The 72089-nt window shown below is 23.1% G+C and overlaps 1 non-coding gene across 1 annotated transcript; it reads left to right on the forward strand.

The window, feature by feature from the left end:
* The first annotated feature begins 26317 nt into the window (after positions 1-26317).
* LOC122714414 lies at positions 26318-26436 on the forward strand. The gene has a single exon (XR_006346638.1). It is a non-coding gene; the product is annotated as a 5S ribosomal RNA (ribosomal RNA).
* The last annotated feature ends 45653 nt before the right edge of the window (positions 26437-72089 follow it).

The raw sequence follows: 72089 nt of genomic DNA on the forward strand, positions 1-72089 counted from the left end.
AAGCAATTTTTCTAAAATCAGAAATATGTCCTCAAAGTCCACACCGAAAACTATAGTGGTTAAAATTGGAATCTATTCTCCCCTCTCCCTCCATTAACGGGCCTCACAATCACTTCAAAGTCTCGGAAGACTTATCTAAGTCAGTTGCCAATGCAATCCATTTTCGCACTATCCATAGAGACATTATTTCAAATGTGATTTTATTCATGATCTATTAGTCATCATCTTTTTTGGGCAAATTTCATTTATTCTCCGATTTCGGACAGATCGATTTTTGATCTTGAGTCACTCCATCACTCTCTCCATCGCAGTGATTTATTTTTAGCGTACATGTCGTCGATGCGGACGAAACATCAACATTAGCTTGCTCAATACGCTAGCTTCGTACCGGATGTTGAAATGAGTACGAACATTGCCTTTTCAGAAGTGATTGGAAGGCCCCGGTATGCTTATTAGTTTACGAGGTGTCTCCGCGCAAAATGGAACCAGGTGCTCCCTGCTTTCTTCTATTCCTCTTTAACGCCTCTTTTTTTTTTACGGAGGAAATCCTTTTAGGATACTCTGCCCCCTTCCCCCTCCTCCGAGCCGATGAAAATCGGGATAATGCCGGACTTTTATCGGCTAAAATCCCCACGGTGGTCTTCTCTGGCGCTTCCGGGGAGTATCGGAAATACTTAGTAAACATTTCTGGTGTTCCCTGAACCGGATTTTGTCTTTAATTAGAGAGGCAAATGGTGTTTTTTCCCGAATTATTATAGTTCGAATTATTATGGTAATGACAACGAGGCTGACACCATCTCTGTGTTAATTATCTCTCTCTCTCCGCCAGTATGGACGAAACAACAGCTGATGGAGAGAGATCTGTTACTATTTGCCCGACCAGGACACGACATTCCTTTGTGAACGATTCACATTCCAGAGTGTATTGAGTTATGTTCCGAGAAGCCGCGTAGTAATGGCATTTTTTGTGAACTCTTTTCTTGATGTAACACAAGTAAGAGACGAAGCAACTGACTAGTCAGTATCTGTGTCATTTGGAAAGAGAGTCTTCCATGGCCGCAGTTGAATCATCCAGAACTGGCAGACCATCCTAATGATGCGTTGAGAGAAATAGTTGCCTATGTGTTGGGCTTAACATTGCTAATTTGACTGTCTTTTTTGACTGTTGGCGAGTTGCCGCTCCGTTGGAGCACTAAATTGTACATCTGAGCGGTATAAATCTCCGCTCAAGAGATGGAAAAACAGCAGCCCCGATAATCCATCGTTGCTACGTAGGAAATCGTGAGATATTCTCTCGCGATTTTAATGGCGAGCCGGCGCTGTGATAGCTTCTCCACGCTGCGGTGGTTTGCCACTAATCGGTCGTTCGATACTGGGACCTCTTTCGGCCATGTTTTGCATGACTTTCACATAGAAACGACATACTCTTCTCTTCTTGGGTCCTTCTAAGTTCAGTAAAAAACGGCATAGTGATGCCGCTATCTTTTCTAATTTACAGAAGTAAATAGTCGAAACGCCAGAAATTGTGATAAAGATCCAGGTACTTCATGATTTCTTCCACCTGGATGTCGCAGATCCGAAATCACGATCGGGGCGAATGGGCAGCCCGGATTCTTCTCAGATAGAATTATATTCCGTTTTATGAGAGATCATGAGTCCCAGTTGGCGCATGACGAAAGCTATAGAGTCAATGCTTAATTCTGCAAGATTAATGGTCCTCTCAAACGCCTCTGCCAATGGCAAGAACGAGCATAGTATGTAATGGCTATGCCATCCGGCAGGAGATTCTGCAGAGCCACGTCGTAGGCGACTTTCCACAGCAAAGTCTGAGCACTAATTCCTGCGGAACATCGTGGTTCATTCTTTTAACAATATCGGCATATTCAATGTACCTGTCTTGGAGATAATTGTCCAGGACGTAACCTAAGTAGAGGTCACATGGTACTCCAAGGCTTTTTATATAGCTGCCCAGGACAGAGTTGAAAAATCATTGACGATTTCGAGCGATATCGTCAATGCTACCCTACTCTGAGAAATGGCTGATTCTGAAAGGGAATCGCTCACTCGTCGAATTGCATACTCTTTGAAGTCGAACTAGCATTAATTAGGCATTGAAAAGCCTCGGTCTGAGGACGAGCAAGCTCAGAACCGAGGCTTGCTGGGGATGCCATCGGAGCTGTCAAACGTCCCAAAACATGGTATCGTAACCCCTATGTCCGCTGTGAATTCGGTACTCTTCCTCTGAGTCATCGAGAGAGTCGAAGAGAATCGAAATTAGAGCCTCAAGTTGCTTATCATGAGCTTGTATGGCTTCATGGGTCACAGTCCATCGAAAAGGAGCTTTTCCACGCCTGGGTCTTGACTTGTCTGATAGTGTACTTGAGAGCCGCGGCTTTTGCGTGCTAATTTTCATACAGATTCTCGATCCTCACTTAGTTGAAAACTCTTTTTCTCCAGGCTCTGGTGTATTGGCGTCGGATAATCGCGCACTCCCTGCGTATTACGCGATGTCAGCCGATTACCAATACTACTAACCGTCTGGAAGGCATTGGTCCGCGGTATGACTGTGTTGCAGGTCTTGGTCATCGAAATCAAAGAGTTTCTCCAACCTTCTCTTCTCTGGTCTCTGGCCAGGATATGGCGAGGATCGCGGCTATCAGGGCATCCTCATCTATATGCTTGAACACCGGCCACCGGATGGCACAGTGACACACATGGTGATGTATACATGATCGGAAAACATCTCCATCTTTTCTATAATCCGGAGATCCGGCACATGACAACATGTATCTCATGAAAGGTTGAGAGATTGACTCTGGTATCACACACACGTGTTCATGGACTCCTGATTTAGAAAGTCCAGATTCGTCGTTCAATCCAATAGAATCAAGAGCCTCGTGTCCATCGTCGGGGAATCCCACATGGTTGATTTGCTGTTGAAATTCCCTAGCAACAACAATGGACCGGCTTCGTTATAGACTATCACCATCCATAGCTGGTTCAGAAACGTCTCGAAGGAGGCTCCAGTTCGGGAGCGTGTATATCCCAATCATGATGAAACTTCCCCATTTAACCGTCACCCATCTTCGTTCCCACTTAAGTAGCAAGAACGGAATGACGGATTGTCGTATGGATCGGCAACGGAACCGTCTAGGTCTCTGAACTAATCGTGGTTGCCGGAAACAATGTACGATTTCGTTGCCACCATCAATCTGACCTGCCATTGTGTCAGGCTCTGCAGAAAAAGTTTGGCGGGCATGGTTCAGGTTGGCTTGACCAACGAACATGACTCAAACGCGATGTCCATCGCCTCTGTTTGTTCCGAGTCATTCATCCGCACCGGCAATGATGCGAGGGAATCAGCACGCTGTCTTCTTCGCTCTTTCTCATGTCTTTTTTCCTCTCTCCAGTTCTTCTCCCGCTTAAATTTTCAATTGTTGTTATTATCTCATCTACCGCCACTATTCCCGAGTGCCTCCATTCCTCTCTAAGGGGCCGCGCACTCTGGAATCAATCTTGTGCGTGGCCTGTTTTCCCACCGTGATACGGTCTGGATAGTAGATTGAGACTGAGTTTTGACACTGGCTCTGTATTCCGCCCGGCCGCAATTAGCAATCGCTATTGTCAAAGGCATTGATATAGTTAACCTCAACATGCCATCTCTCCAGGCAGTGATAACATTGCAATTGCTTTTTAGATAGAATCTCTCACGAAGGTCTATCTGATTCTCTCTTCGCCGTCTCGATAGTTTTCGAAGCAGCGACATCTTATCCATATCATCCCGAGCCTCGTTTAGGACATTTTTATGACGCCCGGAATCATAAAAATTCGTTTTTGCGTAATCTCCGTTGCCATTCCGGGATAGTGACGGAGTCGTCCAGGCCTATCAGATGGAGTTCGACATTCTTGACACCAATCTGACTCCAAAGTCTTTGTTTGTCTTTCCCTTCCTTCCCCCTCCTCCTCTCCATCCTGATTGAGAATCTTCAAAATCAACTTCTTGGTCACAACAGATTTTTTGGACGGATTTTTTCCATCTCGGCCAGATCAATCTTTGACCTGGACAAAGTCAGAGATTTTTCCATATGAATTTTCTTTTTCTTCTCAGTCCCTGCTTGGGATTGCTCATTCTTTGTTTTTTCACTACTCATTCCTCTCTTCTTGCTTTGAGCAGGAGTGTTCGTTCTCGTGTCACTCGTTGTCTGGATAGACACTTTTTATCTGCTTGTATCTCATGCCTCTCCTTCTTGCCGATGACTCTCTCTTCTTACGCGAGCCTATCGATGCATCTTGGCGCGAAGATGATCACACCAGATTCGTCTCTTCCTTATTGTTCTGATCCCCGGGCGATATGCGAAATTCGTCTATCGTCTATCGTAATCGCGCCGGTTGCGTGGCGACTCCGTGGTTCCTGCTGCGGAAGAACCGAGACCACTTCCATCGCCTGATCTTCCACCCCCCTCGAGCTTTTTGATTTGAGAGACTCGAGCTCGTTTCGGAAATTCCCGATTTCGAATTTCAGCTCGACGTTCGTAGTTTAGAGCTCCGTCGCAGGTTCTATGGGCGAGGTTCTCTTTACAACCTCGATCATAATAACCTTTAAAAATAAACGACCGCTACGCAAAGCCGCGGCACACATGCTTTATAGTTGCTTAGAGACAGAAAACGCTGATATTAAAACATATTTGGTATTCTTTTAGCAAGTCATCCTTATCGAAGTAATCGTAGTCACTGAAAGGCACTGATTCTTTCGCAGAGAAACGCGGACTGCACTTTTGATTATGTCATGGCATTGTCAATGGCATTGTCTTCTCTAAAAACACTACCGATTAACTCCGATGGACTATATCGGTTTGCGATGTTTTCTCGTATAAAGTGGAATCCCATTGTCCCATTTCCTTCTCTTTTTTTTTCAACTCTTTTTCTTATAGAATTAATGTGTTTATTAAATAAATCATATCGAATCTCACGAATGTGATCAGAATGATAGAGTCGCCATGCCCAGACAAGGTTTTTACATCAGGGGAGGGAGATACTAAATATCCCCGATTTGGTCGTTTGCGGCCAATGCACTACCAACCGGTGTCTTCGACTGGAGAGTGTCCTCTTCGCCATACGCCATTTGGAATTAGGGATTTTTTAGAGAGATTGTCATCCTCATGATTTGACCGATCAGGGCAAGACTTCCGTGCCTGCGAAACATGATCACAGGCTTACGGTATGCATCGGGTATCCCGGATGCGTTATATTCGTACTGCAGTTAAATAACTACTGAAACCTCTGGAGATATACTCGGAAATCTAGTGTCATAAGAACCTACCTACGCTGCAGTTTCCAGATAATGTTCTAGTTCTAAACAACTAGGATATTGGTCATGTATTGTCAGAGTGATAGTGCCCGAAGGTGATCTTATATCGGCTTAGTCCGTCTGATGTGAAACATTATACTTTCAGCTGCACGAAGGGAAGCGGATGACATAGGTATTTTGTCATCTTTGGATTCGGAAAAACCTTGCTTCCAATCGTTAAGCCTGGAGCAAGTTGGACCTATTATTTTGAGAAGATAGCTCGTTTTGTTAATGGAGATCACAAGGAACTAAAGGCATCGCCGTTTGCCCAGTCCCGTACAGAGCGATTTTCATTGAACTTCATCGCATCGATACTTTTGTACTGCCTGCTACCGCGAATAGTAGTTTTTAGATTTCGCGTCCATTTACCTGAAATGTCGCGACGGACAGAATGTCCATCTCCATTCTTTTATATGCAGGATCTTATCTGCCGTTTTTTTAATACGTTAAATGCCGCATATTCTGGTGACAGCAAAAGTTCTTATCAGGCCACGTCATCTATATTCGGGTGACAGCAAAAATTCTTATTGGACCACATCATCCGTATGGGTGATGGTTATTTAACTGTTTACGAGGGATTTTCATAGGTATTTGAAAATATATTCCACAGAATGTAAAAGAACTATTGAATTGTTATAAAAGTAATACAAAAATAGTTTATTAAAAAAATTATTTAAAATGTAAAACTTTAAAGCATTCTATGCAAAGCTTCTATACAAAGCTTCTATACAAAGGTTGATTAGGACAATTTGGACAAAAAATTGTTGTCTTTCTTAAATTCTCTCGTGTCTATGATCAATCCATTTGACGTTTTTTATTTGAATAACATAGTTTACATGCGCGTCTAATGCTTATTTCAGAATCATTTTTCTGAACGGCAATATTATATTGACTCTATTGAAGACATGATTTTGTTGTAATTTCAGACAATCCTAATAATTTTGCAGTTAATAATTCTCTAAATCTTTTAATATTTATATTTTTTTTGTTTCAATTTTATAAACCATCAAAGCATTGAATGCCAAGTTTTCGATACCATTTGATTCCTTCTCTAATTATAATGGCATAAGAAACTATTTGGTCTGAATAATCTATATCACAATATTGTATTCAAGAATAACTAGTGGTTTCAGTTTTACGGATGACTATTGGCTTAAAACTTAAAAACCACTTATGCCATGAATGTTTTTTGTACTTAATACTATAATGGACGTGTTTGTTTGGATAAAATCTCATATTTTGCGTATTTCTTCATTTGAGTACGATAATCTCGTTATCATTCTCTTTGAATACTATCTCTCCTTTTCTTAGTTTGCAATGAAGAATAGCTTTTGGGATGAATTTTTTGTTATTTCTCAGTGTTCTAACTACATGAGTCTTACAGTTTAGGCATGGTATAGTTAATTCATAACTTGTATAAAAATTATCAATATATAATATTCGTTCTTGGTAGAAAAGTTTCTCTGCAAGCTGTAAATATATATTGTGTGTCAATTCTGTTTCTCTAATATTGTCAGCTGATTTATCAGATTTTCATTGCCCATATATATCCTTTGCTTGAATATAATTTAAATAATTTTATTTGTGTGCTTTATTTGATATATATTGTTTGAAGAAGTCTTTCGCGCTATAGAATCAACATTTTATCAATGACAATGTGTTCTTCAAGCATGAATATTTTTTGATATTTTCTTTGCAGTTTGTGAAAATATTTTTCTATTTTCATCACAGGTAATGGACACATTATCGGCAAAATGAAAGTCACTAAGTAATAATTAAAATTTGTTTCGTGACATAATGACACACGGTTATTGAAAATTATACAATGGGCTTTTCGATCAATAGTTAGCTAGAGTTTGCTTTTACAAATCGCAGCCATAACATTAATCTCAAAAATTTTTTTATTTTTTCAGGATTAGTTGGTATTCACTTATGCATCTGAATATAGGATTAGCTTAGATTTATTTAACTTTTGTTGCACATATCTATTTATTTCTAATAAAGAAAATTTATTATTTTGTCATCGAACAAAGCAAACACATCAATAGACTGATATCGCCAGGTAATTGCCTAATGAGTCCACCTGTCTCGGGTAAAGAAAATGATTTTTATTGACCATAAATTCATTCCACAATTCACTAAATTGAATTGTATTTTTTTCGATATTATCAACTTTTCTTTCTTCTTTAATGATTAATTCTTGTAAACTTCGTCAATAATATCTTCATTACATTCACTATCATTACAATTGCATTTATCAATATTCGAATCTGATGATGTAATTCTATTTATATTTTTTTTTCTGGAAAATTTCATCTCTTCCATCGCTATTATTGCGAATTTGTATAAATTTTTTTCACTGCTATATGATTCATTAAAACATAATTCTTTCATTTTTCTTTTCTGCATTGGAATTAGGGCAGAAATATTAATAGTTATACCACTCGTTACTCGCAAAGATTCGAACTGTTCATGTAGACTGGCGAGATCAGGAATAGAGAATGAGAACCTCAGGAATAGAAACAAATGATGCAGGAGATTATTCTTGCGACCACTAGCGACCAGTCTCAGTACTAAAATATCGATGGGAATATCTAGTAGAATACGCTTGGTATAGCGACGTGTATGGCCTGAAAGAAATTTCAGTAGAAACATGCACGACAATCAATTTCCCGTGTTAAACTTCCTATAGACGATGTGTCCACAGAGCTCTCGTGTCCACATCCTCAGCAGCCATATTATCCATCTCTCTGCGCATTTTCTCATAATTGCAAGCGCTTCCGCTCATACAGTCTGCAGTCTAGTAAGACATACTCTCCCGTTCTGCATCGTAAGCATATGTCGCAGTTTATGTCGCTCGAATTTGGCTGCGAAATCTCCCATCAGAAATTGTGTAACGTAATGATCCAGTAGTATCCAGTTGCATCATAGTTTTCTTCTACATCGGAGAATATATGTTAACTTTTTTCTTATGAATTCGTTCCATCTTCTTTACTATTCCGCAAATAGAAACATCCGAGCCATTTTTATATTCATAGGTATATTGTCTATTTGCTGTGAGAGGGATATTTCTTGGTTCGGTTGCAGCCTTCTCTTAATCTAGTATCTCGTTTTCATTTTCCTAATTTTCAGATCGATGGAGACTTATTTTCATGTGCACTTAGTATCTGTACACTTTTATCATTGACGACCTTGTCAATTAAAGTACTTTCCTTAACGGAATCATTTCTGTCTTTTATGCCGAAAGAGTGAGTTTCTTTTCTGTGTACCATCCAATGGCAATCTGTCCGGATGCCTCGATCCGGGGGGTAACTATCTCCGGCGACAGTAGGAGATTGTCCGCGTATGCGATCGCATGCACGTCCCTCTGGAGGAACAGGTCGTCAAAGATTAGGTTCCAAAAATTTAGACCCAGTATCGATTCCTGCAGCCTCTCCGTAGTGGGCTTCGAAACATTTCCGTATTTGTCAACGAAGTTCATCATTTGTCTTCGCATATAAATTCTTTGGGTAGTCTCTTTCCCGTAGATGATGGAATATGCTTGATCACTATACATAGTTGAATGCTCCTTCGATGTTGAAAAGAATAGTGAGGATATATTTGTTTGTTGTCTCGCTTATCATTTTTTCATTACGTCTGTCGTCGATCTATTCTATCGGAATTCGAATTAATTCGCAGCTACGAATCGATGATCCAAGAACATTGCTAGAAATCTATCGACCAACAGCTTCTCTAAGCACTTCCCGATCATCGGAAGAAGGCAAATTGGTCGATATGATGTCGAATCCGACTCGTTTTTTAATAGAAAACGGACCGAGTTTATCTTTCAGACCCCGAGGAAGGAACCATAGTACAGGCATGCGTTAAAAAAATCCCAATTCTTTTTGGATTATGACGTAAAAGGCCTTAAGTACCTAAACCTTGATTCTCTTGGGACTCAGCGCCTTCTCATTCCTCATTTCGCGAATCGTATGTCTTACTTTCACTTTATCAAAAAGGGAAACTTCGCCCATCGGGAGTTCGACTCCATCTTGACATTTCGTTATCTATGATATCCGGCATTTATGGAATTAGGGAGTCCAGTAGTCCGCGGGTATATTTCTCCCATGTTGGTCATTTTCCCTTGCCATTCCGTCCGTTCTTCGGCATTGCAGTTAGTCTTTGGCGCGATCCTCCTACCACAAAGTTTGTAAATCGTACTCGATGGTTGCTTTCGACGATGACAAATTGTTGTCAGCTATTTTGCTTGCTCTTTCGATCGTTGCTTTGTACGTTCGCCGGAGGTCCAGATACATGATTCTTTTTCTTTCTTTTAGTTCGAGAGTCCGTTCTGTCTGGAATTTCTCGTGGCGTAATTTTCCTCTTTATGAATTTTCCTCTTGTGCAAAGTTAAGAATTCTGTTCACCATGTCACCGATTTTATATGCGCCTTCTTTATCCTTATTATGTGATTGCAAGCTTCAATGACGCATTTCTGCAAGACGGATGTTGCGAAGGAGATCAAGACGATCTCAATGTTCAAGCGTTTCTTGTTCCAGAAGACCTTGTTCTCCGGAACCTTCTCCCGTTTGCCGTTCTTACGTTTTTACGTTACGTATCTAGAAACTTCCGTAGTGCTATGTATATCTGTATGGCATTGTGGTCGTTGATCGTCAATTCCTTTACAAAAGACCATTCCCTGATGAGTTTCAAGACGTCTTGTGACGTTAAAGTTATACCAATGATCATGATACCCGCCGAATAACTTTTCTTTCGGATTGTATAGCTCTTACATGAAAATATCCTCGTCCATGTTCTCCTTTCCATGTGATCTCGAGAGTGACGCTCTGTGATTTTTGCATATTCTGGGTTGATTGTAATTCTCATCCATTAGATTTTTACGAGCTATAGTGCATTTTTAGTAATATCTGATTCAATACAGCTGCGTATGAAGAACAGGTCTTGTCCGTCATGGTTTCTCTGTTCGCTTCTCTTATAATTGTGACATACTGAATTTTTGGATTTATTAGGGTAGTTTTTAAGGGCATCCCTTCTTCCACGCAATGTTCGTAGATTTCTTTTTCATTTCGGCAGTACTTGGTCGTATTGCCGAAATTATGGCATTTATAGCACCTCATCATCACTAAATAATTTTGTGCTCTGCAAACAATTCCAATCAATGTAGAGCCTCTTCTTCTTAACACGTTGATTGCCATACGTGTTTCTAACGGAATCTTCTTCAGGTCACGCGCGCCGCTGTATCAAGTGTACGCCAGTACGTCTACCGATATTTTAGTAATATGAGTCTGATGATCGCAAGAATGATGTCTTGCATCATTTTTCATCATTACTATTCGTGTCCGCAATAGAAGTATTGATAATAGTAATTGTATTGACAATAGTATTGAGTAGTAGTAGTGATTTACTATATTTTGTATATTTTAATTTGGATAATTTGGATTATAATTTGGATAATATGACTGTCGAATGCCCTTCGACTAGTCGTAACAAATGTACTTCTTAGTTGTGAATTGTATATAAATTATTCGTGTGGCTTGTCTATTATAGACCAGGTTTTCACAATGTCACAACAGGTAATCGTGTCCATGGTCAGAGTACGATATGTTCATAAACTATCTAATTATCGTATCACCACGAGACTCGTGATATCCCAAAATTAGAAGATTTAGAGAATTATTAGCTGCAAAATTGTTAAAATTATTTGAAAATACAACAAAACCTTGTCAAAACCTTCAACCGAGTCAACATAATATCATTCGGAAAAATAATTCTGGTATAAGTATGAGATTGCATACAAATTATGTTATTCAAATAAAAGACGACAAATGGACCAATCAAACGCACGAAGCAATTTAAAAAAGACAACTTTTTATCCGGATCAATCTCAGTTTTGTATAGAATGTTTTAAAATTTTACATTCAAAATAATTTTTTTAATAAATTATTTTTTTACTATTTTTATAACAGTTTAATAGTTTTATTATCCCCTACAGAATATCTTTTCAAATACTTACGAAGATCGTTCGTAATCAAAAAATAAGTAATCAAATAAGCATTACCTGAATATGGATAACGCAGCAGTCAACATGTTATATATGTTATATATAATGTTATATATAATGAAAATATTCCTAGCTTTTCTTGGTATATCCAGCATCTAATTATCCCTATCTTTGTTTTTATCACCAATTTTAAAAACTAATTTTACTTGTTGGAGGAACTTATCCTTATTCTTCTCTATATTTTATTCGATGAAGGCTCATCATTGCCTCATCGCTATCTGTCTTTTGAAGATATATAGATTCATAGATTATGACTCATGGACTCTTTTTCTCACCGATCATGAAAGCCGCTTTCTTCAGCTTTTGATTCGTGAAAAGGATCGCTAAATTCTTTTGTCCTACCGTTTCTACGAAAATTCCATTGCCATTGATCTTTATAAACTTATAGTTTCTTCGTAATCAGTAATACAATCTTCAGTATCGCTACTTTTGTGTCGGATGGAACTATGGTATGATGTTTGGAGGACTGCGTTTCATGTTCATGAGAAACGCAGCTTTCGATCTATGTATTCCGGATATGTAAGATTTTGTCTTGCTATGATCGGTTGCTGTGTAAGTTTTGACTGTACTTTGGAAAGTTTGTTATTAAATTCTCCTGCTGTAATGCCTTGATCTGCTCTTCTAAACTGCTGCTGCAAATGAGACTTCGCTAGGGTAGTATTTGTAATTTTGCGATTTTCGACGTATCTCAATAGTCATTTTGGAACGTTATTCTCTCGTCGCCATAGGACATCTTTCTCTGTAAGTAGTTGATCCTCACCCTTTCGCATTTCATATTCGAAGTGTTCATGGGTGAGTCTAACCGTCCTTGACATTCTGCAAAGAGAAAAGTTGTTAATCGGCTTATGAGACTATGACATACTGCCTGTCGGTTATTGAGCCTGGCACTCAGTAATCATATCTCACAGCGCGTTAACCAATCAGTGATGAAAATATGGAACAGAAATTATCCGTAATAGTAGTTTGGAGGTGCTCCGACTTCAATCATAGGCTTGATCATCAAGTAGTAGTATTCGAAAGTGACGTCGCGATTGAACGATGGACCATCCAATATGATCAACGATATGTTAATATTTTTAATTTTAATTTTAATTATAGATTTAAACGATCAAAGTGGTATAAATCCTCTCTGATGATTCGGAAATTCGTATCCATATGTAAAGATAGTTGGAAAGAGTCTTCATCCCCTCCCAGATATTAACCATGAACAAAGACGAATGACTGTAAGATTTGTCCACAAAAGATGGACAATGGAGTCATTCTAGAATCACATACGTGTTGATTGTCTCAGCAGGCGTCCCAGTTTTGTATTAGAATATTCCTTGCATTGGAAACACTGGGGAATCCTATGCGGTTGATTTCGCAAGTCCCGTAATTATATTGTATCTTTGAAGTGTAATATTTATTTTATAAAAGAAACTTTAAAGAACATTAAAAATCAATTAATAAAATTAATAAAATTAGAAATCAATTAATAAAACATGGTTCACAGCAATATCTGGTATATACATTATAATATCTGACATATCTGATTACCAAATGCCATCTTCAAGTTCTACTAGTTTCCGGATATAATATCTGTGTTAACGGTTTATTATAAGAGGTTTTGTTATAAGAGTGAAATGTCGTAGTAGACTTAATAGAAGAACTTTTGAACTGCCCAAACAATCGCTAACGCTTCTTTGTCTGTCTGAGATAGCGTTGTTTTATTAACTTTGTTCTACATAACTTTGTTCTACTCGTATATGAAATCGGTCGTTCTTGAAAATATATATAATAAGATTGCTCAAAGACCTGTCTTGTATCCATTGCTAGCTGCAAAGGTAGAGTCGAACTATTCAGCATTAGAACTTCAGGAGAAATCAAAATATTCTTGATTGTCGTGTAAGCCTGCAGTTAATGTCCATACAAATTGATTTGTGCGTAATATATTCTATGATGGTAAATCCAATAGAATAAATTGATGAATAGATTGGGAATAAAGGTATATTTTAATAAGTCGCTTTCCCCAGGAATAAGCTGTGTGTTCAGGAGTTTCAATAGGTTTTAGTGTATCGCGAATTGCTTCTATGTTTTTTTGATTATGTAATCCTTCGGCATCGATACAATGGCCTAAAAATTCAATTAATGATGATACAAACGCTTTGAACGGTTAAGAGAAGACTATGCACTTTAAAATGCTCAAGCAATTTTTCTAAAATCAGAAATATGTCCTTAAAGTCCACACCGAAAACTATGACATCGTCGAAGAATACGTGAATCTTTCTCCAACCTATGGACAACTTCTTCAATTCGCTTCCAAATTGCCGGAAATATTTGCTGCTTCATAAACAGTATGCTTTAATCGGATCAGTTCATGCATTGGTGTATTTAATATAAATGCATAACTAATTCCTCATCAATGGGCAAGTAAGAATATGCATCTATTACATCCAAGTGATAGAACAGTCTATTATCTTTCATATCATAATAATATGTTCGGCCTTCGGGATTGGATGCTTGTCGATTATTAGCTGTAAGTTCAATATCAGTTTGTAGTTACCTATGATCTGAATGTTACCATTCTTTTTTGCGACAACATGAGTGAATGTCCATTCAGAGTATTCTACCTTCTTGTATAATTCTGATGTTAGTTTATTATTCTCTCGCATAAGCTTCACGTAAAGTTTATGATATATTAAGTATATGAGTAAAAGTTGGCTTTGCATTTGTTTTAAATAGTGCTCTTGCAGATAGTCAATGAAATTTTTTAGCTTATCCTTAAAAAATTGCTTGTACCTGAACAATAACCGGTTCAACTTATTCATTTACTCTGCAGGTAACTGTGACATCGACAATATTATTGCGTTGATGCTGTTAGTGCTGGAAAACAATTGGTTAAGATCAATTTCTGATGTAAAATGGGTTATCCACTCGCGACTAAATAACTATTCATAGTTTTTCTTACGATATAAGCATTGAGTCTTTAGTTCGATTATATGAACATTGATTATATTATATTATTATATTATATTATATTATATGATACATTGATTGAAATACGATGAATACGATGAATAAATATGATGTCCCGAGTAGCTAAAGAACTGGCGATCAAATTTTTGCAGTGACTAATTGCGTTTAACGGTTATAGAATAGAAAAAACAGTTATAAGACTAGAAAAAAATTTGCATTATGAATTTTTGCTAAATAACTAATCGATAAATTCTATCAATATTACTCGCAATGTTTTATTGTTTATTTATTGTTCTCTTATGTATCTTCTCTTTAAAAAGTTATTTTTCCTTTACTGAATAAATTTAAAATTGATGCTTTTAATAATTTATGGAATGATTCTCTTAGAATTAGATAGTATAGAGTCGACGAATTTATAATTTTTAAGATTTTTTTTATTGACAGTATTTCATTTCAGTGAAAAAATTGGTAAATTATTTGAATAATAGCATTCTTGTCAAAATTATCTTTTTCAGAAATTTTCTGATGTTTTTTCATTTTCTGTAGAAACGATATTTCTTTTGATATATGCGTTTTCCATACAATAGACTCATAAAATTAAATAATATTTTTCTTAAAATATATATTGCATATGTTTTGTTAAAATACATATGTATATAATCCTTACTTCTCAAAAATTACTGCAATACGAGCAGTTATTTTTATTATATCAACAAATTCTTTTTCATTTTTTCCTTATAAATATTTAAAATAATATTCTTTTCATTTGCACTAATATATGTACTTTTAATGCGTTTTTTAATAAATAACATTTTTCGTTCATAATTAGAATTGAAGAACAATAACATAATGAAAAGATAAAACGTATAATGGAATAAAATATACATTTCATATATTCACAAAAATCTGACATTTTTTAGCTTTTTTTTTAAATTATTATTAAGAAATTATTAATAATAAAAAAATCAAAATTTTTTTTTAACTTTTTATCGAAGAAAAGAGAAAGTGAGTTCTTGAAGTTTTTCTAATTGTGAGCATATGATATTTTGCAAATCATTTAAATTTTTATTTGCATATAAGACATTACTACAATTTAAGCCTTACTTTTGATTATTGTTTGATAATTAATGTAGCCGTAACATCGATCATGTGAATATCATGCAACCGTTTTATTTATATTTTCTAACTCTATTAGTTGGATTTAGTATATATATAACGATAATAAATAACTATATCAAATTCATTCCGGTGAAAAAATTGATAAATCATTCATCTAATGATATTCTTGTTAAAACCTATCTTTTTCAAAAAATTTTTGAAAATGATATTTTTCTTAATTTGTAATTTTTCCGATATATCTACAACAATATCATTATTAAAATTATTAAATTTAAAATTAAAAAAAAATACAGAAATATATCAGATAAAACTGATAATTTCACTGATATTTGCTATGCAATGTTAGCAATTATAATAATTGTATGTAACAATAATAAATAATAATGAAAGAAACGATTTTAAATGCAGAAACGATGCATATAATTATCCAATTGATAACAATGAGAAACAAATGATATTTTTAGTGGAACTATGGAATTTTCGCTGACTCATATTCTGTATTTAATTTATATTAATAATAATTTATTAATATATTAATAATAATTATTAATAATTATAATTAATATTAATTAATTAATAAAACATTATTAATTATGAATATTATTTAAAATGTGTAAAAATATAGTAATTTATCTAAAATAGTATATACCTTTAAGCTAATTTTCTTTTTCTTGTCACGAGATAAAAAATAAAGATGCATTTTCTAATAGAAAAATTGTTCTAAAAATAAGTAGATCTTATCATGTAGCAAATAATTTCTTAGATTAAATGATATAATAAAAATCCAAAAGGAAATAAGAAGCTGATTCGAAGACAATTTTATTAATTTTCCATGCTGTCAAATCAAATTATAACAATGGAACAAATAGATTTAAATCTTTCAGTATTTAAAAGATATATTCAACAAATTTTATAGAAAAATTAAACGATTTATATGGAATAAAAAAAGCTTCAAAATTATCTTTAATGTATGAATATAAAATACTAAAATCGATTTTATTAAAAATCATATATTTTGAAACGAAAAATGGAAAAACATTTTTTCGATATTTTTTCAGATAATTTTAAATAAAATATTATTGATATGATTTGAGTAAATCACATGATATTGCTGAGTTAAAATTTTGATGATAGAAGTATTATGATTTGAACTGTATTTAATTTTTTCAAGAAACTGATTATCATATTACATTATATTGGGAACATCGATATATTGGATATTAACGAGAATAAATTCTCAGAGATATATAGAACTTCTAAATGTTTTAATTATGTTTATGGAAGAATTAGGTTCGGATGAGATCATATTTCAAGAATAATGTGGCGATCGACATATCAAAATATTAAGTTAATGTAATGTAATGTTCTCTTAACCTCATAGAAAATCTTTAGGAAATACTAGCCTGAGATATATACAATTTGCAATAAATGCGGAACTTAAACATATAAGGCAAGTGTTTTAAAAAATGATCGATGCAAAAAAAAAAAAATCAAGTAAATATTAGTTTTCAAAAATATTGATGTAAATAGTATAAATAACATAAAAATGCAGAATTATATAAATATAGAAGATTTCTATGAAAAAGACGCGCTATAAGTCACTGAAGAAATATTTCAAAAAATAAGTGAAGAGACATATATATGTAATGCAAAAAATGAGAAGAAAAAAAATTTCCGAACATTTAAATCAATGGGAGCTAATAAAGAAAAGATCAAGCACTTTCTTTTTGAAGAATTTTTAAAGAAAATAGTATAACTTCCAAGTATAAAATATTTATATATATCCAAGGTTTCAATTTAAGATTTTTTTAAGAATTATTTTACCGATTGTTTATGGAAAATGTAAAAAAAATAGAAAAATAAAAAAAATAGATAAGCTAAATGAAATTTAAAAAGTATTATTATTCATTAGAATTATCTGCACTGATGAATCTATGATCGTTCTATAGATGGATTATATTTCAATAATATATAAAGCAAAAAAAGTATAAATATAGAATAAAAGTTAAAACTTATGGACTTGAATAAACATTTTGCATTGATCATATAATTTCTCTATTTAATTTACAATGGTAAAGCTTTCAATAAAGTAAACATGATCAATCAATGTTGTTATAAATTTTTGTAAAGATATATTTCGTAAAGATTATACATTATGCAACGATAATTGATATTAGATTTAACAAAACAATTAATACAATTTATCAAATACATATTTGATAAATATTCTCTGAAACAATCGTAAATATAATAAAAAATATAGTATCAAAAAAAAAAATTGAAAAGAAAAGAATTTATTGCACAGAAAAAAAAAGAAAAAAAAAGTAGAGAAGAAATAACAATTTTGAAATAGAAAAAACAGGATATTTCATTATTTTCTATCAAATATTTAATAGAAATGGAAACTATAAAAATAAATTTATTTCTAAATAAAAAAATAATTAATTATAATAGGAAAATCTATTGATTTTTCGGATCAAATAATGAAATAATAATAAATTATGGAAAAATTTATCAAAGAAATGATATAAAAAATTAGATTTTAAATTTTTTACGGAATATTTCTGTTATGAATTTTTTATGTATCAAGATATAATGGACAATAAAATGTCTATTACAACATGTAATGAAAAACGAAAAGAAAAAAATAAATAGTTCAAGTTCAAAAAGCACTAATAATAAGGAAAAAGTAACTAAATATTTAATTTAGTCAATTTAGTCAACAATTCATGGTTGATTATTTAGTTTAATAACTAATTAATTAATTAGTATAATTAGTTAATTATTTAGTTTAATAAATAGTATTTCAAAATTTCTTTTGCACATATCAATTTTAATTATTTCGTCACAAGATGTTAAAAATGCTATTGCAAATAAAACTAAATTATTTAAAAAAAATCAGAAAAGAATAAAATAATAATTTATTATCAATAAAAATAAATTGTGTGACATGATGACAGCAAATGTATGAATCATATATTTATTAAAATCTATATTCAGTATATATGTAACACAAAAATTTGTTTAAATATCTTAATAGTTAAAAAAATGTATATGCAATATATAGCTGTAAACATTATATAATGAAATTATTAAAAAAACTTTCTTACTTTTTAAATTCGAAATATTTATACAGCAAATTTTAAAAAATTTTTTTTAAAATCCATAATTATCAAATGTAATATAATTAATAGAATTGATTGGAAAACAACTTAGAATGCGATAATAGTAATGATGATAATGATAGTAAGAGTTCTATTCTATTATCACATATAAAATAAATAAAAATGAAAATAATAAAGAAATTAAATTTTTATTAAATAACGTTATGAACAATGAAATGAATGACAGCAATAAAAAGATTAAAAAAATACTTAATAAGATTGCTATAATAATATGCGAAACTCGAGAAGTGTAAAAAATTACCAGTCATAAGAATTTATTAAAAACAATAAAAAAAGAAATCAATAGATTATAAATAAATTATCCTATTCGTTAATATTCAACAACAAACATTTGAACACTTTTTAAAATTTAAGGATTGTTGAGATGAAAAAAAATCAACAATAAAAATCAATAATAAATCCGTAATCTTGGATAAAAATTGATATCATAATATGTTCTTTAATTTCATCCTAATATGATAAAAAATTACAAAAAAGGAAGTTTATTATATATAGACTTTTTACAAAAGTACATATTAGAAATAATTAGAATAAAAACAACATTAACAAATTTGTGAAAATGATAAAAATTCATGTAAAAAATTTATTTGATATTTCTTAATGGACATATTTTCATGTATCTATCGTATCTTTATATTTAATTTAATAAAATTTTAAATCAACAGCAAATTGTATTTGTAAACTATTAATTTATATTTTTGATTTTGGTAGGCTTGTTCTTGAATGCATGATTTAATGTAAGTTCAACGTAATTTTAAGTCAAGAATACATTATGCAAACAAGAAGTTATTTAATACATTTTAAAAGCACAAAGAAAAAAATATTTCAGTATAGAAGATATATATTCGAGTAATACACCAAATAATTTAAATGCAGTAGTAGATTGATGAAGTAGAAAACGATGATTTGAAAAAATGCTTAAAAATAAAAAATGCAATGAAGAGAATGCAGAATATATTAAAATATAGTTAAATATTATTTTAAATATATTTATATATAATATTATTTAAAAAACGTATTTTATATACAATATTTGCACAATATATGCACATAATTTGCATAAAATTTATAAAATATCCGACATTAAATTCCAAAAAAAATTTATTAGAATTTTGGAATTTAATGGAATTAGAAAAACAAAACAGCAGTCAGAATTATACTCTTTGGTTCAAATTGTTTTAGCAGTGCTACCAATACAAGTCAGTATTAAATGATTATTTTCATCTGAAAATATTTCATATTTTAATATTTCTAAGATATAAACTGATATAATAATAACATTTTAATACTTAGATTTTTAGAAAATCTTTTGGATAAAAATATATGTAAAATGCATCCCAAAATATTTGCAAAGTAAAGATCTAAGAATAAGTTATTCATGAGATATAGTCGAAATGAAGAGCTTATAGGATATTATAACTTTAATTACGCAAACGATATTAATACATAAAAAAATATAACATAGTACATAATAATTATAGTGAAAAATTAATAGTTGATATTCCTATAAATAATTAATTAACTAATAACTAACTTTTTATAACTAAAATAAAAATATGTAGAATAAAAGTTATAGAATGTAAAAAGATAATATATTTGAAAAATATATTAGAAAGCATAACGAATAAAAATATGAAAACAAAATTATTAATAGATAATCAAAGTACAATGAATATAATTAAAAATGGTATACTGCATCGTAAACATTGATGTAAGATTTTATAAATGAAAAATATAATGAATGGAATATTATTTTATGATAGAGTAAATATTATATTGATTTAGAGAATATTAATATAAAACCAATATGAGCAGTAAAATTAAAAGAATTGAGAGGCAAATTAATTGGTTCAGCTAAATTTAAGAGATTTAAGAGAAAATATTGAATGAATAACTGTAAATGGTCGATAATACAGATGACATATATGATTAACAGAAATATATAGATGATATGATAAGACTGATATCTAGCGTAATTTCAATTAACTAATCATCACATATATTAATTAGAAAAATTCCTATAATAAATAGCATGTACATTGTATAAAAGAATGTTATATTTTGTAATAAATAAGTACAAAATAAGATATCTATACTTAATTCTAATTAATCCTAACATCAAGGATTATTATTATTATTAGATAGAGTATGATGAAACGATGAAGTATTTAAATATCTGCAAAAAAAGAAAAAAGAAATTTAAAAGACTTAAAAATAAAAACTAGATATAAGTTAGACAATGAATGAAGTAGATTTTGGATGGAAAGAAATGAAAGAAATATAGAGTGAATAAAAATAACAGAGAATAGAAAATAAAACAAATAGCAGATTGTTAAAATTTTTAATTTCAATTTATTTAATGAGAGTAGAATAAGAAACAAAAAGGTAAAGTAATTAGAATTAAATTAAATTTATTAAATGCAATATAAATATAATTTCTATATATCCCAAAAACAAGAAAACATTATTCAATAAAAAAAAAATTTAAAATAAATATTTATTCATAAATTACGATAAGATAAGATATAGTAAAGTGAAATTTATGGAGTCTAATGTGCATGTTAAAAATATATATTTGATAGATTTATATTATAATTTTTATATTTTTATAGATTAATTATTAATATGTTTAGTAATAAATATTTAGATTAAATCACAATCTATTTATGATAAGAAAAAAAAGCTTTAAAAATGTGTAAAATTTTTTAATATTTTTATTTTTTTATTTTGTTTATTATATTTACATTTTTTTTAGTTTTATTGTCGATATAATATTAAATTAGCTATATTAAATATATAATTAAATTATAAATAAAATAATATTATGATTCTTCTACATATAAAATGATATGAAATTATTAAATAAAATTATTATTATTTGTTATTTAAATATTTGATTTTAATGTAACATTTTTTATTTCATTTATTATTTCATTTAATTTAGAAATCTCTACATAAATATTTTTTATTATACAAGGTATTCATAAAAATATTGGAACACCTTTGGAGAATGGATTCTATATGGATTCTATATTAAAATGATAAAAAAAATTCATATATACATATGCCTGATAAGGTTTAATTAACGAATTTTAACTTTATATTAGATAGATAGAAATGAGACGGCGAAAGAATGAGAATGCTCAATTTCGCGACAGTACTATATTGCAATGTCTCTTGTATAGTGGAACCCCTCAATGAAAATAAATACACTAATATTTTTTTATATAAAAACTATTTCAAATGAATTTCAGGGTAAGATAATGTAAATAAATATCATATAATGTAACTATGCCACATTTTTATATCGTTTAAAAAAATTTTAATTATTCAAATTGAAATCTAACTTGTTATTTAACAGAAACTTATCTTTTAACAAATTATGTAATATTTGGATATTATTGAATTATACGATTAAGTTTATTGAATATATTAATTATTTAATTGAATATTCTACAATATTGGAATTATATGATGATTACACAATATTTCATTTAAAATCATATATGAATTGTTGTATTTCATTCAATCTGCTGTACTTACCGAAATGCATAAAAACAAATCAAAACACTATAATCTAATTCTATAAGAATTAGAAAGATTTTTTGAGTTTTTATATGCATAATTATTTTTTTAATTATTTTCACATGTACAAAAAAGTTCGAAGTACTAATGATATTTGAATCAATTTGAATTTCAGATATGAACTAATCAATTACTTATTAAACATGAATTAATTAAATCACTGACAGATCTTTATCTTTATTTCATAAAATATATATATATATATTTCTTAATATATCATTCAATATTTCTTATTTTTATAGATAAATAATAGTCGATCTGGATATCACATATTAATAATGTGAATCAATATTACATATTAATTAATATCATATATCTATAAAAACTGCATACATATTGCAATTGCTTTTTTTTTTTATGTATACTTGAATGATATTATAAATTCACTTTTTTCTTTATTCCTTTTTTTATACTTTTATTTTGTGATTTCTATTACATGAACGTTACGAACGAACCGATCAGAACAAAACAACTCTATCTTAGCAATGGGAAAGATTGTTGATCTAGACTTTCGCATTCTTATATCTACACAAATATAACATTCAATTTAGAATATTATTACCTCATTTTTTCTTTTTAAGTTTCTTTTTCTAATGCCTTCTTTTTCAATGCCGATCAGTATTTAATTATTAGCAATTATTTCAGTAACACATTGTCAAATTTAGAATTTGATGAAACAATACATATTTGAATACTTATTTAAAATAAAGTTTTAATTAAATAATTTTCATAGTAATATATATAATAATAATTTTTCATATAAAATTAACTTGTACAATAATAAATATTAATCGAAATAATTTCATTAAAAAAAATTAATATGAATAATGAATAAAAAAAAATATTTAATATGCAACAGTAACATAAAAAAGAAAAATACTTATATAATTTTTTTACATATAAAACACAATATTGATATGAAAAATTTAAAAATTAACAGTTTCTGCAGAGTATTCTTCGAAATTTAATTTTAGATTCTTTTAATTTTCTTCTTATTGTCATAATAATTGTCATAATTTTTTTTTTCAAAAATTTTTTATGTTTGATGAAGAAAAACTTTCTTCAAAGTTTTTGTTTCTTCAATGATTTTATTATTTTTTTTCTGTTTCTTTTCTTCAATTTTTCATCATCAATATTTTTCATTGTTTTGTATCAATGCATTTAATTTTCTTAAATTCTATCAACTTTTACATAAGCTGCGATTAAAAAACTGATTCTTTCGGATAGTACAAAGAAACTTTTTAGAAAAATTTTAAAGAATCGAGCATATACAGCACTCATCTTAAATCTACATTTATCATGCAAATTGATACTGTTTAATTTAGAATAATCTAGTATCCTATCTAGTTTAGATTTTATGAAACAAACTGTAAATATTTCATTTATATTTATATAATAGTTCAAATAAATAATAATAGTTCAAATATTCAATCAAAACAATGTAACAATCAATTCAAAATCATAGAAGAAAATATTCAGAAAATCAACTTGCACAAGACATTATATATATATCAGACATTATATATCAGAGTTTAAATCTAAAAATTATAATTTCATGCAATAATATACTAAAGGATCATATATAACTTATAAAAGAAATATTAAAGACTCCTATATTCCTATGCGTACCTCGAGTTTTGTTTCATGCATAATAATTAAATTCATTCGATTGAAAAACAATTATTTCCACGAATCCAATATCAAACCATTGTGATAAAAATTCAACTAACAAGTTAATGATTTATAACGATATCGAAATTATTTATTAAATTCAAATATAATGAATTGTCTAATAAATAAATAGTAATCAAAATCAGTTTATCTATAATTAAATGTTTTATCGAGATTCGTGCTATATGTACCAACTCATTAACTAATTAAATTGAAGAAATATAATAACTTTCAGTAATTTTAATAATATATATTTCAATAATGGAATATAGAAAATAAAATATAAATTGGCGATAACTGGTACTCAAATATTCTTATAATATAAAAATACAATAATAATAGAAATAATATAATATAAATATAATATAATATACATATAATATAATAATATAAAAATATTAAATATTTTTTATATTAAAAATATAAAAAGTAATTAAAATTTTGTGTTCTGTTTACACTTTGAATTTAGTTGTACATAAAATTTTATAGTATAATCGAGATATAATATTACAATACCAGAAATATCGCAGTGTAATAACTTCAAATCAGATCATTGCCAAAAAATAAATAATTTAAAATAAAAAATATATTCAAATTATTAAACATAAATTAATATTAAAAATCAATTAAAACATATCAAATATCGATCACTGGAATAAAAACAAATAGAAATAATATTAATATATTTTTATATCTTTTATCAATTTTTCTACATTTGAACTATTTTAATGTTTTAAACGGTAGTAAAATTATTTTTTATTCCACGATTGAAGTTAAATGAATTATAAATCCTATGTATATATTAATTTTTAAAAATATAATTGCTAAATATAAAAAAAATAACATTTGTTTTCAATAAAATAATATTAATATTTTAAACTTAAAAAACTTTAAAAAAACAAAATTCATTTTAATCGAAGATACCAACAAAAGTAAAAAAAATTAGTCATAATATCTAATTTATCAAAAAATCGATTTTCTATATTTGATAAATAAAATCATTTATTTCTTATTATGTAAATAAACATTTCTTCAATTTCTTTAAATTAAAAATTCTGTTTTGATCACTAATCAAATTGTCATTAGTATTTGGATGAGAAATCACTTATGAAATTAATGTTATTAGTATTTTTTTGATTTCTTACATATTTTATTGATTATATTAATTCACATATTAATTTTTTTTATTTTGTTATTGTCTTATTGTTTCTTTATATTTGCGTTCTTGCTAGAATTTTTCAATTTTTCAAATTGATAAAGAATGCTTCTTCATTTTTAATATCATATTTGGTTAATATAGATTTTTCTTATACAAATTTAGCATTTATATTAATTAAAGATAATAGTATCATCTGTGACAAAACAGGCATTATAAATATCGAAGACCAGAATTTATTTGATGTAAATACGATTTATGATTTATATTTATGATAGCGAATGATCAATGCAGAAATAAAAATTAATGAATAGCAAAGTAAACATCACATTGTGATTATAAGAAATATTATAAAAAATAGAAACATCATGAATTGAAAAATTGATAAATACAGAAAGATGCAAATAAACAATAATTCCAGTAATAGGATACAATGAGAAATGCCATTATGCTAATTATTTTTAAGATGATTAAATAATTTATTCACACAAAATTTTCATCATAGTTTGCATAAGCTTTCAAATTCCTTCTCTTTTGTTTATATAATAATTTTAGTATTTTTTCATGTCTTTTGATATATGTAAAAATACTTCATTAAAAATATAAAACACGGTATGACGATATTGAAACAAATGCAATTGATTATTTATTGGTTTTCCTATTTTCAAATAATAATGAGACTATTATTCTTCTATTTGTAATTATTTGAAGCAGTGAATGTCAAACCACATAAGAACTATTGGTTCTGGTTCGATTACCAAAGTCAAGCTATCAGGCACAGTTAATACTTGAATGGGTGAGCGCTTGGAAACACCGTGTGTTGTTGGTTTTTTTTTTTCAGTTGTCTTCTTATATATTTTATGCATACGTATTTTTGATATAAATTATTCTTTGATTTTTAACAACACGTGTTTCGTTAGATAGATTCTTTTCTACATGTTTTACATCAAACATTAACTTATTTAACAATTTTCGCGATATTTATACAGGTATGTCTACATTGATAGAACATTTAAATGATTTGTTTCCGCAAATACAAATTTGTCGATATCAATTTTTGCATCAATTTCGTTTCCTTCCCTCTTGTATGGTAATTGTAGAATTTCTGTACGTTCTTTGAAAATTGCCTTTAAAAATATACATGCATAGTATTGAATCCGATACAATTAATTAGATTTCCTATTGTAGCATTTAAATTATTTTCACTCCATGTCAACAACGATATTGATGTATCTTATGCCAACGACCATACCACGTAGGAACTACTGGTTCTCGTTCGATCACCAAAGTCAAGCTACGTCGGGCACGGTTAGTACTTGGATGGGTGACCGCTTGGGAACACCGTGTGTTGTTGGTTTTTTTTTTCTGTTGACTTCTTATATATTTTATGCATATATATTAATTTTTATCATTTCTGATATTATCTTTGCTCATAATTTCTCATTAACATTGGTATAGAATATTTTATGATTTTATAATAACGTATTTTGTTTAATTTTTTAAGTTGTGAATTAACAGTAATTTATTTCATGATTTACATGCTACTTATACGAATATTTTCATCAATAAAACATCTAACTAATGTGTTTGTAACTATAAATTTCAATTTTTTTCTCCTTTATACAATAATTTTAGAATTTACATATTTTTTAATTTTTTATTTTTTTAAAATTTGTATATTTCTTTAATAAATTACAAGATTATTTTTTCAAGTTATACAAATATGGAAAATATACATAACAAAAGAAAATTGTTTCCTAATATGAATCGATTAATTAACAATTTAATATGTATTAATATATATTTTAGTAGTTTAATATGTTTTATTTAAATTTGAAGCAAAATTAATCTTGAAATTAATATAAATTAATTTCAAATTTGATGTCAACTAAAAATTTATTTAATTTTTGATTTTATAGTTTATATTGGATTTTTAAGTTAATAATTTAATTGAAAATATTTTAATAAATAATGTTAATCTAATTTAATCTAAAAAAAATAATTTATTTTTGTTAATAATTTTTTAATAAATGCAAAATAATATCTTTGTAATATTATATACAATAACTTTGATCACATAAAAAATCATCAAAAAGAAGGATTTTTATAAGTACTTATGAAACATAATATTAATTTGATACTAATTTAATTAGTCTGATAGTTTAGAAAAGCAAAAATAAAGATCACATTCAAAAAATGAATCGAAGAATGTAGATTGAATACAAAGAAAAAAAAGATCCAGAAAATAAATCATTTACGATTGCATAAACCATTAATTCCAAACTTTATTCCAAATTTTTCGATAGATATAATTTATAAATATAATTAGAATTTATAATAATTACAATATTATATATTGTAAATAAAGTATCATAATATTGTATCATAAATATAAATAATTATGTAGGTATAAATAAAATAATATTATATATATATAAGTATGAATAAAAATGATTCTATTAGAGTTACACAATATCTATCACTTATTCGTATGCCAACAAATATTCAAATTTTATTTTATTTTGTTTTATTTTTTTTTCTTAACTTAGAATATTTATTAATTTATAATTATAATATATATTTATTTAAATAATATTTATTTAAATAATATATTTATTTAAATAATATTATTAGATATTTTTATTTAAATAATTTATCCTTTTGAAAACAAAATCTTTTAAATTTTTTTTAAATCTTAATTTGAAATTAACTAGATATCATTATTAAAGTTGTTTTTAAATTTTTTAATAAATTGTATCTATTCCTATTATTGTTTAAATAATTCAATTTTTTTTTTTAATATTCAATGAACGATATTTTTATCATTTGAATTTTCACTTTCTCCAAGTTTTAGTTATTCATAAAGCTGTTTGTAAAATAATTTTTGAATTTTTTTTTTTCAAGAAGGAAATACTTCTTTATCTTTTTATTTTACTTATCATATTTTTGTTTTCTTATGTAATATAATATAAATTTTATAATAATTAAATTACGCAAATAAAATTACATATATATAATATAAATAAATAAAATCAATCGATATAATAATTCAAAAAATTTTTAACAATATAGTATAGTAGCGAATTTAACAATATAGTATCAATAATGACAAAAATAATTGGAATAAATATTATTTTTCTATAATTCATGATTTTTTTTTCTAAATTTGATACTATTATTATATATACTATAAATAATTATAAATAATATGAATTCAACTCAAGCGATCGTTACAGTACTAATATAATATGAGATATTCGAATTCGAGCGATCATCAGCGATTGTGTTAATATAATATCAGTGAAAAGCTCCAACGATTCTAAATTATCACTATCAGTGAAATACTGGTATGAATCACAGATACAAAAGATTTAGATATCAGACTACATATAAGATAATAAATAATAATGAATAAAAGATATACTATATCTATATAATAAATTAATATTAAAAATAATAAAATGAAAAAACGAATTAATAATATATAAATATATAAAAATATATAAATTTATATAAATTTTTTAATAATATAATTTTCTCATGACTTAATGGCAATTAATATATTAAAGATAGTAAATAATGAATAACATATTATTCTAAAAATCCATTTAAATTAACTATTATTAAATTAACTAAAAATATAGTGAAAATACAATCTCATACGAGTTAAAAATTTTTAAGAAACAAATAATATTGTGCAAAGATTATGTAAATTTAGGTATAAATTGTGTAAATTTATTTTTGAAAAGCGTATGATTGATATAAAATTTTGACAGGGAAGAGTGGACTTTAAATTTAAAATTTTTAGATTTAGAATTATAGATTTAGATGTAGAATATAAGTTTTCAAAATATTAATAAAAAACTTTTTATTATGCAATATATTGAATTCTGTCTAAACAGATGTTACAATTAGGTCATATTACGAGTCTTTATTGCATCGTCGAATATAAGGTAATTAACCTTCTATTGCATGAATTTTTATGACAAAAATATAGAAAAAAAATATATTGAAAAAAATATATATGGCTGTTAAAAATGAGTGTAGTCATGAAATAAATAATAAAATTTTATTAGAAAATGTTATTTATTGCATTTTATGATTATTTCCTTGAGAATTTTATACATATGAAGATACAAAATCAATCAAATAAAAAAAAAAATCTTCACTTTTTTTGCTTTGGAAGATGGAAATAACTATTGCAAAGGAATATCATTATCTTCACTATTATAATCAATAGAGTTTGCTTTTATTACTTCCTTTCCATTGCCAGACTTGTCTTCTGAATCATCATTGATGGTATATCTCGTACATTGATTCTAACAGCATTCTTTCCATAACAACATTTTTTCCATTGACGGATGCATCCCTGTATTTTTTTTGCATTGCGGAAATATACTTTTGAAATTTAATTAATCTCCAATTACGGAACGAAATGCAATAGAAGGTTAATAATACGATATAGCGATATTAGTTTTAATAGTAAAATCATTATTTTTGATTATTATAATTTCATAATTATTATTATAATTATTTAATTTTATATATATATATATAATTTTATAATCATTATAATTAAGAAATATTTTTTATAATATAATCATTTCTTTTAAAATTAAGTAATTTTAAAGTTACATTTTCAAAATTTATTTATTGACAGAATTGAATAGGATAGATTTTGTTCCCAACTACCATAGATAAGCTAGCAATACCGATATATTAATGAAAATTATAGTTAACAATAAAAATTTTATTAAATTATATTAGATTATTATTATATTAGATAACAATTATATGCATTTAGTTTTTTATATAAATATTGTCATCATTAATTTTTTGAATGAAATGATATATATTATCCTCTATTATTAAATAATTATATGTGAAAACTTATTTACATATGATCCATTCTCAAATTCAGAAATTTTCAATAACTTCAATTCAATGAATTATTATTATATCCCTAACAATATTATTCATGATTTAGATTTAAATAAAGATATTTAAAATATAAATATATGAAATTTATTTTTACCATCTGCTAATATAAAAATACAAAAGTATGTTGGAACAAATTTTATAAATTTAGAAAAAGCTTTTAACATAATGTGGCTGAAAGAATTCTTTTATAAGTTCATAAAAAAAACTTTCTTAATTATCTATATAAAATACTTTACAATATTATTTTATGTAAGAAAAATTTATTAGAAAAGAAATTAAAAAAAAAATTCAAAAAAATATTTTAATTTTTAAAAATTAATTATAGTAAAGGATGAATTATCTTAACTATTTTTTAATTATTTAATATATAATTAATATATATTTTAGAGATATGTTAAATGTTTTTATTTGGTATAAACAAATAAAAACAAATTATCATGATTTTTAATATAATTTAGATATAAAATGCAATAATTCATTGAAATTTAAAAATTATACACAAAAATTCAAAATTTTTATTAGATATGGAATTGAAAATTAATGAAAACAAATATAAAATAAATTTATTCAAACCATCAAAAAAAAAAGGATCCAAGTTCATATGTACAAGAATATGTAATAGAAATTAATCTAAAGAACCAAAATATTTCATATAAGTTTATAGATAAAAAATCTAAATTAAAAAAAATTTACTTAAATTAATATAAATTAAATTAAATTAAAAATAAATTAAATTAAATACAAACTTTTTTATTAAGAATTTTGACATGAAATTAAAATTGTTCATTTACAAACATTTGATATGATCAATTTTCATTTATGAATATTCTAGTTCAACTATAACAATAAACATAATATAATGAAAAAATAGAAATATTTAGAAAAAAAAATGTTCAAGAATTTATATATTATAGAAAATTTATATTAAACTATATAAAAACTGTTATTTTATTTTAAATTAAAATTAAAATTAAAATAAATTAAAATTAAAATAAATTAAAATTAAATTAAAATATGAAAGATATATACACATTGTGTATTATATAAATGTTATATAATGTAATGTATAATGTAAGTGTTGTGTATTATAAATGTATTATAATAAATATATATTATATAACTATTATAAATATATTTATTAAGATTCTTTGATTATATGTCTATGTACTATTACAATTATATTTATTTAATTTAAACTTGCACTATTATGATTAAATTTAATAAGGTTATGATCTCTTTTTTATTATATGGTCACAGTTTAAATTCGTTCTAAAAATCCAATTGTTTTAATACTTTTATTAATTCGCATATTGACCTCTATTCCATCTCTGATTTATTCAGTCAATCCAATATCTAAATTTATCTTAACAAAAATAAGTAGAATACAAAACTCCATAAAAAAAAATAAAAAAATTATGCTATATGTGAAATATGTATAATATAAATACTATATATTATTTTTTCTTATTCATTGTGTAATAATAATCAAATACAATGTTGAATCAAATACAATTAAATAATTTAGATAGCATTAAAATCTTTTAATTTAATGCAATAATATTTGATTTATCAGGATCGCTTCTCGTAGATATGCAATGCGTATATGTATATAGATATACAAATAGATATATATAGATGTATATAGATATACAAGGAGATATTTGCATATGAAATAGTAATTTTTCAAAATTTTAAAAATTATAACTATTTCCAAAATCAAAAAAATTATATATTATATATATAATTATAATTAAACATTGAATCATGATGTAATATAATTTTTTTTTTAATAATTTTTTAATAATTACTATATATTATATATTATATTATCATAATACTTAATAATTATTAAAATTATACTTAAAATAATTAAAAACTAAAATTATTATTTATAACTTTATTATTTTTTTATTTTATGATTATGACTTAACTGTATGTTATGTGTATTTAACGTATCAGATTTTATTTTTATATTATTGGTATTTAGAATTATACGTTAAAGATACTTACCTTTAATATGTAAAAAAAAATTGGCTGCTATTATTTACTACTGAAATAGATATAATAATAATTTTTATTGTTATTGACATGATAAGCACCGTGCATCATTAGTCTCATAATACTTATTTAAAATTTTTATGTAAAAATATATTTTTAATATTGATTATACTAACTAAGTTTTAAGTTACTAAAAAGAGAAGTCAACATATATTATAAATACAATTTCGAATTTATATCCCAAGTTTGTATCATAATATCAATAATCAATTAATATAATCAATTAATAATAAATCATTTCAGTATCTTATTATCAGTTACATAATTATTCGTTATTCATAAATCACAATCAAGCAATCAATTCTTCTCTTTTTTATGGTCATTAATTTGATTGTAGATCATAAAAATGTAATTTTATCGCATCATAATTTCAAAATAATGAAAATCTAAAGTAATATAAATTTAAGAAAAAAATAATTTCGTATTCAAAAAATTTTTGGAATCATTTACAAAAAGAAAGAAGAATGAATTTAAGCTAATAGCTTAATGCTAATAACAACTTAATCATGCTATAGTAGATTAGAATATTTTACAATAAAAAAAAAAAGAAAAATAAAAAGAATACAATACAAAAATAACTAGATAACATATAAATAAGTTTTCGTGACAATCATAAATCGATTTCGTTTTTGTTCATAATTGCATATACATAAACTAATTCAAATCTAGTACAGATCATCATATATATGAAATTTTCATCAGATTAATCCTTATTTATTGATATAATATATTTTTATATATTGTATATTAAATATTATATTTTTATTATATTATTATTATTATTATTACTATAAGTATAGAATTCATTATATTATTTTTTTATGAATATCTCGGAAATTAAAATCGATAACGAGCAACCAGCAATGATAACATATAGGGAAAAGTTGTTTAGAATGTTGATAACATATTTCAAAGTTATCGAAATTGAAAAAGAGAATTTTTTTGTAAACAATTATCAAAGTTTCTTTCGAAACTTAGTAGATACAATAAGACGATGCAAATTTTTTTTAAATTTTTTTTAGGTATCATTTTTAAATGACAAAAAGAAATTTAAAATTTTTTTCGAAACCGAATTATGGCATCAAGGAAAAATGAGATTGTATTAGAGATGTATTACCGTACGTATTTGTATTCAGAATTTCATGAATTTTTAAATTTCTAGATTTTTTTTAACTTTTTATTTAACTTTATTGTTGATAATTTCATTTTTCTTATATTTAAGTATATAAGATATTTAGACGAAGATGATGAAAAATTTAACGAATGATTATAAAAAACTAAAATAATGAAAATTTCATTTAAGAATTTATTATTATCATTTATAAAAAATTCATTTTTTGTTATTGACAATTAGAAATCGAAAATATTATTGAATATGAGCAAAAACGAGTTTAGAACAATTTAAAAAATACAAAGTGCAGCGAATCAAATTTCTATATTTATTCAAAATGTTAGTCATTCACATTCATTTCCAATTTTTCCTTCTTATTTTAATATTCAACTATTAATCTATATATAAGCAAATAAAAATACTATTAAATTAATACTATTAAATTGTAAAAAAAATTTATTTAATTTTAATTAATTTTTATTTATATAATTAAATAAATATTAATAAATATGAAATGCTTTAAATATATCACATAATAAATTTTTGTTGACAGATAAGTTAAATTGCAATAAGATACTGAATTATTTCTATTATACTATTAGCAATAATTTCTCACTTTAGTTCTGTTTTACTTCATTTAATGCTGAGTTAAATTGTTTATAATTTAATAAATAAACTTCAGTCAACATTTTTGTATATCAACTTTTATATTTGTTTTTTCTTCTAGAATTAATCTTCCGAAAATGTTCTACATTTTTATAGCAATTCTGGATATAAATTTATTCTATAGATCAAAACAAATATCAAGTTAATATATAAAAACATTAGTTAAGGCTTATTTATTAAATTATAAGCAATTTAACCTTGTATTGGATGAAATGAGACGGAACTAAAGTGAAAAAATTTAAAAGTGATCGCATAATGAGAATAGTTCAGTAGCGTATTTTAATTTATCTAATAAAATGCACCAATGAAAAATTTATTATGCATGTATTTAAAAAGCATTGGCAAAATTTCCGAAAACTTGTAAAGTTTGATTCGATTGAATTTTTTAAGACGATATATGATAACAAATAAAAATAAAATTTATGAGCAAATTTTTTTACTCGAAAGTTAAAATTCAAAATTTCGAAAGATGTTTTACTATTTTAATGTCATTTCTTATATTTCCTTATAATATAAAATAATTATAAAGATATTTAATATTTTTTCTTTATTCTGTATATATATATTTTAATAATATGGATTTATTTTTTATCTTATATATAAATATTCATATATTTATGTAATTAGCGAATTTTCTTCAATTCTTTATATTTAAGTTCCTTAAACGGGTTAAATATATAAATTTTTTTTTTAAGTAAAAATTTGTACTATTTGTTGCAATTTTGAAATAAATGAATGCAAAAATGGATAAAAAAATTTGAAAAAAAAAGAACGGTCATAGAATTTTGATATGGCATATATAATATTACACGATAAAAAATAATTCAGCATATAAAAATTTTATAATAGATTTCGATTTATTGAAAATTATATTTATGTTATTGTATATTGTTCACTAAATGTATGTAAATCTAAACAAAAATCGAACAATATATACACAAAGTACACAATATTTTTTAACTAAATATAATATAATTATAAGTATACTTATTTTTAACTAAATATATATAATATATAATAAAAATATACAAACGTTGTTATAGAGTTTGAAATTTGTAAACATGTGTCTAGCTAAAGATCTATATACCTGTAAACAAATAACCTTTAGTGTGTTTCTAACAGTACTTGTGAACAAACGGAAAAATTTAACGTTTATCTATAATTAAGAATAATGACTGGTAAGAAATCAAATAAACAGAAAATTATTATTAAAAAATACATAAAATATAGAAGGAAAAAGATATAATTATTTTTTAAATAGAAAAAAATCCATAATTCATTATAATAATATTATAATAAATAAATATAATATAAAATAAATATAATATAAAGTGACAAAAATATTCCAAACAAATTATGATTCATTTAAGAAAATTAAAACGAAAGAAAAAAATCACTTCTTTATAAGATAATAAAAAATCCATTTGTATTTGTTTCAAAATTAATGATTGCTATTGATTGCTATTGATAAAGAAATACATGCAGAATTATATTGAAGAATTTTATGGAAAAATAATATCTATGGAAAATTTTAAAAAGAAGTTGTGTATTAATAAGAAAAATAGGTATTTAGATTAAAATTCACAAAAATATACATAAATAAAGATATGAATTTCTGGAATAAAGTTATTTTTTCGGATAAAAGTAAATTAAATATATTTGAATCCAATGAAATGGTCAGGAAAAATCAAACATAGAATTAGATTTAAGAAATCTAAAATGTATTATAAAATGATAGAGGCTCGGCAATGATATAGAAGTATATATGTCCGCTATCTTGGTAATTTTGTATTTATTGACGAAATAATGGATAACAAAAAATATTTAAATATTTTGAAAAAAAAAATTAATAAATAGTGTAGAAAAATTGGATATATCAAGAGATTTTTATTTTCATAAGATTATAAACATAATTCCAAAATAGTGCAGCAATAGTTATCAACATAAGGTATATAATGTTTCTCATTCATTATCGAATCCGCCTCAAAATTCTGATTTAAATTCTGATTATTGAATATCTATGAAAATCGATAAAAGCTTAAAAAAAGGTCTAATGTAACGCAGAGTAAAATATTTTATTACAAAACTTAATTAACAATATGGAAAATCCTAAAGAAGTTATTAAAACTAAAGGTATATGTTTATGTTTAAAAATATTACATATCATATTTTATAGATTAAATGGAAACATGAAAATATTTTATAAATTGAAACATTGATATTTTTAAAACTACGTATTACCAAATAACTAAAATAGTAAAACATTTTTTTAAAATTTCGAATCTTAACTTTTGAGTTAATAAAAATTCTTTTTGTAAACATTATTTTTATGTAAAATGAAGCTATTTATAAAGTTTCAATCAAAATGATCGTGAAATATTTTTAAAAATACAATCAAATTTTTAATAATATAGAAAGAATAATTAAAAAGTTTTTAATAATATATTCTTGAATCTCAGAACTTTGTAATGTAAAATTTTATATTACTGATAATATCAAATTAATAATTAATAATAAACATAAAGCCAATATTTCAATTAACTAAAATTTTTCATTTGGTAGATTTTTTAAACTAATGATAACTAGCAAGAAAATTGAATTCTTCACAAGATTTTGTATTTAAATTCTATATATGTTTTTTAGATTTATCAATAAAAAAAATTACAAAAAGCTTAACTAATCTTCCTTTTTTTGAAAATTTATTAAAAAATTTATTAATTTTTTATTTGGTTTAGTTGGTTTAGTTTAAATTAATATTTATTATTATTTAAATTTAAGTTATTTAAATAATAATCATATTATATATCTTCCAAACTTATACTTCTTTTAATTTTACAATGAATAAATTTTGCAATTTTATCGATTATTTAATATAATATATGAAATATAAATTAATATAAAATTTAATTTCTAAATAAATAATTGTATTCGAAACTCAGATTAGTTATTAATTTTATGTATTAATATAATGTATAATATAAAACCGTATCATATCTGTCATCAATCGAGATCATGTTTCATTCATGTTTCCAATAACTAATGATATTTTTTCTATTTTCTGATTTCATTTCAGAAGAGAAATATCGTTTAAATATATTTAAATTTTTCAGACATTATGAATTAAAACAAATAAGTTCTCATAAAAAAAATTTTCCAAAATTAAATAATTGCTTTTAGTATATGCATATTATATGCATACAATGGATATTGAAAAATAAATGTAAAGTATAAAGCAACAATATGAAAAGAAATAGAAAAAAAACTGATAATTGGATTTAAGTATGAAATATGTATGAATAATCAGATTTTTTATGAAAATAAAGACTGGAAAATGTCAAATGTTATAATTTGAAATAATAATTATAAACACTAATTAGTGATTGGATTGTTTTTAAATATCTTTCTTATTAGAAGCTTTATAAACAATATTATCTTTTAGACAATTTATATTTTCAAATATAGATTATTCCGAAGATAATTTTTCTGTAAAAATTATAAAATCATTGAATAAAATTATAAAATACATAAAATACATATTTGTAATTATAATAGTTGACATTGACATTATTTTAGTTAATATTTTTCTGTAATAGATAGATTTTTAAATTTTTATATTAATATTCCAAAAATATTTTTTATATTCAAGTTGCTGTAAAGTTAAAATTTTTTTTATAGCTAAATTCTATATTTTATTACCAGAGTAAAGTCTTATTACATATTTTTTTTTTTTTTTACGCCAATCCATACGATATCATCGAAAATAAATTTAAAAAAATTCAATTGGAAACAAAAATTGTTTTGGGCTTCTATACAGAAAAAATGATTATTGTTTTTCCATTTTTCCAGGAAAAAGTTCTTCTGATTTTGATCATCATGTTATGTTATGTATTTCATCGAAAATAAGTAAGTATATATGAATTTAAGATTCAATATATGAAAGATATGACATTGTGAAATTATTTTTATGTACTATTATATTACTATTATATATTATATTATATTATGTACTATTATGTACTATTATGTATTATATATTTTTATGTACTTAGTATAACTTGTTTAAGCGTTTATATTTTTATATATTATATTTAATATAGAGGAATATATATAAAAATATTTAAAATTGGTATGTTTAGAATTAATCAAAACAATAGAATATCGAAATAAATAATAAAACGAATCTACTCATTATTTCAAATTACTTATTATTGATTTTGGCTATATAAGGATGAAAGATAGCATGTCTATGTAACGATCTTTTCCAGAATCCAGAAGTAAGTATATTATAATATGCATGTTAAAAATTAATGCGACATAGCAATAAAAATTTTAATAATGTGAATGTGATTTTTTTATTTTATTGCAGTATATTAAATATATAATATAATAATATATAATATAATGCAGTATATTAAATATATAATAAAATATTTATATATAGTTATTATACATAAAACTATTATAAATAAAACTATTAATTAATATATTATTTTATAAAATTTTCTTTTGAAACAAATTAATTTAGGACATAATCTAAACATCAAATATAATATATATATTACATATATTTATAATATTATATATATTAATATTAATAATATATATATATATTATATTTAATATATTTTGATTTTATAAAATTAAGAAATACAATTTATAGATTTTATTTTCTTAAGAATGAATATAAAATTATAAAAAAATTAATCCATTGCAATAAAATGAAAGAATTGTATTTATAATTTTTTTTTTAATTAAAACAAAATTTATTATATACATATTTATTATAGAGACAATTTATTATTTATTTTAATCAAAGAAGAATCTATATTTTATTTTAATTAAATAATTTAAAAAAAATTTTAATTAAACAAGAAAAATATATATATTTTTTACAGGTATAATTTTTTTATATAATTTGCTTAATATTTTAATATATTTTTTATAATTATGTATATTTAATTAATTGTATTAAATTTTTTTTGTTTTATATATTATTTTTTTGTTGTTTTCTATATTCAAAGATTAATATTAAGAATGTAATATATAATATATATACAAATATATTTTATTTTTATTATATATATTTTATGTCTTTAAAAATGTATATATAAAATATAAATTTCATTTTAAATATATCAAATAAAATAAAAATAAAAAATGGAATAATAAAATGGATCAAAATGAAAATTATAATATAAGAATATTATAACACAACATTATAAATGTAATATATTTTTATTTAATTTATTGTCTAATGACAATCAATTTATGAAAGATACATTGATATGCATTGATAAGAGGTTTTTTTGAATAATTATTTATTAATATATATAATTAATAATTAATATATTTATTTGATTTTATAATCAAGTAATATAATTAATTAAGTTTATAAAAATATTATAAAACTGTACATATAAAATTCTTATGTATTTATAATTTAATTAATTTTTTTCTTGAAGCTTAATTTTTTAAATATTTTTCATGATATAAAATTACATAAATAAAATTAATATTTAGAAAATGATAAAATTAATTACATGATAAAATTAATATTTAGAAAATGCTCTATTTATGAATTTATTACATTATATGTTCATTGCTTTTGCTTTTGGAACAAAAATATTTTTTTGTTCAAAAAAAATTAAAATGAAAAAAATTTATAAAAATATAATATTATCAAATAAAAGAGATATTTAGAAAAATTAAAAATATTAAATTATCTTAATATTTATATTATTCTAAGATTAAAATAAATATTTAATATATAAATATTTTTATTTAAATTATTTGATTCAATATTATTTGAACATGTTTTGAATATTAATATAATCTAAAAATGAAATATTCTTTTATTTAAAACTTAATGTACAAATAAATATAGTTATTATAAAAATTTTATTTATGTCTTTAAAAATTGTAATAAATTCATATTTTTACATATTATAAATAATAAATATTACTACATAATATTTTTACAAATATTTTTATGTACAAAATAAAATACATAATATATTTTATAATAATATTCTCATATATAAAATGAAATATTTTGAAATGGTAAGATATATAATATTCATATAAATTATTATATCTGATTTATTTTCAAGCAATTGCATTTTTGATTGAATGAACCAGAACAAGTAGTTTCTATCTGTCATTATTATTGGCCTGAAATTTTTCATTTGTTATTTTTTTATATAATTGATAACTTTTTCATATAAGTTTTTTAAAGTAAATGCTAAGAATTATTATTTTATTATCTATATTTTTACATATATAATTATCAATTTTTTGTTTTATTTACATATATTTTCTAAATATATTTAAATTTATCTATTTTTTTTATTGTAATAATTTTTTATTGTTTATATTAATTTTAAAAATAATATTTTTGTTATTTTGTGGATTTTTTTTTTAATATTATATAATTTTATAGAATTATTAAGATATTGTAAATTTCTAACTTCTTTTTCATTTTCAAAGATCCAAAATAAGATATTTTAAAAATTTTTTTCAAAAAATTATTGAATAATAATTAATTTTTATTTAAATGGAAATATAAAGAATTATTTTATTTTAAAGAAATAAAAAAAAGAAATAAATAAAGAAATTTTTCAAAAATGAAATGAGTAAAAAATTAATTTTTAATTGTTCTGATTATAATTAAATAATTAATTATTTATTAAATATTTATTATTATTTATAAATCATTTATAAATGAATGATTAAAATTTTTGTCTGCTAATAAGTGTTATCGAAATTTAATTTTGATTATTGTAATTAATAATGGTCAGAATTTTTTTTTTATTTGGTTTCTAATAGCTGTTATTGATGATTTGAATGCTGTTATTGATGAAAATTTAATTTTGATTACTAATTAGATACGAAAGAGATTTCACTTTTATAAAATAATATGGAAATATTTTTTCATTTTTTTTGTAATATATTTAAATTTTTCTTATTAAAAATGATAATTTGTTCGTTCAATTTGTCAATGTAATATATGTTTAATAACATTAATATTCCAAAATTATGGTGGCATTTGTATCATTTTGGAACAATTATATAATAATCTTTCTCTAAAATTTTTGACACATATTATAGAAAAGTAGTAGAGCTTAAAATTTAAAAAATTTTTTTCATTTTTTAAAATTATTTTGTAATATATTTGAATATTTTCATTTGTTTATCTTTTTTATATCAAAAATTTACATATAGTTCCAAATTATTTGGAATTACCCATCAAATTTATTTTCTTCATTTGATTTTCTCCAAATTATTTTTAAATTAGATGAGTATATGATTCCATTCTTAGTAATAAAAATATTTCGAAATTAACTAAAATTTATACTTTAAGTTAGTTAGAAATTATTTCGAAATTTTTGGAGTCCTTGATTACAAAGTTGATAAAAGAGAATTTTTTAATTTGAAATTTTGAAAAATTTAAAATTTTTAAATGATTAATCCAAAGAATTATTCCTTATGAAATTAAAAAGAATTTATAAATGAAGATAAGTAATTTATAACATAAGTTATAAATTAAATTTATTAAATTGAATATGCACAAAATAACATAAAAATAAAAATTAGAAAAAAATTTGAAATCTTATTATTATTGATATATTTTTGGTATATTTTCTGATAGCTGGTAAAATTAAAAATTTTAGAGCGTCTAAAATAATTTAAAAAATTTTTTTTTTAATTTTTTTCTTAAATTTGAAATACATAAATCTGATAACATCAAAAGCCATAAAAATATATTTTCTATCGTTTTTTTTCATAAAAATTTTTTTCTGAACTTTTTTATGTATTTATTAGTATATTTTTGAGCTTCTTCAGATATTTGACTAATTAACAATAGTGTAAAATTTATTATCTCTGGTTCGTGAATTAAAATTTTATACATGAAGTTGATATAATACTGGATGTAATTGTACAAAATTTTTTGCTGTTCTCACAGTCATTTTTAAAATTTTTTCAAATTAATTTGGTGATTGAAATAATTTGAAATATTATGAAAAAATTTTAAATTAAATTTTCATCAATATTATTAATGACAATATGTGATGATTTTTAAAACCCAAATTTCAGTTTACTAATAATTCTAATGATAAATGGAACTATTAATTTTCATTGAATTATTTTTTTTTTGATCTTTCATTGTCTGCTTTTCTTTTAAGTTGTATACTTGTCACTTCTATAAATAATTTATATGACAAAACATTCATATAAACATTCAAAAAGCTTATTTATACATATAATGTGGATAATTTGAAACAAAAATGAATTTATTGATATCTTCTTATAATATCTTATTAATATTATTAAATTTTTTATTATTGCTCTGCATAGATAACAGCGTTGAGTGAACAATGTGGATAAAATTATGTTATACATCTTGCCAAATGTTTTGTATGAAATTTATATTATATCTAAATTCTTTTATTTATTTTTTAATGTATACTATTTCGTTCATAGATACTTTATTATTCTTATGTAGAATAAGTCTATAAAATTGAGGAAAAAATTGCTTTGTATTTTTCCATATAATTTTTTTTACAGATATAAGTTATAAAAAAATATCTGAATTTAATTTTTCATTTTTTATTTAAATATCTATTTATACATATTTTGCTTGGAATCTTCATCACATCACATGCAAATGAAAATTATATGTCACACTTCTGTTTTTAATAATGTTATTTTGCATTTATAAAATCTGTTGAATTGAGTTTAGCTTAAATAGATTTGCAATTTTATCTCTGGATTTTGTAATTATAATATTTACGCTTCGTTTATCGTTTTTATATTTCGTAATACTGTTTTTATTTAAAATCTGTAATGCTAAATAGTATTTTGTTGATTATTTATTTTCAATTAGCAATAACAGAATAATATCAGTGGACAATTTATTTTAATAATTGATTGTATTAATTTTTTGAAATTTTTAATCCTTGATGGATTCTTTAAATATCTTTATATAATTAAATGAATGCTTAATGAAATATCATTCAATTAATTAATGAAATTTGATAATTAATTAATGAATATTGATAATTAATGAAATATCTATTTTTCTAGCAACTCAATAATTCATATAACATAAGACAATGCTTTTGATGAAAAAAAAATCAAATCTCAACTGAAATTCTCTTTTAAAAATTTTTTTTATATAAACTATATATTAATTGATTTTTAGTATGTTGTTTTAAAAATAACTGATACATATTTCTTACGAAAAAATTTATACTTAAATATTTTTTTGACGAAGCATTTCTTATAATGATTCTTTATATATACTATGAGAAATTTTCTATCAATCACTGATTGTTTGCAAAATCTGGATGATTTAAATACTTTTCTCTTTCATCTATCGAAATTATTTTCTACATTTTAATTTTTTTTCTAAAAATCAGATGTGTTTATAATAGTTTTTGACTAGTTATCATTAATGCTGTAATCAAAATCGATAAATTTCTTAAATGTCTTTTTAGATTTTTCATATCTTCACGTTTAGTTTATATATGTAGTTTATATATGCTCATAAACTTTATTAAAAGAAATGATTAGTTGTCCATCAATTCATAGAGTTTTTTGTGCAATTCGTAATAAAATAATAGTATTCGTAATAAAATAAAAGTTTCTAATAAATAATATTATAATCATGTTTTATATAACTTTGCTGACAATATAATTTTATTTATCTTGCAATCTGAATCTTGTAATATCTTTTGTTTTTTATTTTTTCATTTCAATATTTATAGCGATTAGTTTTTAATACTACTTAAATTTTTATTTTCTCAAAATAATAAATTATAAATAATATTATGAAAATATTGTAATTAAAACTGTATGGTATGAATGAAAGCCAACTGAATTTCACAACATGCGTCTTTCTTTCTTATATTCATTAGGATTCAGTTCTTTGTTTTCATGTAATTGTTGACATCAAGAGTCATTTTTTAGTACTAAAACTTTAAAATAGCATTTGTTACAATACAGTTGCTATTTTTTCATAAAAAATAACTTTTAAAAAATTTGTAACATACGCCCTTTTTCTAGAAACGCTTTTTCAATTATTTTTATATTAATAATTACCCTACAAAGAATATATTTTTCTAAACAAGGCTCGATTTATTTATATCTATTATGCTGATGTAAACTTCTGTATATATCTCTTTAAACCTATTGTAACATTCTAATATCGATATTTGTTACATATGTAGTAATACATATATTTTTATAATCATTTTTGTCGTTGATGTTGATGGATAATGATATACCTTATTGTTCAAATATTGTCAGAAAAAAAATTTATATTCTATATCTATGAAAATCATGCTACAGAATTGCTGCGGTAATTCACTTATTTCGAAAAGTATCCTCCAGATCTTTAATGAAATTTTTTCCAAGAATTTCGAAAGAATATTTTCGAAAAACATGTATTTTATATATTGAGCTGTTATTATTTAACTTATTGAAAAGTATATACAACAATAAAATTATTACAAACAAATTGGCTCATAAAATGACAGACCAATGAATTTGTATCGAATATGGAAATGCAGGTAGATTTTGTGTCTTGTTATTATTGCAACACTCTTCTCGCGTAAAAAACGCTTCATCTGTCCACAATACGTATTTCCAAAATGGAGGATTGCGTTCCATTTTCTCTAATAGCTGGAAATTCAAGTTGTTGAACGTATCCTGGTGATAATTATTCTCTTTCAGAATATGATACACCGTCATCTCGAAATTCCTTATTAATAATGTGATTAAATGCTATTCTTAATAATGTCAAGTTACAACTGTTGCGTTTCATCATATTAGATTAATACTTATATATTGAAATATTCGATATTCATTCTCAATGATAATTATGAATCTATTAAAAATATTGGTGAGTCTGCAAAATTTTTAAATTTTTTAATGATAAAAAATGATAAAATTTCTGCAGTGACATAATTATTATATACCATATAATATTTTATATGTGTTAAACGCGTTGTAACATTTCAATATTGATATTTATTAATATTTTTGTTTCTCTTGGTAGATAATGATACACATCGTTTTTCAAAGATTCCCTAAAAAAAGAATCCAAGTTCAGTGTTCATAAGGTTTCATTTAAATATGCCCGAACATTTTTGGTGTTATGATCTGACATCTAATTATATTGGAAGATCATATTTTTCCAAATCTCTAATGGAATTTCTTTCAGAAGTTCGGAAAAATGATTTATATATGATTTATATATATTTAATCGTCTATTGTGAAACACATACATAAACAATAAAATCGTCATTGTTAGCTCATAAAGTGATAGACCAACAGATTTATGCATGGACAAAATGAATTTTCTTCATTTTATGATTATGCATTGTGATGATTATAGCACTCTTTTCGCGTAAAAAGCGAATGAAAGTAGATTTGTCTACTATACGTATTTTTAGAACAAGAGATATTATTGCACTTTTCCTAATAACTCGTTCATTGAATAATTCTAGGATTTGCAAATTTTAAATCCGCATATATTTGTACCGATCTATGCTCTTTGAATATGCAATGCACTATCATTAGAATTACAATAAAATAAAGATGTTAAACAAGTATTTTTTAAATTAATTATAATTAATAATTAATTAATAAACATATTATTTTGACATTCAACAATGACAATGACTTGGTACTATATTTCTCTATTTCTCGTCGACAGAACGATCTGTAATCGTACGATCTATCCATTTTATTGAGCATTAAATTATCTATAGACTAATAAAGATATATAGACTAATAAGATAAAAATATATAGACTTGTATTATTTATAGAATAGCTAATATTATGAATAACTAATGTCCGAAATTTTTTGATATCACTATTTATTAATTATTAACAAGTTAAAAAAGTACCTAGTTAAAATTTCAAATAAAGTTACTTTAATTAATAATGTTATTTGAAATGCTTTAAAATAACAAGTTAACTTCAATATTGAATTAATTAACCGAAATTATTCGAAGAATAGTCAACTGTACGAATAAAAATTACTTAGTGCAATTATGATATCAACTTAATTTTAATTTTATCGAAGATATCGAGTAAGTTAGAAATAAAAAGTTTTTATGATTAGTTTTTATCATTATTAATAATAAATAAAATTAATATTTTAATTGTAAATAATAAATTTTTTTATATAATGTAGTATAATATTATTTAAATCATATTTATTAATTTTAATAATATATTATATTACATATATATTATATTTTTACATTTCATTTTATTTACATTATATCATTATATTTTTTTCTTTTTTCTTCTATCTTTTCCTCATCTATTATATTCTCATAATTCGTTCCATTCTTTTTGAAAAAATGCCTTTTACGATGTAGCATTTCTTCTAATATTCTTGAAAACAAATGATTTAATATCATTATAACATAAAATATTAAAAATATATTTATTAAAATGAAAGTAATATCATTTGCGTTTGTATTAGTTTAATTTTCACGATATTTTCACTTCCTTTTCTATTTCTTTATCTTTTTTTTCTATCTTCTTTTATTTTTTGTTTTTTATCTTTATTCCATTCTTGCATCTTTTTTTTTATTGTCTTTTCATAATTTTCTTCTTTCTTTTCTTTCTCATACCCTCTTCTATTATTTTTTTTATAGCTTTTTCCATCCTTTTTTTCGAAAACATTCTTGAATATGTTATCTTCGTTAATTCTTTTATAAAAAAAAAAGAAAAAAAAATAATATGATTTAATTAGAAAAAATATAAATTACTGTATAAATTATTAAAATTTATATGAAATTTACAACATCAATATTTATTTTTCTCTTTTATCAAAAACTCTATTTTTTTCTATTGCGACATTTTTATAACTATTTTTGTAAATTTGTATAACTTTTAAGATGATATATTTTTCAAATATGTTATTACAAAGCCAGTTGTTTTTTGTATTATTTATTATCGTATAGATAATACTTCTGACACTGAGAAAGACAGCAATTTGTTGTATTGATAAAAGATATATTTCAAGAATTTTCCAATCGAAACTCTGATTTTTAAAATAATTTACCTATATAAATAAAATATTTATATATAAAAATATTTATGTATTATAAAATTAAAAATATAAATGAAACTATATAAAATTTTATATTTATTTATTAAGCAAAAAAATGATATACTGATTTCCAATGTTTGACTCGTAATCTTCGATTTTGGCTTAAAGATTTTTTCCAAAATCAAAAAAATTTTTTTCACTTATCGATAGAATTTTTTTGTTTTCAATTTTATATTCTTTTCTTAATTTTTGGATTATCTTTTTTTTAAATTTGTTCATTATATATTTTCTTGGTAAAATTAAGTTTAAGTTAATATTTGAACTATTTATTTTTAAATCGGGAATGCAATAATACTATTATTGCAGCATTTATCGAATATACAATATATATATATATATCTCGAGAATAAAAAATTCTTCAAACTATTTCTCCACTTTTCGTAAAAGGAATTAACAAATTAGTTTATAGTATGATCTATTTTCATTGATTAAATTCGTTAATATCCTCTTCTATATTAAAATATATGACAATAATAAATCATAAAAATCGTTGGTGACGTATATTTTAAGTGTTTCTTGATATACATTATGTCATTATTTTTAAAACGTTTTTAATGTCGAGAATTTTGCATAATTTAATTATCTTTTCTTTGCATGGCAATATTTAATATTATGCATGAAACTATTGCTCAGCCTTCTCAAATTATAACTAATAATTTTTTCAATACATTCAGCAAATTTTAACCTTTGCTGTCTTTCACAATACGTTACATTTCTTCATTATATTATTATGTATTTAAGAAAGTATTTCATATGTTTAGATATTCTGAACGAGAAATTAATCACATTATCAATAATAGTAGTGACAATTTTTTGTAAATTTTTTTGTAAATAAAATTCTGAATGTATGTTTTGCAATAATTTAGCAATTTTGAAAGAATATATTCTTGTAAATCAACGACATGCAAACATTATATATTTATATTCAAAATCATATGAAATTCAGTGCACTGTAATATCGAAAAAGCTTCGTTTTTTCCTGATCAAATTTCTGTTGTTACAATTTGTATAAATATATTCTATATTTTTTAAGTTTTCTTTTATTTTAGATTTTACTTCGATAAATTTGGAGTTTATTTTTCGACTTAGTGTTTTCTGACTTATCCAATCCAATCTTTTAATAATAAATTTTTCACTCATGACATTTTATCATGATTTCAATGATATATTTATATATTTCGTTTTCTATTTGTTTTTTGATTACATTAGGACTTTCCATATCATTAGTTTTCTTTCTTTTTGATTTTACTTCAGTTTCACATTCTTCGAATTTTCTTAGATGAATTCATTTTAAATATGAATATTGATGTCATATGATTTCTATTATTTTCTCTATTGATTTCTCTTGTACAATGAATAAAGATTTATCATTTAAAATAAATACTATATTTAATATATAATATATTATATCAATTTTTTCATTTAATATATTAAATTCACACATTTTGATAAAATATAAAAATAGCATATACATAAATCACAAAAAAAATATTTTAAACTAATTTTTTTTAATACAATTAAATTAAAAAATAACATTCTTTCTTAATTAGTAAATAAATGTATTTACATTTTTTATACTATGAAAAAATTCGACATTTCGAAAATGTGAATCCTTAAAAAAGCAATTGAAAAAAAAACAGACAAAAATAAAAACAAAAGAGAAAAAAAATTAAGTAGTCACATTTGAGAAACAAATATCCTATTATATATTAAGCACTAAAACTATGACCGTGATATGTATAAATATCGATCGAATCGTATATGTTACTAGAGATGCACGTGTTTACAAACAAGTTATACATAAAGTTCAATGTAAATAGTAGTAATAACAATTTTTTACATATCACGAACTATATCACGAAACTAAACCGATATTACCATTGATTATATTTATACAACTTTATATTAGAAAAATGTTACTATAATAAAATATTTTTTATATAATATATTTAAAAATCATCAAAATCCATGAAGACGTTACATATCGATAGATTAATTAAAATTTTTATTATTGATATTTTATGCATAATAAGATGAGTTGTTAATTAAATTTAAAAAAATTTTTTTTTAAATTTTTGTTGAAATCAATTTGATTTACATTGGATTTATAATATTTTAAAATTGTTTTAATTTTATAATTCTATTTTTTGATTTCAAAACACTCAAGCGATCAAGATCTAGATTAACATCGAATATTTAATATTCAATTTTATAATTTTTATTAAAATTCTTTCTTAATATTAAAACTTATTTTTTCAGAATTAAAAAAAATGTTAAAAAAATTGATAATTTATAATTGGTATCTTAAAACAAACTAATTGATAATAGAGAATGAAGAGAAAGCTAAAAAAGAGAAAAAAATAAAAATAGAATAATAGCTATATTAGTTATAGAAATAGAAATACAACAGTAAAAAAATTTGTATGTCTGGTCATTAAATATACGTTAGAATTATTAAACACAGACAAAACTCAAACAATTAAAAATATGACACAAATGTAATGGTAGTTGTCATTTGTCATATGGCCATATCTTTTATGAAAAATGTCATTAATTCTTTCGCGATAGCAAAACTAGCCAATGATATGTCAGTATGTCATTAACGAACAAATCGTTGTGTAATTAGTGCATACACATTAAGAATGTCTTCTGTTTTTGGAGTTCCTAGTGTACTTATTTTTCTGTATGTATTGTTATTGCTGATTAATTATCTTACTTTTAATCATGATATTCCACAAAAAATAACAAAAACAAATAAATTCGTTTAACAAATTTACTCGTTTTTATGCGCTAGTTTAATGCATGCTGTCAATTCGCGTATTGTTACTGTCGCTAACCAGTGTGAAGCATTTAGTGAATACCGGATATAACCGGCGCTAACTAGTGTAAAGCATTTAGTGGATACCGATATAACCGGTGCTAGCTAGTGTGAAGCATTTAGTAGATGCCGGATATAACCGATGCTATAGCCACAAAAATGAACGTTTCTCATAACTGTTGAATTAAGGATTTACGTATTGAACATTACTTAATGTAGTGTAAATAAAAATCCTTAAATAAAAATAATCAATTTGATTTCTAAAAAGAATCAATCAAAAACTCTAGAGAATATTAATATTAAATTGTATTAAATAATTTTTGTTCATAGTTTCATTTTCGAAACTAATTTTAGTTAGTTATCGCTCGATGCTTCAAGTAACAAATTATTTTCGAAATAACTTTATTCTTAAGCATTTTTTATCTTTAAGCATTCTTAAGCATTTTCATTTCAACCGTTAAAGTTTTCCATTTCTAGACTAATCGTTCATCTCTGGATAGTTGGTGTTGTATATTTTAAATGTTCTTCGATATCCTTATTTTGATAGATGGTTTTTGATGCTGAAATTTTACGTAATTCAGTTATTTTTTTTATAATTTTATATATTTGATAGCGAGTTATATACATAGAATTTCATTATATTTCTTCACACTAAGTCTTCATATTAGTAAATTAGTAATTTTTTCTATACATTCCATGGGCTTTGATTTTTCTGTTGCCTTCCACAATAAGTTGCACTTCGTTATTATATTTATGTGTATTTGGAAAAGTGTTTCATTTCTTTATATAATTTGTATCATATTTGAAGTCGTACACAAATTTTTTGTGTAACTTAAACAATGAAGACGGAAAAAGAAGATTAGTATTCTATTTTCTTATTTCTTTTCCCTCTTCATTCTTTTCATTTGATGTACTTCTTATTTTGTTGATTTGCTATGAATTCTAAATATTTTGAAAGTTTTTGAGAAATTCTATTATTGGTAACAGTAACTATAATTTTTTTAAATTAAATGAAGTTTTATATATGTTTTATAATAATTCAGCAATCCTATTGAAGGACTGTTCCTGTAAACATAACAATAGCGAATGTTATGGATTTAATTCAAAATTATGGATTTAATACAAAATTATATGGACTATTATATCAAAGAAACTCCATTTTTTCCCCGATTAAATATCTGTTATCAAAATAAATTTGTGTTTTTTAGATTTTTTTTTATTGCAAATTTTATTTTAATAAACATCGCGTTAATTTTTGAATTCAGCATATAATGCAGATAATGGAAGATACTTAATCCCTTGAAATAATATTTCTGAAGCTTTGATTGTTTACTGATGATAATCGTATCATGATTATGTATTTGTATATTTTGTTTACAAAAATTTTTTTTTCGAAAAAAGATAGCACGATTTGTGTTTTTAGATTTTTTTCTTTTTGATTTTATTTGAGTTTCATAATCTTCGAATTCTTTTAAATAATAAATTTTAAATGTGAAAATTGAATGTTGATTCTTTAATTTTTTTTTTTTCATCACATATATTGCATTCCACAATTATTTTTCTTATTGATATGTTCTTCCGTGCAATGGAGAGATATTTGTCATATTTTAAAATAAATAAATCACTTTTGTCCGAAAAATTGATTTCTTCGTTTATACATTACACGAATAATAAATATACGTATTTGGAAATTAAATTAAATGATAACTTATAGATTATATTAAATTAGAAAACAATTTATCAAGTAAATAGATAAAGATTATGTAAGTAGAATCAGTTACTCAAAAATTCAACTCGAGCTATGAAACATGCTCATTATCGATTATTTTCTTTTGGATATTTTTTCTTAATATTGACAACGAATTAATTCTTGAAATTTGCATTAAATAGATTATAAATAAAATAAAAATTCATTAATCAAAATAATACGCATATAATATTATCGAATCAATGTATCGTTCATTTTGTTACATAAATACCAACATTGATCGACTGATCATTTGTAATTTAATAACTCCAGAAGAAAATCTTGTACTATTTCTACAATCAAAATATTGATAGTCTTTCTAAAAAGATACATTTTTTTTATAATACATAAGATTTGATATATTTATTTTTACATTAATATAAGCTTCTGCACTTCGTATCTCTTTGGACGTGTTATAATATCGATATTAATATTTGTTACTGTATCATGTTACTGTATTTTTTTAATCATTTTTTTTTGATAATAGATCTTATTCAAAAAAAAAAAAAATCCAAGCGATTTATATCCGATTTCTGTCATGTTATAGAATCACTGCGATCAAATCACTTGTCTCTAATGATTTCATCTAAATATGCATATTTCTGACATCATGGAATATCCAATCATGTTGAAAGATCATATTTTTCTGAACAAGAATTAATTCTCTAATGGAATTTCTTCTAGGAATCACGAAAGACTATGTTCAAAGAAATGTTTTATATGTTACATTGTTTATTTTATAACAAAACATATGCAACTCAACAATAAAATTGTCATAAATATTTAAAGTGATAAATTAGCGGACTTGTGCTGAGTCAGTATGAAGCGAATTTTTTTTGTTTTACAAATGCGCATTATGGTGATTATAGTATCCTTTTCGCGTAAAAAGTGCTTCATATATCCACAATACGTATTTTCACAATGAGAAATTCCGTTTCACTTTCATCACAATTTTGAATAATGGGGCTGTTGAACAGAGGATGCAAATTTTTGTGTGTAATCTTGTATTTTGAGAATACGATGCACGTCATCTAATCAATACTAATATTAAGACAAAATGAAGATATTCATTATTAAACAAATATTTTTTAAATTAACTATAATAATTAATCGCATTATTAATTAAAACATATTTTACATAGTGACTGATATTCCGAACGCTACCATCTTTCTCTACTGTTGTCAAAACATTTTCAACAATAGTCTGAAATTTTACAGTGAAATGTCAGAAATACAGGGATTTGATAAAAATAATAGGTTGAACTGTATATACTTGATAATAAAATCTTATAATATTAATTAAGAGAACTCGACTAAGTATAAGATAGAAGTCGTACTTGAAGCTATAATTAAAAGTATGATTCATAATGTATTATTAAATCCATAGAAAATAGGAGAAAATAATTCAACACAAATTGAATGTTTATTCTTTAAATCTTTGATTTTTTATATATTTGGTTTTCAGAGTGAAGTTATAGCGCTGTATGTATTATTATTTTATTAGAAGATTTCGGATAATTTAGAAAGCTATATATTATACTATAAACTAATGTATATTCTGTAGATCCATACAACATGGATAGTCAATACTTTAAATTCCTTGCTGTTGGATGCAATTCAGATATCGTTGAACTGTAGTCATCGCGTTTTCATCATATTGAATTAACACCTATAACCATATTGAAATATTCGATATTTGCATAATAATTGTGAACATATTTTTGCAACATATGTTCTTTTTGAATACATTTTAAAATTTCTTGTTGGTCATCGCGTTTTCATCATATTAGATTAATAACTATAACATATGAAAACATCAATACTTGCATAATAATTGTCCATATATTTTTCTAACCTATGTTCCTTTTGAATACATTTCAAAATTTGTTCTTAATTCTTGATTATATTGAATTTTCTAATTGTTGTAATTGTTTGCATTATGACTAATATCTATTATGACTAATATCATGTTGAAATATTTTGTATTCTGTATTCGCATAGTTTCATCCCGTACATGTTATGTAAATGTTATAAATATGATTTATTATTAAAAAGTTCTAATGCTCTATAATTATATCTATAAATAAACAAAATATTTAAAAATTAAAATTATAATTGAAAATATATAAAATTCAATATTTATTCACTGAATAAAAGATTTATTGATTTTCAATATTGCTTTTGACGAGCAATCTTTAATTTCGATCTAAGGATTTTTCCTGAAATCGAAAGAATCATCTTCACTTATTTTTTTTATTTTTTTCTTTTCCTTTGTTTTTTCTTAATCCTTAGAATACGGAACTACCAGTAACGAGTCAAAATAATTATATATATAAAACAAAGGAAAAGAAAAAAATAAAAAAAATAAGTGAAGATGATTCTTTCGATTTCAGGAAAAATCCTTAGATCGAAATTAAAGATTGCTCGTCAAAAGCAATATTGAAAATCAATCAATCTTTTATTCAGTGAATAAATATTGAATTTTAGTTATAAATATATATATATATATATATAGAATATTATATATATATATAGATTTTGTTAATATTTTATTATTATTTTTATTATAATTAAATTTATAATATTATAATAAAGAAAATAAAAAATTATATATTTATAACATATTATTTATTATTCATGTATATCTTACATATTTGATTTCACTCATAATACGTATTTTGATATTTCTAATTTGATTATTTATAAATACATGAAAACAATTTTTCATTATCTTCACATTATTACTGTACACAAATATATATGGTATATATATTTTCTTATTTGTTTTTTTATGAACAATTTTATTTGTTATTTTTATGAACAATATATTAACAATATAACACATAATTTTTCAAATTCTCGATATCAGGATGTAATATAGAAAATTTATTTTCTTCTAATTCTTATATTTCTGCAGTGCAACATTACATGAGATATAAGTTATTTATACTTCAATATCATTATTTTCGTTTGTATAAAATATGCAAAACATAAAAAATTGAAAAATCATTTGGAAAAAAATTTGTGTGCTTGTGGATGAGAAAGTGATAACATCCATGCTTGTCTCTTGAATCTCGATGGTATCTTCATACTTTCTGTAATCTCTCTCTATTTTATGCTTTGTCAATTCTCTCTATGTTTTTTTTATTCTTTCAAAAAAATGTTTGCTTTTGACTTTTTATTCAAAATTCTTACGTCTTTTTGCGCAATGTATCAAGGAAAGAAAGACAAAAATCAGAATGCATGGGAATTGATCTTTCAAATCTTTTTGAAGATGAAAATTTAAAGGTGAATAGACTGTCCAGATTGTCTGATGATTATGAGCGGAATATTTCTACACTAAAATTTATTGCAAGATTTACGGTTTTCGTTATTGATGTTCAAAAGTGATTTGTGATTTTAGAATTATGTTAAATAACTAAAATTACGCTAACACTAAAATTAGATATCTCTTATAAATTAAATAAAATAAAACTTAATTTTCTCAAAAATTGGTTTCCTCAAAAATAGCGAAGTTGTTAATCATATGCTCGTGATATACAACTTTTAAAGTATTCTGTACAAAACTTAATTATTCTTTTATATATATTTAACTTTTATCCTTTTTTTTCATTGGCTAATTTTTGAAGGAAATGATTTTTAATAACAATTGATGATAAGAAGTACCAATCAAATATGCTAACATTGCATTAGATCCAAATAATCAGTGTTTGAGAGTTAAAATACATGGCAATAGTAAGCCGTAAAAATATTTTTTATCTTGCAATATATCTATTGCTTTCGTGATTAGTGTTCTATATTTTAAATATTCTTTGATATATGTTATATCATTATTTCGAAGATTTTGATTGAGGACTTTCGATAATTCAATAACTTTTTTTTTATATGATAATATTTGATGTAGTGATTCATACATAGTTTTATCTTGCTTGACCTCTTCAAAGCATGGCCAATGATTTTTTCTATGCATTTAATACATTTTGATCTTACTACTATCTTTTATAAAATTTTATTTTTCTGTTATATCGTGTACTTGAAAAACTACTTTCTTGGATTATGTCATATTTGAAATCACACACAAAATTAATGCGTGAGAAACAACGTTGCTGCGAAAAGTGGAAATTACAGAATGATTTATCTTCTTTTTCCTTTTTTTTCTATTTTTTTATCCTTTCTTTTTTTCTTCTGTACCATAATTCTATCAAATGTACTTCTCATTTTGTTGATTGATCTATTATGAATTCCTAAATACCTTCGAGTTAATCACATTATTGGTAATGATAATTTTCTGTGGAATTAAGTGAAATTCTATGACTCTATGAAATGACGACATGCGAATGTGCACGGATTTATGTTTAAAATCATATGAACTTTATCGCGCTATTACAAAGCTTCGTTTTAACAACCAAATAAATGTCATGCAAATAAATTCTATGTTTTTCAAATTTTTTTTATTATTTGTTCTTTAAATTTTATTTCAATAAATATAGCTTTATCCAACGGAGATATTCAATTTTTTAATAATATTTCTGATATCATGATTTCAAATATGTATTTACATATTTTATTTTCAATTTGTTTTCGAAGAGATATATCATGATTTGTTTTTAGTCATTGTATTTTTTTTCCTTGATTTTACCTAAATTTTATAATTCTAATAGTAAATGAATTCGTTTTAAATGGGAACAAAAATTAATATTAATTTAATTTTTGTCTTTTTTTTTCATATAGAGTATACATATTCAGTATACGTTCACAATTACTTTTTTCATTGATTTCTTCTGTAGAATAAAGATATATTTGCTATTTAAAATAAATGATAAATCACTTTTCATCTATCAAATTTGGTTAGTTTATATTACACGAACATGAATGATGAATAATATGTGTTTGAAATAAATTGAACGATAAATTATATAACGAATAATTATATTGAATAAGAAAATAACTCATTAAGTAATTAGATAAAGTAAATATAAATAAAATTAGTTATTCAAAAATTCAATTCGAGTTTTGAAATGTGTCAATATATTATTTTCTTATAAATATTTTTTCTTAATATTGATAAATGATTAATTCTTAACAAATTTATATACAAATAAAATATCATAAAATAATACATACAATATGGTCTATAATATCATATGGTCTATAATACATTCAATAATTCTATTCATTTCATTGCACAATTACTAACATTGATTAATTCAATAATTATTCATTAATTCAATAATTAATTCAGAAGAGAATTTTGAATTTTATTTTTACGTTGAAAATATTATTCGTGAAAAGAAATAATTTTTTATAAATGAAGTTCAACGTATTTATTTTCTATTATTACACAAACTTTTGTCCATTGTATGATATCTCTTTGAATGCATCGTAGCATCGATATCGATATTTGTGACAATAGTGTTTTTTATTTTTATTATTATTATTTTTTTTTATGTATTTTACGATACATGTGATTCCAAATAATCCCTCTCTGTTGTTATACAAGCTTCTACTTGTATATGTACAAGATTTATTTGAACGCGCAATTCTGATGTTAGATATAGCAATATGAATTTTTGTTATTATTTTTTTTTCTGCTAATATTGATGGATAACGATACATCTTATTCTCTAAGTATTATCTGAAAAGAAATCGATCAAGAGATATCTGGTATCTGCAGCCAATCCATCTATCTTGAAAAATTTTAATCTAAATATATTTAGACATTTTCATAATCATGTTGGAAGATTATTTCTTATTCTTATTATTATATTAAAAACATCTTTCAGAAATGTTTTATACATACAATTCAGCAATAAAATCCATAGATCCATGATGTAAATATAAAATGATACAATAGCGAACTTGTGCCAAGCGTGGATAAAGATTTTCTTCTCTCCTTAATATCCTTATAAATATCCTTCCTCTCTTCACAATATTGTTGCATCCGACAAACACTCGATCCTTTATAATGTTATTTTATTTATAATTTCTTCACAACTTAATTTATTTACTAAACAATATGATATTTATTCAAGAAAGGAACATGTTTATTAGACCTGAAAGCAATTTCGTTAAATCAATATTTTATAATTTCAGATATCAATTACAACTTACATTGTCATTTTCTGTGCTTCGATGTTCTACACTCAATGTCAACGTTCGTAACAATATGTATTTAAAACGAAGGATTCTGTTCCAATAGTCACTTTGAATATTCAAACTATCGAACGTAATCCTAGACATATAAATTTTTACTTGCACATATGTGCACATATCAGCTAATGATATCATGAATCAAAATCCCTTAGTTGCGCCATACCTCTGACTTAAGGAAAATTTCTAAAATTAGACTGGGGAGAAATGCTGCACATAAAGTTTATTGTTCTTAATTTTTTATTTTTTTCTTTGAATAAAATGAAAATTTCATTAATTGTCTGGTTAAAATAGAAATTTCTTGAAATTTTTCAAATAAGAATATATTTTAAAAATGTTTTTATAATCTTATCGTGATTATTTTTATAATGCAGAAATTTTGTTTATTTCCTCAAATCTTTTTAATAGTAATAATTCTGTAAGGATTCACAAATCATTATAATTTATAATTTAAATAAGTTATATAAATCACTAATTGATCATATCAATATTGATAAAAAATTGTTTCATTTCAAAAATATTTGTGTTAAATGTGTTTTTACCAAAATTGGTAACGAAACATATATATCTTATTATATGACTGAAAATCATATTATAAATCTTATTATATCATCAATAAATATTTGATGAAATACAAATATGAAATTTCTTTGCTAATTTTTATTTTCTTGAAATTTAAAAATGTTCAAAAGTTTCTAGCAAAATTATTATCTTTGTTAAAAGTTATTATCTTTGTAATAGGTTGGTGCATAATTGCAGCTTTTTTTTGTTCTTTATTTTCGTTCTTTGATTTTTTTTTCTTTAAAAATTGACGTTTTGTTTAATTTTTTTTCATAAAAATAATTTTTTCTTTTCAGCCAATGAAAATACTTATCGAAAATCATATTCATATTTGTCATATTATGCTCTATCACTTCGAAAAAGATTGGAATGCAACACAATCATTTTGCGATCTCAACGAACTTTTTGGCGAAGGAATCAGCAAAAGCCAAATTGAAAAATGGTTCAAGAAGTTCAAATTATATCGACGATACAAACTTCGCAGATGAAGAAGGAAGAGGTCGATCATCAAATTTCGACGACCAAGCATTTTTGACTTTTGCTGATTGTTCCTTCGCTAAAAAGTACGTTGAGATCGCGAAATAATTGTGCTGCATTCCGATCTTCCTCAAAGTGATAGAGCATAATATGGCGAATATGGATATGATTTTCGATATGCATTTTCACGAACTGAAAAGAAAGGATTATTTTTATGAAAAAAAATTAAACAAAATACCAATTTTTAAAGAAAAAAAATGTCGGAAAAAAACCGCAATAATTACGCACCGAACCAATATCACTATATACATATGATATTGAATTGACTCTACTAGTATAGAATTGCTAGAATCGTTTTTATTTATATGTACCATTTTTCATGAACAACAATAATTCATTTATTCATATCTACAATTATATTGATTTTTCTTCCATTTATGGTAATAATGAGAATGAAATAAAAATCGTTAATTTTTTGGAATATTCAAAAGAGAAAAAAAGAAGACACACAAAATATAACATTAAATTCATTTTATCTCTTCTTTTAAATATAAAAAATTATAGCTTTTCAATTAAAAGTAAAATATATATTTTTTTCTCAATAATTATATTTAAGAATAATTAATTTATAAATTTATATTTTTTTTTATATGAAATATGAGTATATTATTATTGAGAATATTATTATTTAAATTATCAAATGGAATATTTCAGTTTTTGAACAAAACTTTGTCAATATATTCTATGAATTTAAATAACAAAGAAGAATATAAATTATTTAATGCTTTATTAAAGAAATTATAACAAAAATATGAAATTCAAAAGTGGTAACATCGATCATTCAACGCTTTATTAAAAAGTTATAAGAGAAAAATAAAATACGAAGAGAATAATAAAATAATGACAGACTTATACTGCGATATGATGCAAATAAAAATAATTCAATAATATTTATAATTATATTTTTTTTGTTAATGCAAGTATATTTATCTGAAGATCGAAATTATAAAAATTATTTATATAATAATTAATAATTAGATTCCATATCGAAATCACATAATTATCGTAAAAATGAAGATTATAGAAATATGACATTTCTATTAAAATATGATTTTTTATTGAAAATATTCATATTATGAGAAAGTATTAACGTAGATTTAAAAAGAGTAATTTATTATAAAATATTTGTAAGATAGTATGTATAATGATTGACAGTATCATTTAACTTAGTTTGAAAGTTAAATTTGAAAAAAAATCAATTTGACGGAATTATGCATCAAAACAACAGTTTCTCAAGAATATCCTATAAAGAAATTTAAAAGGAAATGCAAAAAAAGAATTAACAAATTTATGAAAAGTCTGGCAAATAAAGATTGGATGTCAAGTATTAATTAATACATATAAGATCTTAATTTACTCCAAATTAAATTATAGATTCATCTACTATGTAATCATATATATTTAAATCTAATATCATTAATATGATTGATTCAATTTACAAATCAAGAATTTAAGAATTTGAATTAATATCGAAGCATTAAATATCAGTCCAATTGTTATAATGAAAATTGCTGATAAAGTGTTACTACTATTATCATCTTGAAGAAAAGGATTAAGCTTTAACTATGATATTTATTAATAATATTATTTATAAAACCAAAAACTCACTTTCTTTTCAAAGTCTTTCTTATAATATAAGAATTCAAGAATATTTAGAAGAAATGGAACTGTGAATAATTAATATTAGAACAAGAAAAACCAATTCAAGAACCCTCATAATTATCTAAATCAATTAATCTATCTACTTCAATCATCATTTGAACGATATAAATAAACAGTATTCAAGAAACAAAAAAACATAAGTTCAATTAAAGTTCATACATTTAAAGATATATTTCAATATTTTAATATATGCCATATATACTTGAATATAAATAATTATTTATTATTTTATATACATAAAATAAAAAAATGAATCATTATTACATTGGATACATGGATATCTCATATTATAAGATTTTTAATCATGCAAATTATACGACATTATAATGGCTTTTAAATATATTGAAGAATTACAGATAAATTTATCATTCACACAACGATTAGCGTTACAACCAATATCATTAGTTATGCACATTATATTTAGTTTAAGAAATTCTGAAAATGTTATATGAAATGGAAAACAGCGATCGAATTCTTGAAATATTGTTTGACCAAATGTTACTGATTTAACATTAAGAATATAAATGCTTCTATATATTTGCAATAATTTTTGCAAAAAATCTATCACAATCTCAAAATAATTATTTAAAATTATCTAAAAATAAAATTAAATTATTGTGGAATTCAATATAGAAGAATGTCAATTCTGCAATAATATATTTGATACAATAATGTATTTGAGACAATATATTCCATAAAAATTTTCTAATTTTCGAATAAAGCATTTAAGAACAAAAGAAAAGTTCAGAAATACGATGTTTGCAAAGAATACAAGAATAACGATTAATATTTTAATTGATTGTTCAAAATGTTAAAATGAAAGACAATATAAAATTTCAAATAATTAAGCATTGAATGAAAAATGAATTTTGGAATCCTGCTTTAGGTTTCCAAGAAATATTAATCTAATTCAATCAATCTTTATGCTTTAATAATGGCACAAACAATAAACATCTATCAATAAATAAATTTATGTTGTATTATATAAAAAAAAAATACAACAACTATGCAATTTTTTAATATAGAATATAAAATATATGCGATTTTAAATAAATAACTCATCCGTATTATCACAAATGGATTCAAGAGCTTATATTTGCTGACTATAACAAATATGTAGGATTTTGTCAATGTATGTACATAAAATGCATAAAAAAAATTTATTTCTATGAAAGATATTGTGGATAGATGAAGCATCGTTTACAATAAGAAGAATTAACAATAATCATTTATAGACACGAGAAAATCAAGCTACAATTATTTAACATCAATATTAATGTATGGATTAGTATATACAATAATATATCTTATAATTATTTATATTTATATTGAATAAATAGATTTTTATATATTCTAAAAAAAAATTAGCATTTGATATATCTTTTGCTTCAAATATTTGAATGCAATTAAATGGATTTTCAAGTATTCGAAATAGTAAATATATTCGTCAATAATAAATAATCTTCTTTATCAAAGATGAATAAATAAAATTTGGCTTCTAAAATTGTGTAAGTTCATGCTATTTAATTTTTATATGAAGAATTTGGAAGACAAAAATATATTAAATTAATGTGAATAATGAATTAATCTTATTATTTTTGTTTACTGAAAAATATGGAATAAAATATAAATGAACTTTTTATAATAATAAACACCATTTTCAATTGCTATTAATCTTGAATCGTTAAGGACAATGACCATTTCGAGATGGAATATAGTTACCTTTAATAATTAACAATAAAATTAATATTAATAGTAACAATTCGTATTAATTTGATTGCAACTAATATTAAAATAATATAAAATAATATAAAACTCATAAACAAATAAATATATATTTTATATATATAATTTTAAATATAATTATAAATATATTTCTAATATACTTCTTTTTGAATTTTTTTTGTTATATCTTTTTAAAATATTATATATTGTTGTTTATATACAACATTTTTTTTATTTAGATTTGTAGAATATACTAATTTGTAGAATAACGTTTGGCATCTAAAGCTGAAATATCTATATTTTAATAATGGAAGCAAATTTCGATATTTGTTTGAATTTGCGATATAGTTAAAAAATTCAATTCTGGAATATTCTTTTTTTGCTGATATTAAAATTTGAAAATATTTTTTTAAATTAAAAATCAAATTTAAAAAAATAGCAAATTTTACTAGTATGTGTAGAATTATAATTACTATGTTTTTTTACTATTTTTTTTTTAGGATTGATTTTTCTTGACATTTTTTCTACGCAATGAAAAGCTTATTTTTTGAATAAAATTCCATAACTTTCATTATATTTATAATAAAAATAAGCAAATAAGATTTATAAATAAGATTCGCAATTATTATAAAATATGTTATGTTTCATCAACAAAATTAGTTGTTGCTTATAATATGATTTTCATATAAATTTACAGTATAAAAAAAGAAATTAAAATTGAAAGTTTGAAAATTTCATCATTACAATCATTGAAATCTCATTTATAATATATATAATATATAATATTAATAATATTAATATATAATTTATATATTATAATAATATTAATATTAATATATAATTTATATATATATAAATATATAATATATATAAACTTTAAATTATTATAATTATTAATTTGTATAAACTTTTTATAAATAAAATTAAATACTATCTATTTATTTTATAATTAAATTCGTTTTATTTAATTATTCTTGTTGAAGATTAACTTTTGCAATGTTTTTGTGATTAAAATTTTAAATGGCAAAAATGAATTTTTCATTTATCTCAGCCACTTTATATTTGAAAAACAATTTTTATATTATGGAAAATGAAAAATTGAATAATTATTTATAAAAGGATTCTTATTTTCGATTTTGATGACTTTGAAACATGCTGTTAAACTTGATATTCCAAACAATATTAATATGTTTTTTTTTTTTTGAAAATTAATATAGAAGAATTTTAAAAAATTAAGTCTAAATTTTACTTTAAGTGGCAAAAATGACTGTATAAATAAATTTTAAGCCTATAGATTTATAACTATTATGCAATTCAAAAACGCAATTGTATATTTAGGAATTCAGTTAATTGAATATATAAAAAGCATTTTTATGTATTTTTATTTTATCACATTGAGAGAGAAAAAAAAAAGATAAAAAGAAGAAAGAAGTGAAATTAAGAAAAAGAAAATAAGATGTTCTATATTTTAAAAAAATAATTCAGATTAATATAGTATAATATTTAATTTTATGTTGTTTTTCATTTAATATATGCAAAGCTTATTACCAATGAATATATTTAAACTATAATCTTGGCAAACATAAGGAACATAATGTTAGAGAAGAAACATTAAAGAAACGAACTATAAAAATAAAATCATGAAATATTAAAATTCAAATCAAATAATAATATTTATGAAAAAAAAAATTCTTATATATCCTGTATTAATTTGTTATGAGTAAAACTTTATTATATGCTGAGAATTTCAAATTTTCAATTCCTAATCCCTAATCTTATTGGGAATTATATATAAATGATAGCAATCGTATATTAGCTCCAATCCGTTTGTGGAGCTATGATATATAGTGATAAAAATGATTTATTACAAAATTCTATTATTTTATCTTTGAACGATTAAAAGCAAAATTCATATGTCAATGAAAGTTCTCATATGTTACAAAGTTCTAAAAGTTCTTATTAATTCAGAAATAAAAACGTTCTTTTAATCTGGACTGTTCAATTTAAATTAATTGAATAATTAAAAATGATTTATTTTTATGAAGTTCAACAAGTTTAAAGATTAAAAAAATTCTTGTTAATTAGTCCAGAATTCATTTGAATAGTTCAATAATTAAATATTTTTTAATTTTTCTTTTATTTATACAAATCTCTATATTCATCTCGAAAGATCGCGGATAATAAGCGACTAATAATATTGTGGATCAATTATCTGATTATGCAATCTAAGCAAAATTATTAGAATTAGACTGTGGATAATCAAATATAAATGTATAATATTGTGATACATTAACAAAATTTTTCGAATTTTTTTTTTCTTTAAAATTTTTGATAATCTTTTTCTTTTAAAAATTTACTTTCCATATTTAATACGATGTTCTAAAATTTGAATGGTTTATTTATTTTTTCTATTGTAAAATGCGATTATTTTATATTTATAACTAATTTCTTACATAAAATACATGAAAACTTGATTGATGAATTATACTTGCACTTAAGATTTGTGGATTTATGCTGGCATATATTACTATTCGTATTATCATCTCATTCAAAAATATATTTTTGAAATTCATTGAGATTTATTTTATATAAGAATTAAATTGTAATATTATGTAAAATTTTATTATTATAATATCAATTTCTATAATTTCTGTGAAAATTTTAACAAAATTGTAATGTAGTATTATCATTAGAAAAACTTATCTTTGTTTTGCGAAATCAATAGATAAGAAATATTTGTTCATGTTTTAAGTGTTTTAAGTATATTATAAGATACATATACATATAATATGCATTTCATGTATTTCTATTCAATCTATATATATATAAAGTGAATATAAAGTGAAGAAATATCAAAAAAATAATTATTGGCATTAATATTTAATGTTTAATAAAAAAAGAAATTGTTTTTATTTCCATGTTTAATATTACAAATATTATATCCGTAGTGGCATTACATACTTTGTTACTAATAATTGTAAATATCATGACATTCTCTTTCAACATTATTTACTTTTAATGATTTTAAATATCATATTTCATTATTGAGTCTATTTATTTCATTTTCTATAACATTGGAGATGTCAAATAATGCAGTCGAGTTATTTTAGAAGATGGTATATTAATAAGCGCTGAAATTATATTAATAGATTATATTATAGTTTCAGCAAGCATCCCCGGCAAACATACTTGCGTCAGCTACTAGCTGACTAAGCTCTATCTAGACAAGAATTTTGAATATTCACATATAATTTGCATAGTTTTTTAAATAAATTTAAATTATATTAAGTTATCATTAAAAAGATTATAAATTTTCCCATATAATTTGAATTTCTTTTATTTTGAAGCCTTAATAATATCAAGTTGAAAACGAAAATATTGTCATATAATATTATTGTTTATATAATCTGTTTCTGTTGTAATTTATTTATATTTTGTTCTCTCTGCGACTCCATCTCAATTCTATTTATATTTTGATTGTATATTTTTTTCAAATTTATTCAATTTTCAATATTTTCAAAATTATGTAATTTAGTAAATTTTGCAATTCCGTTTTGATAAATTTCAATTTCTATGCTGAAATTTAAGAGGATAAGAATTATTTTCTTTTACTAACTTAAAATAAAAAGTCATTGATTATTATTATGATTTATTGCTTGATTTCTAAATGTAATTTATTAAAATTTAGATAGTTCTTCTATAATAAAAATATTTAATGTTGTTTTGTATATTATAATTATGTTATATTATAATAAAACAAAAACAAAAATAATGGTTATTTTACAAATTTAAAAAAAAAAATCATTAGAAAAAATTAATAATTAATTTTTACTTAAATAAACATAATTATTATTAAATTTTGCAAAAATTTTTTGAAAAATGAAGTAATTAAAACTTTTTTGGTTGTTAATAACCATTATTATTGAACGAAATTTGTTTACCAGTAATTATTATTGATAGAATTTCATTTTGGATATAAAGAATCAATATGGCGAAAATTTTGTTTTGATTAGATCATCTATTTTTTTTATTAATTAAAATGCACGATATACAATTATAAAATCATAGAATTTATATTACATTTATAAACAAAAACATTCTGTAATAATTATTATATTTTATTAACTAATGTATAAAATCAGTATTAAGTTTTACAAATAATAATTTATATAACTTATATAATATATTACATTACTAATTATGTAATATTAATTTTAAAATTGAAAAGATTTTGCTACATTGTTGTATTATATATCTTTTTTCATTTCAATATCATTTTCAAAGGCTATATTTTTTTCTATATTTATAATCAATTTCATTGTATATATATATATTCATGTATATATATTTTATCTCTCTGGTATTTATATTGGTTGGAAGTTAAACTTCAAAAATTTCCAAATAAATTTTTTTAAATTTTTAATGTATTTAAATTTTCTGATGAAACATCAATTTTTTTTACTTATTTTTTTATATAAATATACATGTTTTTTAAGATATTTTTTAAAAACAAATATAGTGTTTGGAAAGTTTCTTTTAATCAAATAACTAATATATGAATAAAAAGAAAATATTAAAGAAATAAGTCATATAACAAATCTTTAAATGTTTTACCAAATTATGCTTATCAAATTGTTGGGAATATCATATCATATAATAATTTAATAGAAAAATATATTATAAATTAAATAATGATATTCTTTATGAATTATATTATTACTTTACAATTGTAGATATGCATATTGTTATGTCAACAGTATAATAGTTCATTCGTATATCGCCAGAAGATATTCAAAAATCTCATTGAGTTCTGCTAAGCTGAGCACTTTGAACATTCTTTTTTATATAAATGAAAGTAAGATAAAATATAAAACAACTATAAAAAAAATTGTAATATATGTAGTATTCATTTAATGGTATATATAAAGTATATATTTTAAATTTAAGTAAACAAAAAATATGTATATACATATTAAATGTTAACTGATATAAATCTATTAACATTAATATAGCTAATTCTTGTAAACACAATGACTTTAAATAATTCATAAATCATTTAGTAAAAGAAAATGTTCTAAACAAATTGCATAGTTTTGAGGAATATACGCAATGCTATATTAATTTTATTATTATTATTATTATTATATCTTCTATATTTAATGACATATTATTTCTGTTGACATTATAGTTATACAGATTATATTTGATACACTCTATTCCACGTTGACTCATACGAAAAAACATTTATTCTATTAGTTTTTCATTAGAGTTGTGATTTTAATCTTTTATTTTATTTAGTACATATTATTCTGCTTTTTTCAGTTTCTTTTCAATTGAAAAGTGAATAAAAATTAATTTTTTTATTATATACCATACTATGAAGAAGAATTTTCGTTTTTGGAATAGAATATTCAGAGATTTTTATATGTATATATATATATTGTCATCAAATTACATTACTTATTATTTATCATTACTTTTGATTGTATGATTTCTATTTTCTTTATGTATATGATAGCTGTTGCCTAGAGGAGCTCTATATTTCAATTAACAAAGCATACATTTGCTTTTTGAGCTCAATTTTGAGATATTCTCAAAATAAATTTTAATTCAGTGTTCGAACTATTATTCATTACTACATTTTTTTAATCTGATTATAAGTGAATAATGAATTCTTTCATGTATTTTTATTATACTACATGTTCAAATAATCCGTTTTTGCCTATATTTGATTGTCGTCAAATTTATGATAAATTTTATTTTTTAATATTCTCTAAAACAAATAATCAAGCGATAATTAAATATGATGAACTGATAATATTATGTTCAATCCAATGATTAGGAAATCATTAGTTTATTTAAAACTTGTTTAAAATTATATTTATTAAACATTGTCATGTTAATATTATATTTTTGAACATATTAGAGACAGTTGTTATTGTTTTAATTTTAATAGATCTAAAAATACTTCAGATAAAAAAATGGAATATAATTGATAATGATCTATTTTTCGTTACTCATTAAAGGTAGAATATGAAGTAAAAAAAAAAAAATTATTTATTTTTTTTATAATATATACCTTAAAACATATTTTTTATGTTTTTTGTTTTTTATTTTTTAATAGTATGATATATTTTAAAGCATGATATATTTTATGCATATTTAATATTGCAGTCTGAATAACTCATCTCATGTTTTTTCTTCTTTTTTTTCAGTTATTTAAGAACAATATTATCTAATTCTCAAAAAGATATTCGATAAATATTTTTTATATTAAGTCTTTTGAAAATTTTCCATTTTCCAAAATTTTTATTTATTAATTTTCTTATCAAAATAGTTTTAAAACGAAATTTTAAAACTATTTTGTAACAAAAAATTTTCTGAGTATAAAGAATTAAATGCAATATATATATTAATATGATTTCATCCATAAATTACACAGTATTTTCAGTATAGAATATTTGCACCAAAAAATTTTGCACCAAAATTATAGTTGCTAAATCCATATATATTAATTTCTCATATCTTTAGTAAAAAATTTTTATAAAAAATTAATAATAAGTAAATATAAATTGAAAAATAAACATTATTTTAAAAGTTGAATGTTTTATTTTTCGATTTCTTAAATTTTATCTAAATACAAAAAAATTTAATAAAGTAAATATAGTATATCAAAGTAATACTATATCAAATTATATATTTTGTTAAATATTGTATAAATTAAATAACTTTTTTTATACTTTATCAACTTATCAATATAATTATTTATCTCTAAAATGAATCAAATTTTATTGAACAAGAATAATTTTTAACAAAAATATAATCATTTAAAAGGGAACTTGTATTTTCAAATATTTTGTATATAATGTTGATATGTGCATAAATATTTTATGATATCGATAATAACATGAAGCCAATCTTTTTGTCTTCATAAAATAATAAATTATAGAAGGAATAATCAAATAAATTAAGTAAATATTGTACAGATACAATGAATTATTTGTTCTAAAAAGATAAACAAAATTATTTTTTTAAATTTGTAATTACATTTTTTCAATATAAAATTGAAATATTATTTTATTTTAATGAACAATATATATAAAAATATAATATAAATAAGAATAATATTTTAATAAAAAACTAAAATATTTCTAATTTTCAATCAAAAAAATTGAATTATAATCAAAAGATGTTTCTTCTTCTTCTAATTTTTCTTCTGACAATATTTCTTTTTTTATAATAGATTTATCTGTGTAGATTCAAAAGAAAGAATTAATCATAATGTTTTTTGGTATTTTTTTCTTCTTTGAAATTAATTTTATGCTTGAAAATGAGGAATCCGAAGTAAATAAAAATCTATTGATAAAACATCATATATGCCTATCTTAAATACTTGCGTACATGATATTGTCTACAGCGAATGTGTTTATTTCGCTTCAGCTGTTTCTTCGAAAAGTTGTCCAATCAACAAAAGAGTATTTTCTATTATTGGCCCATGAATTAAAATCTTGTGTATTATAGATATTATTGAATATAACTGAACAAATACAATTTTATTGTATTTGGCATATGAAAATTTTTGCATATTGATTTTAAATTTATTTGAAATTGTTTCTAAATTTATTTTAAATCTATATATTAATTCATCTATATATTATATATTATATATTATATCTATATATTAATTCAATGTCTCCTCTTATTATATTGTTTTCTTTTTATAATTCATAATATAAAAAAAATCTTCGATTGCTTTTTATCATCATTTGTATTTCCAAATCCAGATATATTAATTACTTCAGTATATAAGTATATTGAAATTTTATTTTCTATTTTTTTATAGGTAATTTTTATAAATAAATGTAATAAAATTTTAATGAATTTGAAATTTAACTATTTTTGATAAGTTATTGAACTCCTTAGAAATTAATTCACATATATAACATTTCATTGTTACAACATATTATTTATTATCATATTATATATTTTTCTATTTATCATTGTAAATAGTAAAATATGTTTAATAAATTTATTTCTTTTTTATCGTTTAATTTATTTATTTAATTTTGTATATAATTTATCTCTCCATTTGTGGTATCAGTATCAGATTCTTTCACAAATCTTATTCTGATTGGATTACAATATATAGAAAATAATGATGGATTTTGCCAAATAAATTTTTTGTTTATTGAAGAAAATAATTGTAAGCATATTAAAAAACTTTGAAATATGTTGCAATTTGAATCAAAACTGTTATTAAATTTTTATAAAATTTTTGTTTATTATATTAAATTCTATTTGTTTCGATCCACATCACAATCCTATTTAGTTATTAATTCTAATTTATTTTTTTTCACTTTTTGTCATTCTTTAATATCTCTTCTAAATATAACAATAAACGATTGACTATATGATTTAATAAATTTTATTTTAATGAAGTTTTTATATTTCATATTTTTTATATTTTATTTAACTTCAGTGATGGAACATAAAATTAAAAAATAGGATAATAATCTTTTTTTGAAAGTTTCAGAAATATAAAAATAATTTCTTATTACACATTTGATATTATTTAACGATTTCGTATTACTTTTTGATAAATCTACTTGACAAACAGATAGATAAAATTTGTGAGAAGATCAAATATTTTCTTTTTTCTTTTACATTATAAGAATAATGTTTTCTACATTTTTTTGCATGCATAGAAGATAACTTTCTGTAATATTGAAGAATCTAGATTTTAATTTTGACTGATTTTAATGTTAACTGATTGCAAATGTTAATTCTTCAGTGCATTTTCCGAAAATTTTCTTCTTCTTTTGTGAATTACATAATTACATTGTGATTTACATAAATCAATTAAAACTTTACTTTGTCATTCAAATTAAGATTTTTTTATGAGAATTTGAAATATATTTTCAAACCAATTTTTATATTTTATTTTCTAAGTTTTTTCTTCGTAACATATAATAATTATAAAAAATCATAGTGTTAATTATGAAATATAAAATATTATAATAATAAACAATAAAAAATTTTAATAATAAAATAAGATATTTTGATATATTAAATCATTGTATGTACTGTATATAATGAGACTCTTTGGTATGTGACATCCAATTGTATTTCAATATAAGATTTAAATGCAAAATATTGAGTATAAGAATACCGCAATTAAGCCAGCATTTATTAGTCGAAATTTTTTCAATATGAGTTTTTTTTTTTTCATTAGAAATTGTAAATAACGAAAATATTTAAAATAATTACATCAAAAAGTGCCAAAAAATTTAATGCTACCATTTTTTATTTTTTTTATTTTTTATTGTGTCCACAGCGATTTGAATATGAATTATAAGCGTGCACGAATTCTTGAAAATATGATAGACTTATCGGAAAATGATAATTAATAGGTATATACAATTGCATATAATCAATTGAGCAGGACCGATATAAATAAATAAATTTAAACTTTTACATAATATAAAATCAAAAATTATTATTATTTTAATAATAATTTTTTTTAATAATTTGTATACTATAACATGAAATTACTCCTTTTGAATATAAATATATTTTAATAACAAGAAAAATAATATAAAGAAAATTATATGTGATTAATATTTTTTTATAATAACTCCTTCAAACGACAATTTCTTCTCTATCGTTCAAAACGCTATGTCCTCGAGTGAATTTAAAACTGCTTTTCAATAATTTATTAAAAATAATTTTTTTTAAAACTAAAATCGATATTTACGATATTTAAGATTTCTAAGCCTTTTTTAATTGTCGATACTTCTGATTAATAAATTAATGAATTATTTGTCTAATGACAAATAAATTCTCGTCAAAATCATTTTTTCAGAAATTTTTTAATATTTTTGGAGACAATATTTTTTCTTTC

The sequence above is a fragment of the Apis laboriosa genome, unplaced genomic scaffold, assembly GCF_014066325.1.
Source record: "Apis laboriosa isolate Shangri-la unplaced genomic scaffold, ASM1406632v1 scaffold302_cov145, whole genome shotgun sequence".
In the NCBI taxonomy this organism is placed as follows: Eukaryota; Metazoa; Arthropoda; class Insecta; order Hymenoptera; family Apidae; genus Apis; species Apis laboriosa.